This window comes from Erigeron canadensis, chromosome 7 (assembly GCF_010389155.1).
Source record: "Erigeron canadensis isolate Cc75 chromosome 7, C_canadensis_v1, whole genome shotgun sequence".
Taxonomy (NCBI): Eukaryota; Viridiplantae; Streptophyta; class Magnoliopsida; order Asterales; family Asteraceae; genus Erigeron; species Erigeron canadensis.
The window spans coordinates 24300021-24360968 of NC_057767.1; the positions used below are offsets into that span (position 1 = coordinate 24300021).

The 60948-nt window shown below is 34.2% G+C and overlaps 4 protein-coding genes across 4 annotated transcripts; 3 read left to right on the forward strand and 1 right to left on the reverse strand.

Annotated features, from left to right (window-relative positions):
- The first annotated feature begins 6328 nt into the window (after positions 1-6328).
- On the forward strand, positions 6329-12576 carry LOC122606544 (protein FAR1-RELATED SEQUENCE 5-like). Its single transcript, XM_043779392.1, has 5 exons — positions 6329-6479; positions 6651-8869; positions 8949-9021; positions 10580-10750; positions 12090-12576. Exons 1-5 carry the CDS (start codon positions 6440-6442, stop codon positions 12470-12472), a joined length of 2886 nt encoding a protein of 961 aa, XP_043635327.1. The 5' UTR covers positions 6329-6439; the 3' UTR covers positions 12473-12576.
- Positions 12577-18212: 5636 nt separating this feature from the next.
- On the forward strand, positions 18213-19649 carry LOC122608755 (protein RDM1-like). The gene is made up of 2 exons (XM_043781847.1): positions 18213-18374; positions 19231-19649. The coding sequence occupies exons 1-2, from the start codon at positions 18221-18223 to the stop codon at positions 19596-19598; spliced, it is 522 nt and encodes a 173-aa protein (XP_043637782.1). The 5' UTR covers positions 18213-18220; the 3' UTR covers positions 19599-19649.
- Positions 19650-29719: 10070 nt separating this feature from the next.
- Positions 29720-46323, forward strand: LOC122606861 (E3 ubiquitin-protein ligase UPL2-like). Its single transcript, XM_043779741.1, has 17 exons — positions 29720-29974; positions 30069-30191; positions 32247-32342; positions 32419-32622; positions 32989-39394; positions 39891-40924; positions 41008-41304; positions 41639-41843; positions 41949-42211; positions 42289-42569; positions 43205-44282; positions 44563-44709; positions 44793-44873; positions 45179-45404; positions 45490-45629; positions 45722-45828; positions 45963-46323. The coding sequence occupies exons 2-17, from the start codon at positions 30093-30095 to the stop codon at positions 46063-46065; spliced, it is 10767 nt and encodes a 3588-aa protein (XP_043635676.1). The 5' UTR covers positions 29720-29974; positions 30069-30092; the 3' UTR covers positions 46066-46323.
- Positions 46324-49578: 3255 nt separating this feature from the next.
- LOC122607610 (probable rhamnogalacturonate lyase B) lies at positions 49579-56141 on the reverse strand. The gene is made up of 16 exons (XM_043780624.1): positions 56051-56141; positions 55857-55933; positions 52903-53024; positions 52722-52781; positions 52514-52633; positions 52297-52416; positions 52048-52189; positions 51628-51798; positions 51394-51549; positions 51096-51202; positions 50906-50999; positions 50656-50797; positions 50398-50554; positions 50209-50325; positions 50007-50133; positions 49579-49937 (listed from the first exon to the last, which is right to left on the reverse strand). Exons 1-16 carry the CDS (start codon positions 56109-56111, stop codon positions 49680-49682), a joined length of 2031 nt encoding a protein of 676 aa, XP_043636559.1. The 5' UTR covers positions 56112-56141; the 3' UTR covers positions 49579-49679.
- Between the last annotated feature and the right edge of the window lie 4807 nt (positions 56142-60948).

The following is a 60948-nucleotide window of genomic DNA, read 5'->3' on the forward strand; positions in this document are numbered from 1 at the left end:
GATCTACCTTAGTTTCCCTGAGAATACACACTAAAATATGTCAACAAAAATGTTGGTGAGCTCGTAGGTTTTTACCATAAACGTTCACATGGATCACAAGATTTCATTTTTTGTATAATATCACATGATATAAAAAGACCAATAGTTTCGTATACTATGCCTTGAATGCCGATGCCTTAACCATTGCTACCCCTTTAGTTTGTGTTTCACTCCAACACTGTAGTTTCAAATATTATATGTCCGTTTAACCTAGCTAGCATGACTAGCCCAGACAGGGGTGTCAACCCGATAGTACTATCCATAATATTCGCGCGTTGTTTCACGGCTCAAGTTAACAAGGGGCTTTCATGAGTGATTGTATACATAGCCATACACAAACTATTAAAAGTACTTGTGTCCATAAAATTGAGCAGTGTATTCTCACCCCAAATTATAAAATATTTAAAAGAGGGGCTATGAGACTCACCTTAGTAGCAAGAGTATAGTTATAAGCAAGACAAGTTTGGCCTCAACGAAAGTGTCCTCTAACGGATGATTACGGACTTACGACTAGACTCGTAATTTATCTTATCGTAGCTCTCGAACAAATCCGATATAATTTAGAAAAGATCTTAGAATTTACTCGAAACGAACTCGAACAAACTAACGACCCTTATGTTGTCATTCTTTCCTTGAAACCCGTTTATTATTATGTGAAAGTGCCGAGGGGATTTAAGTGTTTGAAAAGCTCGTTTATAATTTTTGTGTGCAAGAAATGAATCCCAAAAGTTCCCTATTTATACACTTCTTTTGAGCAGGTGAATGAGCACTCTATTTCTTCTAGGTTTCGTGAGTAAGCACCCTATATATTTTTTTTTTTATTTTTTTTTAGGTAACATTAGTCATGAATTCATCTGAACCTTTTGATTCTTACTCATCATATACCAAGTAGGTTAGTCATTTTCTTCTAGACATATCTAGTTGATGATGTTGACTTTATACATAAATATCTCATTTTTATTCAAAAGCCATAACTTTTTCTTTTGACATAAAACATAAGTTGTACGTATAAAAATTTTGATGTTAAAACTAACCCATTTTTAATTAAACTAAGTAGGTCAATTAAGTAGTAGTGTCCTAGTTATGTTAAAAGGTCATTAATCTTAAAGGTCTTATTTGTTAAGTTTATTATCAAGTTTATTTTGCAAGATTTAATACCAAATAAAGTAATCTAGCAAAAGTTGTCAAACTATTAACTAACTAAGCTAAAAATTGGCATATTGCACATTCATTGATTTAGTTATATTTTTAAGCAAATAAATAAGGGTATTTTTGAGGGTTGTTACAAACACTTTGTTCCAAAAACAATCACCGGTTTGTGAATTGCCAACGATTGGATCGTCGGATACATCAAGCCAACAAAGAGCTAGGTGTTTTCTTCTTTCCCGAACCACGCCACTTTTGGCTTCCTATTGACTTTCTCTTTTTCAACATTCTTCGCTTTTCCCTTCTTACGTCTCGTGCTACTTTCGGGTTGTTGTTGGGGCTGTGCTTCGGGTTGGGGGACGGGTTCGGGTACGGTTTGTGGTGTCTCGGATATGGGTTGGCTTGGAGGGGTCGTACGAGCTTGTTGGGATAGTAGCCATTGTTGGTATTGTTGCCATTGGTGAAAGTTTGGATCGTTTTGGTATGCCGGGTAATAAGGTTGGACGAAAGTTGGTGGCGTAAATGGTGGATATTGTGGTGTGGATGGTGAAGTATCGGATGAATGTGCACCCGTTGATGAGTTAGCGAGAACGAAGTTGTGTACCGCGTTGTAGAAATCGTCGGCGGGGGATCGGTTGTATGCCATTTTTGTGTTTGTAGTAGAAGAATAAGGTTTGTGAGAGGTTGAAGATGAAGTTTATGGTGAAAGGTGGTGGTTATATAAATAAAGAAAAAAAATTTTTTAAAGGAAACTAGCCGTTTGCTAGTCTCCAACGGTTGCCTTTGACCCATTTTTTGAATTTGCATGACATTTTAATAAAAAAAAAAGAAACAAACATAAACCGTCCGTATTGCCCACCACGAATGCTCGCAATACGGAGCCGAATGCTAACCAATACGGACGCCACCCAACGGTGTGCTCCGTATTCAAAACCCAATACGCTCAATACGAGCCTACATTGGGGGTGCTCTAATAGGGATTTGCGCGATGAGTATAGTTTAAGAAAAAATCAAATATGATATCAATATTGGTCCCACATAAACTGGTAACGGTATTTTCAATATTTTCCTGATATTAATCTCGAAAGTCACCAAAAGTTACTAGTCATCTCACTTGAAAATTGGTACCAATTTTCACATTTGATAAGGGATCAAGATTTGGGAACAATTGTTCGTATCTGACTACAAGTCAACAATAGAGAAGGTTATTGCAACACTAAGGCCAAAGTGTCATGAATAAAGATTTAAATTTGAACCTGTGAAACTTTGCTTTATGTTTCATGTGCTTTTATGAATTAACATGTGAACTTATATATACTTATATTTTTGGGTTCGAAATGAAAATATGATATGTAATATTTGGTATTCTTAGACGTTAGTCTCACATTGAGTATACTGGTAAACCATTTTTTTTAACATAAAGTCATAAACATGATTAGAACTCACAATCTCTTTTGTAAACTTATTAAGTTTTTTATATTCACGGGGATGATCCGTAAAGCATTTTTTCAGTTATATACTACTAAATGTGTTTTAAGGTGTTATATTTTACAATATTATGGAGCATGTTTGATGGTGTATGATTAAAAAATGATGGTTACTAATCACCTCTTATATTCATATTATCCGGAAAATACAAGTCTTAGACTTAAATGCATAAGACCTAATTAAGTATCTCGTGATCATGTTATTAAGTTACAATGAAACTAAATAGGACAGGAGTTATAATTACCCTACAATGAGAATAATTATGGCTAAAGTTAAAAGAACAGTAGAAATCTACTTTATCGTATCATGTTAGTTGAAAGTAGTATTTGTATATATTTTAATAGCTATATCTCTATAGTATGTGAAACCAAAAAAATTAATTGAATCTTTTATTAAATCAAAATTTAAGTAAAAATTTATTATTGTAAAGTATACGATGTTTCCTATGAGTGATTTGTATTGTACTTTTAAATATGTTTTTGAAAAATTATATCCATACATGCTTTTTTAAAATTTCATTTTATCTCAATGCTAACGCAATTGATCACTTTTTTAGATTTTTCTTATTCTTTTTAAACACTATAGTTACATAAACCTTTCCAAACGTAACTCTAAACACCGTCGTTATAAATAAATATCTTCTATTTGATTTTATGTATATATATATATATGGATTGGTTATTATAAAATAAAATAAATAGAACAAGATCTTAACCCTTAGATTATTATAAAATTGATGCTCGAAATTTCATGAAACACAAGTATATATATTTGATGCATGATGATTTTCATAAAAAAAGAAAAAAGGAAACTGCTAAGTGCCGCCTCCCACGGGTTTTGAGCCCCAATATCTTGATGGTGTATGGGGGAGGTTAAGATGTAAGCAGACCTTACCCTACCTGAGTAGAGAGACTGCTTTCATTTTTCTACCTAAATGGTAGAGAAAAGTCCCTCCAACCTTTGCATGGGATGAGAATCAAACTCATGACCTCTGTCTTCAGAGACCAAAGTGTTTACCACTGATCCAACCATGCATGATGATTTTTATGATGCACAATAACTTTTAGTAAAAAAAAACTTATTATTTTACTGTATTTGTTTTATATTAATACTTGCTTTATTTTACATGAACAAAATTTGTACCACATGAGCTAAGAATCTAACACTGTTATAACTTGTGTAACATAATTGGAAATAAACATTTCACGCTAAGGACTTAAGGAGCAGTATAATGGATAAATAGACATTTATAAAGCAACATTGTTGGATCAGTGGTAAACACCATTGTTTTTGGAGATAGAGGTCATGGGTTCGATTCTCATTCCATGCAAAAGTTGGAGGGCCTTTCTACCATTTAGGTAGAAACTGTAAGCAGCCTCTCTACTTAGGTAGAGGTAAGGTCTGCCTACATCTTAACCTCCTCCATACACCGTCGAGGTATTGGGGCTCAAAACCCGCGGGAGGCGGCACTGGACAATTACTTACTTTACTTACTTAGACATTTATAAAAACAAGGTGATAGTTCAGGGCTGATTTTGTTAATTTGCATCTAGCATCAAGAAGTCCATAATCGTGTTCTTTAGTTGCAAACTTGCAATCATGTTGACAACTTCTTTTTCCATATGTTTAAAAATAGTTTTTAAGGTTCAATCTGTAGGAATATATCTTTAATTGTTTAATTTTATATTATGGAAAAGTACATAGTCAAAAATGTCACGAACTACAAATTAAATTGAATATTGCTACAAAGCCAACATTTGTATCTATAAATTTATATATAACAAAAAAACTTAATTTTAAAATGAAGAAGAAAAAACCTTAACACTACATTCTTGAGTTGCTTTTTGAATAGAAAGGGAAGGGAAAGAAAAGAAGAAAGGTAAATAAGGTATTCTTGAATTTTTTTTCTTTTATAACTTCTACAAAATGACTTGTCTGCCCTCACTTTTATTTTGAAAAAACCATAAAATTAGTGCTACTGATGACATGAACTATGAATATATGAAACAAAATAACAGAGTATACGGTCAAATCAATGAGTAATGACTTAAGAACAAACATTTGTATTCTATAAGCCCATCAAACTTATCTAAAATCAAATGATATAGTAAGGTTATTAGAATTATATAGTAAGGTTGTTAGAACTAAGGTTTCTTTATTCGTTTTTGAAACTAAGTTTATAAAAATCAATGGTATTAACGTCACTTCATTTAAAAATTTTATAATATTGCAAAACCTCATATGTATGTTTTATTGTTGACAACATTATTGATAATAAATAATAATAACCAAGAATCGAATGATCAAAAGGTTTTAGGTTTGAATTTTATAAGGATTTTTTAAAAAGTTTTTGACTTTTTTAAATATGTTCAAATAGTACTAATGTCATAATCTATACCCCTTATAAAAAAAACTGACCCTTCCCTCGTTAAACTTTTAAAAAACCTAATATGTCTAATTTATCTTACCTCTTAATACATCCTTATTTTTCTTTTATACACTATGACTAAATACTCTTACAAAAGTTTCAGACTTAATAAAATTATCTTTGATCGTCAAATATTATTTTTGTTTGTTTTTGTAAAAAACTATCATATAAATAAAAGTTCATATTAAGTATTTGACTTGAAACTAGCATTGTCACAACATCTCAAACGTTGTCTATTTTTACCGTTGCAATACGCGAACGCCCATCAAATGATACTCTAATAGTCCTATGGACTATTCATGATTCAAAATTTTCCTTTAAAAAGAAACAAAGAATAAAGTTTAACTTACATACTAGTAGCAAGTATCATATACCTTTTTTTTTAACTCATTTCTATTTTAACCCCCTATGTAAATAGTCGTAGTCCCATAATATTTTTTTAACCTCGAATTTTCAACCACTGTAAAATCAAAAATGGTATTACCAATCATATTGTAACACCTTAAAAAACTCAATTCTTTTAGAAGAAACATTGTGAAATTCTAACCATATGATAAGAGTTGCCGACTTGTAACTTTTGATTCGATTCGAAAACATGATTTTTTAACTCGTGACTCGACTTGTAAAAATCATGACATTTCTATATATATTACATTATATTGTATAATTATATATATGTGATGTTTTTAGAAACAAAATATAAATTGATTATCTTAATATATTTATCAAAATAGTACATATTCGATACTTTTGAGTCATAAAACTCAAGTTTATCTCTAAATTTGTACTAAAAAAAATCAAAATACATATATATATATATAACATTCAAAATAATGTAACCATAAATTTAATATATAATTATATTATCAAACTAGAATAATAATATGTTTGCGACTTACATTGACTCGGTTCAAATTTACATTATAGCTCATATCGTGTAAAAAAGAATTCACATAGTCAATACTCTTTTTTCGGTGTAAATCAACCCAACTAATAAAAATCGACTTGTAAGTTGTAAGAATTCAAGTAACTATGCATAACGATTACTACTTGAGCTTGAGCAGTACTTGAGCTTACAATCGACAAATTTTGATGCATTTACCACCTAGTGTACATATTTTATATATCATATTAAATTTATCAAATTTTGTGTTTTCATTAGCGTTAAAGTGTACTCCAATTAGGGAGCAAAATAACATAATAAAATAACAACAATAAGAACAATAATAATCTGCTTTTTTCCCTAATTCCATATACATCTGATTATCTCCCAGTTTTCAAAGAATAGTTTTTCCAATCAACTCTAACAAGGATTGCTGGAATGCTATTTATTCAAGGATGGTTGATCCAATCGTTGAAGAACAACTACTACATTCAGGTTTGTTCTAAATAATAATCTATATATCTATCTATAATATATATATATGTGTGTGTGTGTGTGTGTGTGTGTGATATACTCTTAATTGTAATTTGCGAATGCCTTAGCCATTCTATGCTTCATTTGTTATGTTTTTTTGGGGAATCTGATTATTTTTAGCTTAATAACCAGGTGAAATAAATGATAAAACTCAATATATTGTCGACATAGACGAATATCTTTCACATGACGAAAACGAAACCGAGTCGTCGAACAATGTTGTTGATCAATTTTCCGAGTGCTATGTAATGGGAAAAGAATTTGATGACCCGGATATAGCGTATAATTTTTATAATGAGTATGGTCTTTCTAAAGGTTTTGGTATCCGAAAACATTACCACAATAAGCACTCGGGCACAAAAGAAATATACCGACATGTATTTGTGTGTAACAAAGAGGGTTTTAAATGTATAAGGAGAACAACAGGTAATGTGAAACAACGTCGTGTTAAACGTACTGGGTGTAAGGCGATGATACAAGTGACGTTGTCAAAGGAAGGAAAGTGGGTCGTGGACAAGTTTCTGGATGAACATAATCATCCTTTGGATGATCCGTTAAAAGTACCAAGACATTGGTCTCATAAGGTTTTTCGACGGTCCAAAGAATGTAAGGAACTTGTGAAAGCGATGTCTCAAGAAGGTATCGGACCTAATGCAATTACTAAAATAGTGAATGCATATAAAGGTAGTCAGGAGGACAAAATAATCCGATATGAGCGTACCGATACTGTTAGTGAAGAAAGGAAATTTAACTTAGGTAAAGAGTGTCATGAAATCATTATGCATTTTCAAGAGAAAGCTAAGGTAGATAAAGATTTTTACTTTTCAATAGACTTGAACACCGATGGGACAATTAAAAGTGTGTTTTGGGCTGATGGCAGATCAAGATCATCTTATAATCAGTTTGGTGATGTTGTTGTTTTTGACGTAACTTACAAAGCGAATGCATGTAGCTTGCCATTTGCTTCGTTTGTTGGGGTTAACCACCATGGCCAATCTATTTTGTTTGGAGCAGCATTGATAGAACACGAGACCGAGGTGACATGTACATGGTTGTTTAAAAATTTTCTGGAATGCATGTATGATTGTCCACCTATGTCTATCATTACTGATGAAGATGTGGCTAAGTGTAAAGCAATTCAAAAGGTGTTTCCTAACACAAGGCATCGATTTTGTGCTTGCCATATTAGAAAGCATGCTTTAGAGCAACTTCAACCATTACGATCTCGATTTGTTGATTTTCAAGATACATACAATAACTGGCTAAAATGCCAAAATATTAGTGTTTTTGAAGCAGGCTGGGTAGTTTTGAAAGAGAAATATGACATAGATGATGATACTTGGTTAGGAAAGATGTATAAGTTACGTCATTATTGGGTAAAAGCATATCTGAAAGACACATTTTTTGCTGGAATGACAACTAGTGGGCGTAGTGAAAGCATTCATTCATTTTTTGGTGATTATGTGAACTCTGAAACCATGTTAAATGATTTTGTATTGCAATATGACAAGGCTGTGAGTTCGCGAAGAAGGGCAGAAGAAGACGAAGACTTTAGAACTTTAAACTCACAACCCACGTTGCATAGCGATCATCCAATTGAAGTAATGGCGGCAAAATGTTATACTCGAAATATTTATGAGATCTTTAAAAAAGAATGGAAGGCTAGTGTTAATTGTGGTCATGAAAAAATAAGCAAAGATGCCGAGGTGGTCAAATATGGAGTTGGTTATCTGGCAGGTAATAAAGAAGGTTGGAAAACGGTTGAATATAACGTTACTTCACCTTTTTTTGCTTTTTGTTCGTGTGCAAGATTTGAGACTTCTGGAATTTTGTGCAAACATATTCTTTATATTATGAGGAGAAAGTTGTTAATGTCCATTCCTGATCACTACATATCACCAAGATGGACTATGAAAGCAACTTACAATGTCGGAAGTATTGGAAAGAGAAGGAAGGGTGTTAACTGTGATGCTAGTGATGAAGTTAGTTTTGTGACTTTATGGTCTATTAGAGCAAAGTTTAGCAAAGTAATCGATGAAGGTCGAGATTCCTTGTCTGAAATTGAAAAGCTTAATGCATTCTTTGATGGTTTTCTTGAAGAGCAATACAGAAGAAAGAATAATCAAGCTGAGTTGATTTCTGAAAGTAATTCGACATTACGAATTGCCAAACAATTTGACATGTCACAACACATACTTGTTTCAGATCCTATAAATCGTGTGAATACAAAAGGGTGTCTGAACACAAAACAAAAATCCAGCATAGAATTGTCTATGGATGAGAAGAAAAATAAAAGATGTGGCTATTGTAGAGAGGAGGGCCATGACACTACCGGGTGTCAACATGGAAAGGTATACACATTGTTTATATCAATTGCTTAAATCATATGTGTTGTTTCTGATTATAATTACTCCTTTTTTTTTTCTTCAGATGGATGAATTACAAGGTGGTAATACCACTGTGGCACTGTTAAGAGTCAAGTTCTTGGAGACCAGTAGAAAATGTTAGAAGCATGTCATATGTTGTTGCTCTCTGTGCTTGTATGCTGCATCTTTATCTTTTTGGGTGTAGTTTTAGCATTGGTATTCTTCTTAGTATTGCTATACACCTGTTCTACATCTGGTCATCTGTATTTTGTATACCCTTGGAAGCATATAAGATACGCTGCTGCTAGCAGCATTTGAGTTAATTCTCAAGTAAGAAACCGATGTATGCCCATATGCTTTTATGGACATTTGTCCTTGTTAAAGCCCGCATACATCTAACGTGACCCGACCTGACCCATCACAGCTTCGAAGCCGGATCAAAGATTCAGGTTACTGTTTAAAGTTTCCCCCTTTTATTCTTCTATGACACACACTAGAATCGAAGGTTTGAATTTCATTTGAAGGGTACTGCAATTTATAGTGCAAGAAAATAGCTCCCAAGATTTCTCTGTAAGTCAATTAAAACCTCTTCTTCGTTTTGATTGCATATTTTGGGGTTTTAAGGGGTTGTTCGTGGGCTCGAGGTCTTAATTTTCCGAGAGAGGTTAACTTTCTCCTTTTTGGATTACCCCAACCGGCCCACTTCAGACTGTGATGGGAGGTCATAGGTTTCCAAAAACGTAAATTATCGCATTTTTGGACTACCCAAACCGGCCACGTCACATTGACACAGGATGTCTTAAGTTTCTAGCACCATGAAAACCCACTCATATGTACACTGAGTCCTTTTTGTATGTTGTACTTGGCCATCTTATGAAATTAAATTTTACATAAAAGTAAGTTACTTGTATAGAATTGCTTTGGAAAACACAAATTCTTTATATAAGTAGGTTACCCCTGATAGTCTCTAAAAGAAGAAATTAAGGATAGGATAGATGAGATCTTAAGGTTTTCTTCAATATTTGGGATTTCAACCAGAGATGTGATACAAATTTATCTTTTGTATAAGTGCTACGCTACTTCCACAATTGTGTGAATTTGTCTAGTAGTTTAAAACTTCTTGATTTGTGGTATATAAGATTGTTGATGAAACATACTTTTCTCTTACTATGTTACAACCCACCACTTGATTTGGATTTAGGACTTAACTCCAACATCCACATCCTCAAAGTGGATTTTTACCCAAATTAGGATATACTGATGAGCAGTTATGAGTTTATGACTCAAAATTACTACTTGACAGCCCTCCTAATGCTGGTCATTGGCATGAACTATTTGACCCATTCTTAGAAGAATAAATCACTTTGACATGCTCCTTTAGAAGTTAACCCCTTTCGGTATTCAAGTAATATGTGTGTTTTTGCGGGTCAAACTGACCTGCCTGATTTTTAGAATGACCTGTTTTGTTTGACCCATTGGATGTTGCCCAGCCCGCTCATTCAACCACCTATAACTTTCTAAGAACACAGTTAATATATTCAATTTTCTTAGACCTATTCCATATCTTTCATATAATCATGTTTGCGCAAATGTACGTTTCTACTAAGGAAGATATTTTTTTTCCATCTGGCAATTTGCTATATCAGTTACAATAAGTTACTAACTATCCTTTGCGTATATTGATTTTTACTCTAGGTTGCGTGAGATACACTACAAAAATAACTGTGCCAATACTTTTGGATATATCATCCAATGAAGATAATAAACCTTCTGCATCCAATGGAATCAAAGATCTTGCTGGTGGCAAGCGGTCAAAAACCGACACTGCAGTTATCGTTCCTGACAAAAAAGTTGTAGTAACTGAAGGTAATTTTTTTCTCTCTGTGGCAATGGTAAACTTCTGCTTGTGAGGTTTGTGTCTTTACTCTCGTAGGCTTGAATTTACTCAAATGGTGAAAACTGCAGCAAGCCAGCAAATGTCATCCATTTTATCATATTTATATAATACATGTATTACACCATTTATGTCTTATATCTAGAGGTGGCAAGATGGGTCGGGCAGAATAGATAACGGTCAAAACAGGTCCTGATTGCCAATGGGGTTGGTGGCTCATTGGTAAGGTCTCTGACCTTGTAGAATCCACTTTGGTTCGAGTCTCGCTCTCCACATTTGTGGGGATGGATTATTGGGGGGAGGGGGGTCAGTGGTCCTGGGTTCCATCTCATGCATCTGTGTATCTAGGAGTTGGAGTAGGATAGACTACCATTTAAAAGAGAAGGGGGTCTAGCTTGAGACTGGTATTTTGCATGGGTTGAAATGGGGGGCAAACTGGGTTAGATTGACCCACAAACAGTTGCTTATTTTACATTGAAGAAAAGGTAATATAATTAATGGGTGAAATATGATTATAATATTAATAATGATTTTGAAGGCTCTATGCATGATAGACTTTGGCCTACTGTCAACCCGTTCAATCCCTTTCCGTTTGACTCGTATGAGATAAAAAACTATTCAAATCAATCGACCAATAAGATACCAGGTCAAAACTGTAACCTCTACCTGTATAGAGTAATTGGGATATCAGAATGTGATATTTACGTTTCATGAATTAATTTGGGGTTTTTAGATAATGAATATCTTCTGGTTTCTAGTGTCACATATATGGAGGAATGGTAAGAAAGACACCATATCTTGATATTTTGGTAAATACATTTAACTCGAGCAAGGGAAATTTTTAGGATTGATGGGAGGCATTAAGGAGTCGTTGAAATAATATTCGGGCAACTTCTATACTATCTAATATAACAAACCACTCCTCTTTTTTTCTTAAAACTTTCTACCTTTGAAAAACCAAAAATACCATTCTCCTTTATTCACTAATTTAAACATCTCCATCTAATATACCTATAATACCCTTGATGAAATAATTACAGTATAGATCCCCCAACACTTAAAATAACTACAATACCACCTTTAACATCAACTACTTTTACATTCACCACAATTGTTGCATCACTACCCCCACTTCCGCCGCATTGTGCGGGCATAAGTCTAGTTTTAAATTATGTAGACGTGAAATTTCAAATTTGATCTTAACTAACCAGGAGATAATAGTGGCATATTTGAATTTTGCGTATTTTTATTGAATCTGAGTAAGTTGATATATTTTCGAGAAACAGCAACTAAGTTCTGATATTTATGCAGAATTAATGATGAGTAGTGCAAAAATGTACCAAGAATACATGAAGCAAATCCCGATTCCAACTCAACGTGGTTCGGTCATAACATTCACCTCATGGAGTGGTTTAGCCAAATCAATGAAACAAATGTACCAGCAGCCACTCCATTACCTGACTAACCTTCATGTAAAACAGTGGGATCAGACGAGAAGTGATGCTGACAACAACTTAGAACCATTAGACTCCATAATCCATCCATGTAAAGCGGAAACTAATATCTGGCTCATGGAAGAAGTTCACAGGCTCACATCCTCTCATCAGTTTCTTGCTAAACTATGGTTAGCCGATCCCATGTACAAAACTTTTATTGATTCGGTTTCCCCCCAGTTAAGAATTCTATTGATGTAATCTCCCCTTACTAATCGACTTTGGTAGCTTAGTTTGCAGTATTAGAACTCGAATTAATTAGGAGGATATATCATTTTCCTTGAAAAAATCATTTTGCTAGTTTATTGTTGTTTTTTAGCTTTTCTGTTTTTAAAAAAGGTTTACTATATGTTTTGATTAAGAATCTGTTAGATGAGATATACTCCAACATCCGCATCCTCAAAGTGGATTTTTACTCAAATTATTATTCATTTTGAGCAGCTTTGGCTGAAGATAACGACTTGAACCACCCTCCTTGTGTTGGTCATCGGCATGAACTATTTGAGCCATCCTTAGAAAAATAAATCGCTTTGACCTGCTCCTTCAGAGCCTAACCAGTTTTGGAGTTCAAGTAGTATTTTGTGTGTTTTTGCATAAACGGATCTTATCTGGTTTTGTGTTTTCGTCCTTGCGGTTTTTCCTGTTTAGACTGGTTGGTTAATTAAGATTGGTGCATTAATATTTTACTTCAACTTGGTGTTAGATCTTGCAAATGGATTTTTATAACTGGCTATTATTGCAAATAGATTTTTATAACTAGCTATTAGCTTGAAAAGATATCTAACTATCCCAAAAAAGCTTTAGTAGGATTCAGATGTCTATGATATATAGGATATAAAATAAAACTACCAAAATCTCTAATGTAACCACTGAAGGCTTTTTTTGATGTAGTCAGATACATTTCCAAGTTAATAGCTCAATTATATAATTTAGTGTCATATCTGGTTTCTATGATGAAAGATCTGGTATTGAAAGTGAGGTGATATGTCGCATTTAGCATTTTTTTTTTAAGCGCTAGAAGTGATTTATCTTTTGTCATTGTTTTTCTTTTGAAGTTTTATTGATAACTAAAGGATAATAAATATACATAGACCGTAGTCCTGATTACTTAGGGGAAGAGGAGTCATGTAGTTGAGAATTTCATCCATCCCAAATTTCACCAATCAAATACCTCCAACTCAATTTTCCTTTTCATCCCTCCCAACCATCCCTCCCAAACATTTTTAATGGCATTCATGACTTTCTCATCCCTCCTAAATTTTTTTTTTTCATTTTCATTTAATTTAATCAAACTTTTTCTTTTTTAATAAAAACATATATTAAATATTTCATTAAAATAAAAACATAAACCATACATATTAAATTTAAACAAAGTTCATTACACACTTAAACAAATAAAAATTAAAATGTTCGACACATAAACAACATAAACGATAGATTTTGAGAGGGGTTGACTTGTTGAGGTTGATATTGAGGCGTTTCAACTCCTCGTGGTACACGAAAGTTGCCTCGTGACAGTGCCGGCGGACCTCGAACATTTTTCCCCCTCCTTGGATCCATGGATGATTTTGCGAAAGTAGAAAATGTGTTTAGTTGAGTAAAGGGGTATAGTTTTATTGTTGTGTTTGTTGAGAAAAAGAAGGATGCATTTATAGAGAAAAAGATGATGTATTTTGAAGGGGTTTTTTTTTTTTAATGCCAACGGCTCTTTTTTGGTCAAAGTGACAAAAAAAATTTTTTTTTAAGCCTCCAACGTTCCAAAATTTGCTGGTTCCCAAGCACACACGCTCCATGCCTCGCAAGGCTTATATGCCGTTGGCCTTCATGCTGCTGCCATGCCGCGGGGATGGCGCCGGTGTTCCCTTGGCGGCATGGCATGCCGTCCACCACTCCCTTCCCCCTCAAAAACCTTTTACCGAATACCGTACCAAATTTCCGATACCGGTACGGTTTGGTACTGGTTCCGGTACCGATATCTTCGGTTCCATGCCATTTAATACTGAATTTGCCAATAAAGAATCTGATTCCACAACCATTTTGAGGTCAAATACGGTGCATTAGACCTTCACATACTCGGTCATATAATTAATTTGACATTTATATTTTATTCAAGCAATCTTGGTGGATTGGTAAAACATTAGAATTCTACTGTACATTTCATTTAGATAAGTAAATCAATAAATTATAAAAAACGATTATTATGTATGAATCAATTCAAGTTGCAGACACTCATACAAATCATCTCCTGAAACCAAATCCTTGTCAATATATATACTACAATTTATACTTAAGAAAATACAAATCATCTCCTGAAACTAATATTTTCGTTCGCTATAGAAAAGAGATAAAAAAAGAAAAGAACTTTTGAATAAAAACACACAAATCTTTATAATGAGAGATGATATTCAAAATCTCCTTAATATTAAAGATATTCAACTATTTTCTCTCTGTATCTATCAATATCTATCAATCTATGTAACTATACTCACACTAGCATGGTACCCGCGCGTTGCAGCGAATATCATTGATAATATGTTTGATGTTGTGATTACACCGAAAACAATATAATTGAGCAATTAATTAAGCGAGATACCACGATGGTCACGTAGTTTCAGTAGCATCCAACATTAAATAAAAAAAATACGTGTATTAGGCAATCGAATGAAATGAGAAGGTGAGAATGGTTTAGATATGAATGCATTTGAATTGAAATAAAGAAACGACAATTTTGTACATTCGCATGGTTACATTTCAACACTTTATGAAAGAGAGTGTTATTTCTTTTATATAATAGTATAGAAGTATAGATAAGAGGAGAAAAGTTGAAAATAAATTAAGAATGGAAAGTATCATTGGAACTTGGAAGAGTGCAAGGCAAGAATAATAGAGTACTCCTGCTACATTAAATGGAAACTTCACACTTGTCTTCAACTCTTCATACATATATTCTGATCAATATAATTTTTGAATATATATATATATATCCCTTAAACAAACTGAACCTCTCTTCCTTAAATTTAAGAACCTGATATGTCTAATTTACTCTTCATCTTAATACATCTTTATTTTCATTTTATAGATTGTGACTAAAATGCCCTTAAAAAATTCAACCACTATCTCTCCCTTACGCAGAAACAACTAGAAAAAAAACCCTAATTTACAGTTCGTCCCCCTCCCCCCCCTTTCACATCCCACCGTAAAAATTCATCACATCACCGACCGCAATGAAATTACTTTTACAATAATAACCACACTGTCACCGTCTCACCATTGCTGCATTGCGCGGGCATCAATCTAGTTTATACAAAACAATGGTAACAGGCGGCTTAAAGCATGGGGAAGAGTTTAAACATTTAATGCTCTTTTAACCTACTTTACAAACCTATCTTTTTCAACCAGCTTACCTGCTTTACAATCAAATCATATATCTATACTGCACACATACACCAAAAACAAACATCTGATCAAAAGGCCCACTTTTTTTTCAAAGTAAATACGTATACCGTATAAGGAGAAGAAGCTACGTTTTCACATAATATAAACACCATCAAAAACACAAAAATGATTACGGTTGCGGAAACCAGAGAAAGTCGGGAACCATCGGATTGAATTGCGATAGTTGGATTCCCTCTTCCTATAGCTATGACTGGCAACCCCTATAAGTCAGTTTTTACTTCCTCTTTTAAGGTTGAGCTTATATAAAATTAAATATGGTCTAACTAGTTATCACTTATCCCCCTATAGTTATAGCAGTAATGGGGAATTCTTCTATCTTCTTTAAATGAGGAGAGAGAGTACTCTAATTTTATAAGCATATTACATCATAATTTAATGTGGCATAGCTAATTACTTGACAGCACATAGGATATGAGCTCATGGCTCATCCTACTCTTTAAGATAAGGAGATTTGAAATTTCATTTTCTTTATTTAAAGAAAATTTTTTACTGGGTCAAACCAATCTGACTCAATTTTTAAATTACCTTTTCTTAACCATTGGATGTTGTGATTGTTCTAACCAATCATTTGACTCTAGCGTTCTAAGGTCATCCCTTTCACAACCCAACCCACCAATATTATTCATTAAATTTTTTTTTCTCTCTCTTATATTTACCCAACCTAACTAAAACCAAATTTTACATTCTCATCAACTAGCTAGCTAAACTATTTTTTAAATACATTATAATGTTCTTTAATTAACCTTTTTTACTTCTAAGTATTTTTTTTAATAAAAAATACATTTTATATAAAAAAAATTAATTTATTTTATCATAAAAAAATAAAAATAATTAAATTTCTAAAATATTTCACATTCATCAACATATATTAACAAAATCAAAATCTCATTTTACGATCCTAACATCAAAATAACATAAATGTAATATTAGATTGAAAATATAATTTAGATTCACGGTAATAAGAAACTAAGATAAATTTGTAGTATAAAATAAAAGATATGGATAGAAAGAATTATAGCATGTAGATATCGTGGTGTATAAAAAATAAAAAGATTTGCAAGTATAAATAAGAAATTACTCTCGTTTAAATTCGAAATCAACGAAACAACCACTTGCAGATGTCATGTAATACAATGAGCATGCCACGTCCACTTGCTTAGTTGTTTATGCCGCAAACATGCGTCGGTGTAACTACTTAGTTGGTTGCCTCTGTGATTGTTTAATATTATCTTTTTATTTTATGGCCGATCGCCTATTACATTTTTTTTTTAACCGATGGTGATAGTCTAACAGAGTATGTTCCATGTTTCCTCCCCAGCTTTCGTGTTTGAGTTCCATCGTAAGCCAAAAAGACAAACCTCTCGACAGTCACGTTCACCGCTACCCAACTTTTCTCATTCATTAACGGCTATAGCTTATTCCCCGGTTAATTTTCAAAATTAAATTCAGAAAAACCTTTTTAAACACTAATATTCACACAAACACAATTCATCTCTTTTTTTTTTCACTCTCACTCACAAACAATTTTCTTAAAAAAAAAAAAAAAAAATCATGAATCCTAACTCGAAAGAAATCATGAGTCCTTCATTTCTTGACGGCCCAACCATGGATTCATGGTCATCAAGTTCCGATTCGTCATCATCGTCAAGTTCCGATGATTCGTTTCTAACAAATCTTTCTAACTTAGCTTTTATGGTTTCGGTCGCCAACGTTGTCATGTCTTCCGATGTTCGCAACACTGCATCGTCATCAAAAAGGTCTTTAAAAAGAGACCATGGTGGTAAGTCATTAAAATATACTGCAGCACACTAATATACATATAAATATATCTATATCTATTTCCTGAAACATTATACTTAAAAGGTCGGCTGTGTTTTTCATCCCTATATTAGTTTAATCTCAATCCTCATTTAATTGTTAGCTTTTCTGTTAATATAATTTTTTAATCCTAATTGAATCATTTTATGTTTTTTTTATAATTATGTATATATATACATATTGCTAATTAAATTAGGGATTCTAAATTGTACATGATTGATCAATTTGAAGATGAGTCTATTTGTATATCTAGGTTTTATATATATATATATATATATTCTTGTATACACAATTATGGCCTGATTTTTAGAATGACTCGGTTTGACCCATTGGATGTTGCCCAACCCACCCATTTTACCACCTCTAACTTTTTAAGAACACAGTTAATATATTTAATTTTCTTAGACCTATTATATAGCTTTCATGTCTGGTAAATGCGCGTTTTTACTAATAACAACAATACCCAATTCCGCTAGGAGCGGGGTACGGGGGAGGTGAGATGTAGACACTGATACCTCTGTCTCAGAGAGACTGCTTCCATTATGTTTCTACTAAAGAAGATATTTATATACGGAGTATGTTTTTTTATATAAATATTTGGTATTTCAGTTACAATAAGCTACTAACTATTCTTTGTGTATATTGGAATTTACTCTAGGTTGCATGAAATTTCCTATGAAAAGAACTAAGCCGGTTCCTTTGGATGTATCATCCAATGATAATGATAAACCTTCTGCATCCAACGGAACCAAAGATCTTGCTGGTCGCAAGCGGCCAAAAACTGACAATGCAGTTATTGTTCCTGACGAAAAAATTGTAACAACTGAAGGTAATTTCTCTCCCTTATGGCAATGGTAAACTTCTGCTTGTAAGGTTTGTCTCTTTACTATCGCAGGCTTGAATTTACTCAAATGGTGAAAACTGCAGCAAATGCCATCTATAGTATATTCATATCACATGCAGCAATTTATCTCGTATCTCAGGACATGATGGGTTGGGCAGAATGAATAACGGTCAAAACAGGTCCAGCTTGGAACTGGTCTTTAACATTGGTTGAAATGGGGGCAGATTGGGTTAATTGACCCACAAACAGTTGTTTGTTTACTTTTAAGAAAAGCTAATATAATTTGTGGTGAGATATGATTATAAAAAGAAAAATGATCTTGAAGGCTGTATGCATGGTTGACTTTGGTCTACTTTCAAACCATTCACCCCATTTCTGTTTGACCCGTTTGAGATAAAACACTATTCAAATCAATCAACTTATATGTTGCCAGGTCAAAATCGCCACCTCTATCTGTATCAAGTTATTGGGATATAAGATTGTCGAGAGTCATATTCACATTTCATGACTTAATTGGCCATTCGGGGTGATCAGATGATGAATATTACCAGTGTCGCATATATAGAGGAATGGTAGGAACACACAATATTTTTGATATTTTGGTAAATGCATCTAACTAGAGCAAGGGAAATTTTTAAACTGATGGGAATACGGGATGCATTAAGCAGCCGGTTGAAATAATGTTGAGGCAACTTTGTAGATTATGTAGACGTGAAATTTCAAATTTGAACATAATTAACCAGGCTATAAAAATTAGGTGAATTTCTTTTACTAGATCTGAGTAAGTTAATATATTTCTGAATTCTGAGCAAAGGGTAACCAAAATCTGATATTAATGCAGAATTGATGTTGAGAAGTGCAAAAATGTACCAAGAATACATGAAGCAAATCCCGATTCCAGCTCAAAATGGGTCAGTTATAACATTCACCTCATGGGGCGGTTTAGCCAAATCAATGAAACAGTTGTACCAGCAGCCACTGCATTACCTGACTAACGTTCGTGTAAAAGAATGGGATCAGATAAGATGGGATGCTGACGTCAAAGCAGAACCATTAGACTCCATAATCCATCCATGTAAAGCAGAAACTAACATCTGGCTCATGGAAGAAGTTCACAGGCTCACATCCTCTTATCAATTTCTTGCTAAACTATGGTTAGCCGATCCCATGTACAATGCTTTTATTGATTCGGTTTTCCCCCACTTATGATGGCTATTGATGTAATCTCCCTTAACTAACTTAACAAAATCGTTTCGCTAGTTATTGTGGTTATTTATTTATTTATTATGTTTCTATATATGGTTTACAATGCCGATGGGGCTGGTGGCTTATTGGAAAGGTTTTTAACTTTGGGTTATTCTACCGGAGTTTGAATCTTACTTTTTACATTTGTAAGGATAAATTATTGAAGGTTTATATAAAAAAAATAAAGTTAACTAGGGGATTTATGAAAAAGAAAATTAAAGTTAACTAGGGTAAAACTTCTATCAAACATATGATTTAAAAATTTCAGATAATATACGATTTTAATTTTAAAAAAAATTGCAAAAATCAGCCACAAATTCGCGGTATTCCCCACACAAAACTCAAATTTTCGACCTAAATAACTAATTGGCACTCTAATTCATATGTAAATTGGGAGAACGCAACTCAATATATACATATATATGAAATTAATTGACTTTGTAGATACGAAAATTAGGTTGCAAATTCAAAATCGGGTGCAAATCCTTGGTATTTTTGCAAATAAAAAAGACTTTGTTAAAATCGTTATTTTTATATGCAGTTTTCATCACTCAAATATATCATTCTTTGGAAGCTTTATATGATTACTACCTTTTGCCATTCAAATTAGTCATAAATTTATTAACACTTACAAAAAATATTTGATTACTTTGTAATCATATCTACTCCGCAATTGTGGAGTATAGAGTATACATATAAAAGAAATACTTGTCAAAAAATAAATTAAAAAAACCCTTACAAACAGTGGCGGATCCAGAAAGTCGGAATAGGGTATGCATTTTTAAAGGGTGCGGTGATTCGTACACCATATATGTTGGCCGTACACTCCTAAGTTGTTCTTTGGGAGAGGGGGGGTGTATTTTCCGATGTTTTGAGCTCTTTTAATTCTAAGTATTGGTAGTAGGACAATCGTCAAACAAAACGTTATCAATAATGATTTGTTTTCCACAAATATATGTAACTTCAGTTTAATTTAACTGAAAATTATTATTTTTAGATGGGAAGTTATCATTCTAATGGAGTCACTAATAGATAAAAGAAGACTAATCCTTTGATAAAAATCCTGCTTCAAACTATGTAAATCCTATATTATAAAATGCTAAATCACTAAGATATAAATTTAATAAAGTTTTAACATTCAGTTAAAATATTTGTTTTGTAATTTTACCACCAAGTCACACGTGAGAGAGTCAATAGAACAAAGTGGGTATGCAATAATATTTTCAAGGATATGCACCGGTAAGGTCTATCTTGAAATATATATATATATATGTAACAACCCGAACTTTTTAATTAACAGTTGACTTGAGTCGTTAAGTCAACACAACGTGCCCGTTAAGTCTGTAGGAGATTTAATGCTCACGTATGATTAATGTGCTATGTGTGTAAGGTTTTAAAGCCTTAATGATTCATGTGTTAATGTGTTTAAAGGTATATTTTAATGCCTTTAGAGGTGCTTAAAGTGTTTAAGGTGTTGTAAGTATTCCCAATAGGAGTTTTGAGCTAAATATGAGCTCTATGGAAGTTCAGGGACTAGTTTTGACATAGGTGGAAACCTAAAAACGGGATTAAGGGTTTTGTATCAGTTCATTTGACCCTAATTGCAGAAAATTAATCCTCACTTTGAACCCTAAACCACCCCTAACCTATATCAATCCTCTATTTGATTTTCTATCGATTTCGGGTCCACTAGGAGCAATTAATCACTTGTATATCGATCTGGTAATCATCTTCAAGGTAAGGATTGTAAACTCCACTAATTTTAGGTCATTCCAAAATGTTCATCTCGTTCATACCTGATCTTGATCGATTATATGCTTTTCGTTGCTAGAATCGTTGATTTCGGGTTACCAGGTAACCGTTATTGCAATCTATTGGTGTGTTGGGGATTCCAAAAGGTATAATCTTGTTATTACTGATATTTTTATGATATAATGGAGTCATTATAAGTGTCATATCAGATCTGGACCAAAGGGTGTGTTAATCAACTGAAATCGTCCGTTTTGTCGATTCGGTAACCTAAAACGTTTGTCATTGTGATGCAAATCAAGTAAGAGTCAATCAATGATTTCATTGCATCATTATGGTCTTAAAATGATGAATTTTGAGTTACAAAAGTCGTTCATAAGGTTTGGGGTCGTTTGAGGTGTGTTTGGTTAAGTTTTGGAGGTTAAACAATGAGTTTTGTGCATAATCGGGACTAGCTGCGGCACAACCAGGAAATAGTGACACTTGGTAGTTGCGAGTTGCGACACAATAGTGACAGAATTTTCAAATGGCCATAACTTTTGAACCGTAACTCCGTTTTTAACAAATAAGCTTTTCATATAATCGCGAGAGAGTCTACTTTCTAATGGTAATACTTTTAAAAGATGATGATGATGTCAAGTTTTCAGAAAGGTTAATTTAGTGAGTGAATGTCGAGTTCCGTCGAGTTATGTAAGCCTTAAGTATTAAACGAACCTCTGATGCATCAAGCATTGTCATGAGTCATGTTTATAGGTATTTAGACTTGAGTCATAACCATAAGTGAGTGGTTACTTATTAGCTCATTATGTCGTTTAATGATTATAGGTAGTCGGGAATACTTGCAAAGCTCTGTAACTTATGTTATCATTTTGTACGTTTCTACGAGGTAAGATACACTTTTTGACATGTTGAGGGTTCAACAAAAACATGGTTTTCATATAATAACTTCCCAAATGATGTCTTGTTTGCTTATGGGTATTCGGGATTATACGGGAGGTGATATGGGCTATGTAGATACATATTGAAGCCTGAAATGCTACCCCAATGATATGTACTGATATGAGATGCTATGTATGCTTAATAGATGATAAGATATGAAATGATAAATGATATGATATGATAGATGATTTGCAACGATATATGACATGAGATGATAGATGATATGAAATGATATATATATATATATTAGGATACGAAAGATGATATGAAATAATGTACGATCTGAGATGATAATTGATATGCAATGTTGTAATGATATACGATATGCAATGATACATGATGATGTACGTGATGTAACAATATATGCGATGTAATGATATGCTACGAAATGCTCTGTAATGTCTTGAGATGAATTGAAATGTGTTGTATGTTGATGATATGTATAATGTGCATGACTATATGGCTTGTTCATCTAGTTCACTGGACTTATTAAGTTGCCATGACACGTGCACGTTTAAGGGCCCAAACGTAAAAAATGATATGTGATGATGTTTAGGTAACGTGGATACCTAAACTATATGTGATGTAAACCGAGCTCGTATATGATATGAAAGTGTTAAGCTTAATCCGTACTTGCCCTTTCCCGGCGAGTGTGTATATGGTTGCTTGGGTGTCTCCTTGCAACGTAATTACGTGGTTTGAGTATCTCTAGGTGGAGTGATTACCCACCAATGTCTTTGAACATACGGACTACGCCTGGATTGACTTGCCATTCCTTAACGACACTAATGGACCGCTGAAAAACTTATCCATCCAGTCGAGTGTGAGGTGCCCTCTTAGGTCTTATGACCGCCTACACACAGACTTACACCTTATATGTGATGAGTGACTTATGTCACACCTAATTTAAGTGACTTATGTCACACTATACGATGATGCTTATATGATATATATGAAGTAAAAGATGACTAGGAACATCTAGGGTGATTCAACCTATTATGATGATGTTTGATGCGATGATATGTTATGGATGATGTGATGCATTGATGTGATATGTGCCTTAACGATTTAATATGACTTTAATATAATGTTTAAATGGACGAATGTTTTATTAATGAGGTGTTATCTTACTTAACTAATTCTTTAGCTAACACTTGCTCTTTTAAAATGTGTTGTGCCCTCGGGTCCAACAATAGTGAGCATGTAGATGTGAGAAGATGTGAGGCATGGGTAGATGATCTTGAAGCTGGTTGTAGTTTACCCATAGTGGCTGCTAGCATTAGACGTTGATTTATGTTTAGATATTTATGATTTGTATCTACTATAATGTCGATTGTTTAATGTTGGGCAACTGATGGATTTCCATTTAGACTTGTTTTGATGATATGGCTGGTAACACCATTTAATGAATAAACCAAACAGATTTTGCTGGTTTTGACTTTTAAAGTTTAATTCCGCTTTCCTTGACGCCGTTAGGCGAAAGTTTTTGGAAATCCATATTTTTAAACGACGGGTGTTACAATATATATATATATATATATTTAGAGTGGTAATCAAATGAGAACCAACTTAAAATGAGAACAAATGAGAACACTTAAAAACTACATTTTGATGCATTAAAAGTCCATAAACCTGACATAGTACATAACTAATTACCATTATTTAAGTGTTTAACAACACATGGATCCGTCAAAATAAAAAAAAAGTCACGTTTTTTGTTGGATGCATCATTTTGATAATATGCATCTAAGATGGATGCACAAAACAAAAAAAGTTATTTTTTCGATTTTGAAGGATCAATGTGTTGTTAAACACTTAAATAATGATAAATAGTTATGCACTATGTTAGTTTTATGGACTTTTAATGCATCAAAATGATGTTTTTAAGTGTTCTCACCGTTCTTATTTTAAAAGTGTTCTCACCGGAATGTTACCCTATATATATATATAACTAGATTGGTGTCTGCGCAATGCAGCGGCAGTGATGGTGTGGTTATTAGCGTAAAAGTAATTTCATTGCAGTCAAAGTTGTGATAAAATGTTGCGGTGGGATATGAAAGGGGGGGGGGGGCGGGAGGAGAGGGGCACATTTTGAGTTAGGGTTTTTGCTATGTTTTTCTGTGTATGGGAGATATAGAGGTTGAATTTTTATTAAGGGCATTATAGGAACAGTGTATAAAATGGAAATAAGAATGTATTAAGATGGAGGGTAAATATGTCATTTCAGGTTCTTAAAATTAAGGAGGGGGACAGTTTGTTTTATAAAGGAGTATAGATTTGAGATGTTAACAGTATACGTGGGATTTTAAGGGTATGCATTTGCATATCTTGACTTGTACGTAGGTACGCCACTGCTTACAAAACACATGTTATCCTCTCTTTACATATTACAACTAATATAAATTATTGTGTGCATTAATTTTGGAACCGCCTAAAATAACAAATTCAAATAGGGTAATGACACTGTTGCTGGTAATCTTTTTGTAACCGCTCCTTAGAATTCCGATTGAATCGTTTTTTATATTAATAAAGTTGATTAAAGAGTTATTTTTGCAAAGTTTATGTGACATAATACACAAATGGTGCTCGTAATCTTTTTGTAACCTCTCCTTAGAATTCCGATTGAATCGCTTTTTATATTTATTGAGTTGATTAAAAAGTTATTTTTCCAAAGTTTATGTGACATAATACACTACCAATCAGTTCCAGTCCCAAGGGCAGGTAAAACGAGGCCTCGACGGATGCCCTTTTAGAGATAGGGGGCGGCTTTCTTGTGGTAGTCATTGCGAACATCTCACCTCTTCTCTTAGCGTGCACAGTTTGCTTATGCCTTAGGCACATCTATTTTTCTTAGTTTCACGCTGGCCTAATGAATTGAAGTCCTTTGGACCCTTCGCCCGCCTGCCACCAGTGGAAGCAAGCACCTTGAAGGGAATTTCCATTGCGAAGGATTCAATCCAGCCACAGGTTCCCCTACGGCTACCTTTGTGTAATATTAATTATAGAAAAAATAGTATATCCTTTTAAAAATTAAACAACTTCAAACAATGATATGGCGAGATTGAAGGTATTTTTAGATGTATTATTTTTACTTTATCAAACTCATTATTTTGTAGTTGTTTGGGGTTCCACTGGTGACCTATAGGTTTCGAATCCCCATTCTACCAACTTTGAGAGATAAGGAAGTCCTTCTATGAGTGCTTGGCTTGGGTATACCCAGGTTGAAGTCTGAGGGTACAAGGTTTACCCCTATTAATCGTCATGTTTTCGGGCGGATTAGTAGGGGGTTTTCCTCCAATTAGGTATTTGAAGTAGACATTTCTACTTCAAGGGAGCTCTCTAGCGCGGATCCGGTTAAGACAACGTATGCTAGATCTCTCGCTGTTGAATCACGACACGAAGTTTAACGCGAAATTCACCTTTTAAAAAAAAATCATTATTTTTTTATACAAAATACATATAAGATAAAATTTTAAATTAGTAGAAAGAAGATAACTCTTCTTAGAAGACAAAGTTATCTTTCGTCGATGAATAACACGGGGGTTACTGACATGCCAATGATAGTCGACATCCAAATTTAGCAATGAATAATTTTGTCCAAGACAAAACATGACAATAACAATCGACATCCATATTTAGTAATGGATATTTTGTCCAAGATTACAGCGTAGTTTGAATAAATGGTAAACACCCTAAAATATGAAAATAGAGGTTAGAGGTTCGATTTTAATCTTATGCAAAGGTCGGGGGGGGGGGGTCTTATTATACCATTTAGGTAAAACCTGGTCAACTTGTCTACGTAGGTAGAGGTAAGGTTTGTCTACATATTAACCTGCCTTATACACCATCAATGTATTGAGATCCCGGATCCATAAAAGACGACAATGAGAAGTTTCTTTTACTAAATTTATATTTTTTTTCCCAAGATTATATTTGTCCTTGTAGTTTGTTACTTTCTCACAAACCTTTCATATTATCGTTCTTGAGACGATTTATGAAAGAATGACAAATCACAGGAAAGATATGTGAGAAAATTACAGGTTATATAGATGATTTGTGATAATTATTCTAGAGAATAAGGAAAAAGACAATTTCACTCTCACATTTAATACACCTAAGGCTTTAACGAAGAAAACTAATGTCTATTGGACAATGGACAAGTGGTGCTAAAGAAGTGTAGTCCATTGACAAAAACCGATAAAAAAAATGCAAAGATCAGTGTGTAAAATGGCAAACCATATGGACGATTTGTAACCTTTTCTTTATTGCTTTTTTTCTTCTTTCCTTAAATTCCTTATTCATTTTAAATAGGCCAAACAAGAAACACTTCAATCAGTAACACATTTGTCTTTGGAGGCAGAATTTAGGATTCGATCCTTACTTCTTTTAAGACTGAAGTTTCTTTTTTTAACTCTGGTAGATCTGTAAACAACATTTATATCTTAGGTAAGGATATGACTATTCAAAACCATAACCCGCGAAAGATGGTATTGAGAGTTAATTATTTCGAGGAGGTCATTACTAAATACTCATCGTTCACTTTATTATTTTTTATTTATTTATGGATATCATAATCTCAAATAAGGGATTTAAACCATCTTAAATGTTGTTTAGTTTTTGTCCTTAAATTAAAGGGATGGTTATTAGATTAGTCTGGAACAACATAATTACATTGTATTTTTGAGTTTGATACATAGAGAAAAAAGATATAAAAAAGGAAACAAAATGATCGAAAACGGAAACAAATTATAAAAGTAAATGTCATTTTCGAGTTTACATGAAAAAAATAATATAAAAAAAGTTAATTATTTTCATTATTGAGTTCAAAATAAAAACATACACTTTTACAAAAAGATCTCTTTTGTAAATAACAATTAAAGTTAAACATAAGTAATGTTTGTCGGGGATATTTTATGGTATATTAAATGCATTTAACAACAACAATTAATGCTGAAATGTAAATTAAACACAAAATATAAATTTCATTGATGTTTTTGTTACGAATAAAAAGAGAAATACAAAAAAGAGTAATGCATAATAAAGGATTAAACAACTTATTGGTTTGTATAAACTCATTAAAACCGGAATTAAAGCAGTTATTAGAAAAAGGGTAAATGGATAAGAACCATTTCGTCCCATGTACCGAATAGGTTTTCTAAGTCACTCCCGCATAGACTAGAGTCCGGTGACTCTCTAGAGAAATAGGTGACAAGGAATCTGCTAAGCAATGATTCGAACCCGTGCTTTTTAGCTGTCTAGAACTCTTTGTTAGGAGGTGGTACCATTGGGGTTTCACCCCATTGGTCTGATATTAAGGAAAAGGGTGTTGGTTTGTATGTTGGAGCAAAAGGTGTGTTGTGTTGTAAAAGTCGGGATCGATGAAGGTTCATTGTAAAAAGAAAAAGGTTGTTTGACATAGAACAAGTATTATATTATAAGAATGCATCAAAGGTTAAATTGGTTATTTGAGATGTTTTATATTAAAATAATTCATGTAATTGAATTTCGTTCATTTGTATTCACCAAATCTCTATTATTAATAAAGGAAGATTGTTTCTAGAAGAAAAAATCTTATGTGTCATATTGTAATTCTTTCTTACATTCTATATAATTAACGATGATGTCACATTACAAAAATATAATTATTCTAATTTAGCATTTTCTTTATTTAGTCATCATAGTTTAGAATTTCCACTTAAATCTTGATAAAATATTTATAAATTAAAATTAAGGATATTTTCTATATATCTATCTCCATGTAACAATTTATTTTGATATTAAAATGCATAACTACATGTCTATTAGTTTATCTCGCTAGTGTATTGAGTTTATGATTATAAATATGTAAAATATGTTTTGTTTTTATAGGTTGTAGGCTATATTATTATTACATAGTGATGATGATGCTAGTATTTTTATACTTTGAAGCTTGTATAGTCTAATTAATGTCAACACCTATAACAATTTTTATTAATTACAAATTTATAGTTACGATATTTTGTTCATTATTGAATTCAATATTTGATAGTGTTAAGATCAATGTCTGTCTCTTATAACAAATTTTACTTTTGTATTTATTATAACGAAATATATTTGCAACTTCCTGGATTGCATCTGGGTTGATTAAGATTTTTTAAAAATTGTATTACTACACATCCTTTTAATTTAATATGACATCATCATACTTTTTTATTTAAAATTCAAAATATTCTTTTCTTAAATATGTATCATTAATATTGATTTTTATTAAATGTCCACATTATTATGTAAGTTTTAATCATCTTATTTTTTCGTTATAATAGACTGAAAACTATGGTGTTTTTATTTTCTAAATAACCTTTTTGTTTTTGTTTTTGCCAACCGAATTTGTTTTAACGTGTGTCCACAACTACAATACTATTGTTTCCGTTTAGTTTCGTTTTTTACATAATAATTTTTAATATGGCAATATATTTTATAGTTATCCGGGTATCATTCGGTTTATTTGTAAAGCGTTTATCAGTTAACCCGGGTTGATTAACTAGTGCAAGATAATTTTAATATTTTAATATTTCAATTCTTTTCCATTCCAATTTCAATTCGGCTGACAAGTTCTAGTTTTTTTTATTATATATTGAGAATCAATTTGCCTCTTATTATTTAATGAAACTCAAGAATATAAAAATCAATTTATTCTTTAATTTTTCTTAAAAAAACAATGTTTTTTTTTACTTCCTTTAAAATGCATACCGTTTTTTCTAAACGATAAATTGGGCTCAACAGTATTGTGTTTTCATATATTAACTCCAATATTCGCAAAAACTTCATCTTTGACCTACTGAAATTTTGCTTATACTCGAACTTAAACTTAAAATTTTAAATTCCCTAAATATTAATCTACGATGCATATTTATAAGGAAAGACTCCGAAAGAATGAAAGTATTAACCATATAAACCATCTCTAATAGTATTATTTTTATAAATCCTTAACTAAAATTGTTTTTGAACTATTGAAGTATATACTTAAGTTGATAGTTGTGGGCAAAAATTATTAATCAAGGATGTCTTTTATGGATATCTTTAGTTAATAATTTTTGTGTAGACGATTATGCAATCGATTAAAGTTTTATGCTGGTGATTATGTTTATTATGTTTAATGTATGTTTGTTATTGTTGATGTCTTTTATGTATATCCATAATTGTTTTTGTTTTGTTTAGATGAAAGAAAAGAGGAAACTTAAAAGTTTAAAAGAATTTTTGAGAATTATAAAGATTTTTAAAGATATTTATGTGATTGTTTGTATCATGGTCTAACTTTACTTCTCATATATCAAAAAGAGCTACCCAATGGACCGGTGTATAAACCCAAAAACCGACTATAATCTTCACATCGAACCTCTCTACACAAAAAGAGGTCTCATAGGACTCTATTCTTCTGTATAAAAAAACCCAAACAACTCTTTTTCTCCATATTCAAGGGTTAACCAATACACACACTCAAACTCTCACACACATACACACAAGAACCCTATATATACAAACATATATAATATATATATATATTTTCTGGGCTTTTCCTTATTTAGGGCTCAAACCCACAAGACATATAAACCCTTAATTCATTTATGTTTTATCAAAACCATCACTTGTTTAATATCTCTACAAAACTCCATGTGGGTATCTTAAATTTATGTTTTTTTATGAATAAAGATTCAAGATTTATGAAATAAATGTTTAAAAATTGAATCTTTTTGTGTTTTTTGGCAGTGTAAAAGAGTGTAGAGTGCTTTAATGGCTGGAAATCTAAGATCGAGCTTGCCGTCAAGATTACGGCAGCTTATTTCTGGTGAAGGACATATGGGTCCTAATGTTAAACTTGATTCTGAGACTGTAAGAATTTTTAAAAATAATTTTTGTTACCTTTCTTATGTATTTTTTTAGGGTTTTTGGTACTGATAATAGTTGTATGTATATGTGTATATAGTTGCTGTATGTATATGTTTGTATATGTTAAACTTGAGCCTTGAGGCTACAAGTATTTTTTTTAAAGAAAAATGATAACTTTTTAAAATTTTTTAGTAAAGGCTCTTGTGTGTTGAATTTGGTTTGAATAATGTGCTTAGAAGGGTTTTTGGTACTGATAATAGGTGTATGTATATGTGTATATAGTTGCTGTATGTATATGTGTGTGTGTGTATATATATATAATATGTTAAACTTGAGGCTACAAGTATGCTTTTTTTTATTTTTTTTTTAACTTTATTAATTGTTTTGTAAGGGTTCCTGTGTGTTGAATTTGGTTTGAATAATGTGCTCAGAAGGGTTTTTGGTAGTGTGTATAGCTGTTGTATGTGTATGTGTATATATTTTGAATCTGATACTATAAGTGGTTTTTAAATAAAAATAAAGTTACACCTTTTTAAAGTGTATTTGTAAGGGCTTCTTGAGTGTTGACTTTGGTTTAAAAGTTGTGATTAGAAGTGTTTAGGTTGTGTATATTGCTGTGTGAATATGTGTACATGGGTCCTATAGAAGTTAATTCTGAGACTTTAGGTATACGTATAGTAAAAAGTATTTTGTGTGTGTTGAATCTGGTTTGAATAGTGTGATTAGAAGGTTTTTGATAGTGTATTTATGGCTTATATAGTTGTATGTGGTTTATATAGTTGCTCTATATGTTTATTTTTCATAAAAAAGTTTATAACTTTTTCTAAGTATTGTTTTGTTTGGGTTTTTTTGTGTATTGATTTGGTTTATTGATATAGTCTAGAGTAAAAAATTGTTATTAGAAGGGTTTTTTGTAATGTATATATTGTTATTGTATGTATATTTGTATATTCTGGCGTGTAATTTGATCTGCATTTTTTTTGGGTTTCTTCTTTTCTACTATATTCATTGAGAAGGCAGCCTTGTGCCTCTTTTGAATTTTGATGGAATTGTACCTCTTTTTTATCTGGAAGTTTTAATATTTATCATTCAATTTTGAAGTCTAAAAGGTATTATGTATGATATATATATATGTATATAGCAAGGTTAGTGTGTGCTCTTTTTTTGCATAGTAAAGAGTAGTAGCTAACTAGTTTATGTACTCTGGGAAGATATGCATTAGATTATGCGCTTGGAGGAGGTTTCGAGCTGTTGTCTGCTTTTCCTTACCTTTTTCTGCTTGATATGATGTTTCAGATTTCATATGTGATGGCTGTTTTGTACCTGCACATTTTTAGTTTTCTTTTTATTTTATTTTCTTATGGCGACAATGTGTTACACTTTTCCCGATAACTTAATTATATATGTTTCAGAGTAGTATCTCAAATACACCCTGTAACTTTAGATGATAATGCACTCAACAAATCAGGACTAGTGATGTGTAATAGTAGAATGCATATATAACATGGCGAGTTCTAGGAAATTTTGTTTCATAGAGGGCGTGTAATAAAGTATAGGGATCACAATTGGCACGGGCGTTACCCTGATTTAGTCCGGACAACGTAAGGAAGAAGAGGAAACTGACCAGTTTTTCTTTCTTAACTCGGTTATAAATAGCTGGCTTAAATGAGGTATCTAATGAAAAGAAGGATGTTGAATTTGTCAGCATTAGGTGTTACTTTTAGCCTTTTAGGTCATTGCATATGTTTTGATTGCTTTATAGAAAACATTATTAGTGGAGAACTGGACATAATTATGTGTATATGACTTCACATCTTTGAAGGGGTACTCTCCAATGATTCATTTAGATAAATGCATGAAGTCCAAGATAGTCGTAAGCATTCTTGAATGTTATCTGATGTAGGAAAGTAGTGCAGAACCTGTCGGCACTTATTATTTGGCAAAAATAACTGGATCATCATCTGATGGTTATCACTTGACGATATTGTTTCATTTCTTCTAATTGGTGAAAATTGTTTGAGATTTAAAAAACATTACTTTGCTTACATACTTTCACAGCCCCCGAAAGTGAAGGCTTTCATAGATAAGGTGATTCAGTGTCCATTGCAAGACTTAGCAATTCCTCTTTCAGGTTTCCACTGGGAATACAACAAGGTAATAAGCTCATACTTCTGCCATTATTTGATTTATTTACTGCATGTGAAGTGCTTAACTTTTGCATTGAAATCAGGGTAATTTTTATCATTGGAGGCCGCTGTTTCTTCATTTTGACACCTACTTCAAGACATACTTGTCTAGCAGGAAGGATCTCCTTCTGGAAGATACTCTAGAAGATGATACTCCTTTCCCTAAGCAATCAGTTCTCCAGATTCTTCGTGTGATGCAAATAATCTTAGAGAATTGCCACAACAAAAGTTCTTTTGATGGCCTAGAGGTATGATGAAAGCAGATTTGTATATGGCATCATGGTATATGCTTTGCTGATTGGTTTCTTGTATGCATATATTAGCTATAGTAAGTTCAACCCATTTGAAATTTGAATGCGTTGATTGGGGTTGTTGTCTTTCATCTTAAATAAGTGAAATACATTTCCTTGAGCTAAGAAGGGGGCAAATGAGTTGATAATAATACTCTTTTATATTGGACATCACCACGTAAATATGTGGATGTTTTTCTTAGTAATGATGCATCTGAGTCATGCATAATGTATTAGTATTTGATATTGATGTTATTTTATTGGTTTTACCTGTCATCTTTATCTTTTATATATTATTTTTTGAAGCTTGTTTTGTTTCTTCAGCATTTCAAGCTCTTGCTTGCATCAACAGACCCCGAAGTTCTCATTGCAACCTTGGAGACTCTTTCAGCATTCGTGAAAATAAATCCTTCAAAACTTCATGCAAGTGGGAAACTGGTTGGATGCGGGGCGATAAACAGTTGTCTTTTGTCATTAGCTCAAGGATGGGGAAGCAAGGAAGAGGGTTTGGGCTTATATTCGTGTGTTATGATGAACGAAAGAACCCAAGATGAAGGTCTAAGCTTGTTCCCATCTGATATACAGACCGAAAATGACAATTCCCAAAACCGTGTAGGTTCTACCCTCTATTTTGAGTTGCACGGTACAAACCCTCAAAGCATGAGTGTTATTCACATTCTGGATCTTCATCTGCGCAAGGAAGATGATTTATCTTTGATGAAGTCAATCATTGAGCAGTACAATGTTCCTCCTGAGCATCGATTTTCGTTGTTGACTAGAGTTAGATACGCTCATGCGTTCCGTTCTTCAAGAATATGCAGATTGTACAGCAAAATTAGCTTGCTTGCCTTTATTGTTCTAGTTCAAGCAAGTGATTCTCATGATGAATTGGTGTCTTTTTTTGCCAACGAGCCAGAATATACAAATGAGTTAATCAGATTAGTAAAATCTGAAGAGACAATACCTGGGACAATTCGCACACTTGCAATGCATGCTCTTGGATCTCAACTTGCTGCATATTCATCATCTCATGAGAGGGCACGAATTCTAAGTGGGTCCAGCATGAGTTTTGCTGGTGGAAATCGCATGATTCTTCTTAATGTCCTGCAAAGGGCGATTTCGTCTTTAAACAACACCAGCGACCCATCATCTGTTGCATTTGTTGAAGCACTCCTTCAATTTTATTTGCTTCATGTGATATCTACATCAAGTTCCGGGAGTGTTATACGGGGATCAGGGATGGTTCCGACCTTTTTACCCCTTCTAGAAAATTCAAATCCTTCACACATGCATCTTGTATGTTTGGCTGTGAAGACGCTGCAAAAACTCATGGACTACAGCAATTCAGCTGTCACTCTTTTCAAGGACTTGGGAGGAGTTGACCTTTTGACCAACAGACTGCAGATAGAAGTAGCTCGGGTGATTGATCTAGAAATAGGAGACGATATTTTAATGAGCATCGGGGAGTCCTCAAACACAAACCATAATGTTGATTCACTTTATTCACAGAAACGTCTTATTAGAGTTTTGTTGAAGGCACTTGGTTCTGCTACTTACGCTCCATTAAATTCAACCCGACCTCATGGGGGTCATGATGTTTCTTTACCAGCCACCCTCTCTATGATCTTTGAAAACGTGAATAAGTTTGGAGGGGACGTGTATTCAGCTGCTGTTACTGTTATGAGTGAAATGATTCACAAAGATCCCACTTGTTATGCATCGTTGGATGAATCGGGTCTTCCCAATGCTTTTCTAGCATCAGTAAAAGCGGGAGTTCTTCCTTCTTCAAAAGCTCTTACATGTGTTCCTAATGGCATTGGTGCTATTTGTCTCAACCCTAAGGGGTTAGAAGCAGTTAAAGAAACCTCAGCATTAAGGTTTCTGGTTGACGTTTTAACTGATAAAAAATATGTGATTCCAATGAATGATGGAATTGTGCCATTGGCAAATGCTGTTGAGGAGCTCTTACGTCATGTGTCCACATTAAGGGGTACTGGTATGGATATGATTATTGAGATTATCAATAAAATTGCTTCAATAGAGGATGACAAGGGTAAAACTGGAAAAGTTAACGAGGGTAATGCTATGGATATGGACACTGAAGATAAAGAAAATGTAGGCCCATGTCTAGTTGGTGCTACAGATTCAGGGTCGGAAGGAATATGTGATGAGCAGTTTATTCAATTATGCATCTTTCATGTGATGGTGTTAGTTCACCGAACAATGGAGAATGCTGAAACATGCAGGTTATTTGTTGAAAAAGCAGGGATTGAGGCTTTGTTGAAGCTTTTATTAAGACCGAGTATCACTCAATCATCTGAAGGGATGTCTATTGCTTTGCATAGCACCATGGTTTTTAAAAGTTTTACTCAACATCACTCTGCTCCTTTAGCACGGGCCTTTTGTTCAGCCCTTCGGGAATATCTGAAGTCAACTTTGGATGGTTTTGGTGTTCTTTCTGGATCGTTTCTGCTGGACCCGAAAGCAACATCACATTCTGGAGTTTTTTCTTCACTTTTCCTTGTCGAGTTCCTTTTGTTTCTTGCTGCTTCAAAAGACAACAGATGGGTCACAGCTCTGCTTCAAGAATTCGGGAATGATAGCAAGGATGTTCTAGAATCTATTGGAAAAACTCATCGGGAAATATTATGGCAGCTTGCATTACTTGAAGATTCAAAGTCTGAAATGCAGGATGATAATGGTGGCTCTGGTGATGGGTCTCGCCACTCTGAACCTAATGCTTCAGAATCCGAAGAGCAAAGATTTAATTCCTTTAGGCAGTTTCTCGATCCGTTAATGAGGAGACGGATGTCGGGATGGAGTTTTGAGTCACAGTTTTTTGATCTGATTACTTTGTATCGTGACCTTTCTCACACTTCTGGTCCTCCACAGCATCTTGGGGGGAGCAGCCACCAATCACTGCCTTCTGGGACTTCTGATGGCGCTAGCAGTGATGGTGCACGGGAAGCTGACAAGCAAAGGTCACATTATGCTTCTTGTTGTGATATGATGAAGTCGCTCTCATTGCATATTACACATTTGTTTCAAGAGCTAGGAAAGGCGATGTTACTTCCTTCTAGAAGACGAGATGATATGGTGACGGTTACTCCTGCTTCCAAATCTGTGGCTTCTACATTTGCCGCCATCACATTTGACCACATGAACTTTGAAGGTCATGTAAAGCCTTCTGGATCTGTGACATCGTGGTCACCAAAGTGTCGGTTTCTTGGTAAGGTTGTAGATTTTATTGATGGAATTTTACTAGAAAAACCTGACACCTGCAACCCTGTTCTGCTGAATTGTTTATATGGTCGTGGTGTAATTCAGTTGGTTTTGACCACTTTTGAAGCTACCAGTGAGTTGCTTTTCTCAGTCAACAGGACGCCTGCATCTCCAATGGAGACGGATGAAGGAGCTCCGAAACCCTACTCAGAAGAAACTGTTTGGTCATGGATAGATGGTCCATTAGCCAGTTATGGTAAACTTATGGATCATCTAGTGACATCATCTTTTATCTTGTCATCATTCACAAAGCATTTTCTTACACAACCGCTTGTAACCGGAGACATTGCATTTCCACGTGATGCCGAAGTATTTGTGAAGGTACTTCAATCTTCAATTTTGAAAGCTGTGCTTCCTGTGTGGTCGCATCCACTGTTCGCAGATTGTAGTGATGATTTCATTGCTACTGTTATTTCGATTATTCGTCATGTTTTTTCTGGGGTTGAAGTGAGAAGTGCAAGTAACACGGGATCACGCCCCGTGGGCCCTCCTCCAAATGAAACTACGATTTCCACAATCGTAGAAATGGGCTTTACCAGAGCGCGAGCAGAGGAAGCGTTGAGACAAGTGGGATCAAACAGTGTGGAATTAGCAATGGAGTGGCTGTTTTCACATCCAGAAGAAGTCCCAGAGGATGATGAACTTGCTCGAGCACTTGCTATGTCTCTTGGTAATTCTGGAACCGATGCAAAAGATAGTACTGTTACAAATGAAAGTAGTCAGCCGATTGAAGAGGAAACTGTGCAGTTACCACCTGTAGATGACTTGTTGTCTACTTGCAAGAAGCTTTTAGAAATGAAAGATTCTTTAGCTTTCCCAGTTCGGGATCTCTTATCAATGATTTGCTCTCAAGATGATGGCCGGCACCGATCAGATGTTATATCATTTATTCTAGAACAAGTGAAGCTTTGCAGTGCTGATTCTGAGGGTGGAAAGAACAACATGCTGTCATCCCTTTTTCATGTTCTTGCCTTGATTCTTAATGAGGACAAGGATGCACGAGAAGTTGCTTCTAAAAGTGGTTTTGTGAAAGTTGCAGCTGATCTTTTATCTGATTGGAATAACCATTCACATGAAAACGGGACAGTGTTTGTTCCCAAATGGGTGACAGCAGCTTTTCTTGCTGTTGACCGGCTTGCTCAGGTTGACCAAAAGTTGAATGCTGATATTTCAGAATTGCTAAAGAAAGATGATGGTGGTAACGAGAAGTCTATTGTGATAGATGATGAAAAGCAAAACAAGTCGCAACAAAATTCTGGAATATCTTCCAAGCATATTGATGTTGATGAGCAGAAGAGATTTGTTGAGATATCGTGTAGGTTCTTAGGAAAACTGCTTCCTGCCGAAACAATTCATGCTGTTCTTCAATTATGTTCAACACTAACAAGAACTCATTCTGTTGCTGTTAGTTTCTTAGATGCTGGTGGTTTGCCTTTACTGCTATCTTTGCCTACAAGTAGCCTATTTGTTGGTTTTGATAATGTTGCAGCAACTATTATTCGCCATATTCTTGAAGATCCCCAAACTCTGCAACAAGCAATGGAAAGTGAAATCAAACATAGTGTTGTGACAGCTTCTAATCGACAGTCTAACGGAAGACTTACCCCCCGTAACTTTCTGTTAAATTTGAGTTCTGTCATTTCACGGGATCCGGTGATTTTTATGCAGGCTGCGCGGGCTGTCTGCCAGATTGAAATGATTGGGGAACGACCGTATGTTGTCTTGCTGAAAGATCGTGACAAAGATAAATCTAAAGAAAAAGAGAAAGACGAAAAAGATAAACCACCAACTGCAACTGATGGTCAGGTCACTTCGGTTAGTATCACGAAACTTCCCGAGGCAAATACCAAGAATGCAAAATCTCATCGAAAGCCACCTCAAAGTTTTACTACTGTAATTGAGCTACTTTTGGAGTCAGTGATTACTTTTGTGCCTCCTTCAGAAGAAAAGTCAGCTGCGGGAGAGAGTCCTTCAGTAATGGATATGGATATTGATGTTAATTTAAATAAGGGTAAAGGTAAAGCTATTGTATCGGGATCTGACGAGAATGAAGAAAGTGGGCAGGAGTCATCTGCATCTTTGGCTAAAGTTGTATTCATATTAAAGCTCTTAAAGGAAATTCTTTTAATGTATGGTCCATCTGTTCATGTTCTACTACGAAAAGATGCTGAATTAAGTGGAATATTTCACCACGTTCTTTGTATGTTCCTTCCTCATTTGAGAAGTTCTAAACGTGAAAAAAAGGATGCCGACTGGAGGCACAAGTTAGCAGGTCGTGCCAGCCAGTTTTTGGTGGCTTCTTGTGTACGTTCTACAGAGGCAAGAAGAAGAATTTTTATGGAAATCAACAACGCTTTTACTGATTTTGTTGATAATTGTAGAGGTAATCAACCTCCTGGAAGTAGTATTCAAGCTTTTGTTGATCTACTTGGAGATATACTGGCTGCACGGTCGCCTACTGGTGCTTCAATATCAGGAGAAGCTTCGGTTACATTTATAGATGTTGGTCTGGTGAAGTCGCTCACACAAACATTGCAAATGTTGGATTTGGATCATGCTGATTCGCTAAAGATTGTACCAGGGCTTGTGAAGGTTCTGGAGTCGGTCACTAAAGAGCATGTTCATGCTGCTGAGGCTAATTCTGCAAAAGTTGATAATATGGCAAAACCTTCTGATCAGGGTCAACATGGAGAAACAGAGAATACTGGTGATATATCTCGATCTACCGAAACTGTATCTTTACCTAATGCTAGCTCTGCACCTACAGAAGTTATCGAGTCTTTTAGTACTGTTCAGACATATGGTGGATCAGAAGCTGTTACAGATGACATGGAACATGATCAGGATATTGATGGCGGTTATGCTCCCCCAAGTGAAGATGATTACATGCATGAAACTTCTGAGGAGACGAGAGGTCTTGAAAATGGTCTTGCTTCAGTGGGAATAAGATTTGAAATTCAACCTGATATTCGTGAGAGCCTTGATGAAGATGATGAGGACATGTCAGGTGATGAAGGAGATGAAGTCGATGAAGATGAAGATGGGGATGATGATGGGCATAATGATCTCGAAGACGATGAGGTTCATCATTTGCCACACCCTGACACTGATCAAGATGATCATGAGATTGAAGATGAGTTTGACGAGGATATGATTGAGGAAGAAGATGAAGATGACGAGGATGATGATGATGGTGGAGTTATATTAAGATTGGGCGAGGGAATGAATGGGATAAATGTGTTGGATCATATTGAGGTTTTTGGTAGAGACCATAGTTTTAACAATGATACTCTCCATGTGATGCCTGTTGAAGTTTTTGGTTCCAGACGTCAAGGTCGTACTACATCTATTTATAATCTTTTGGGAAGATCAGGTGACAGTTCTGTTCCGTCTCAGCATCCACTTTTATTGGAGCCTTCTGCACGTGCAGTTTCTTCCAGGCAACCAGGTGAATCTTTTTTTGGAAATATATGCATCCTTTATCAAATTCTATGTTTTGTTCACACACATACATGTGTCCTACGAATGTGGCAAAGTGGGTAGGTCAGTAATGTTGGTCATGGGTCACAAAGGTACAGTCAGAACATGGGTTTTTTGTTTCCTGTGGGTGAGTAGGCCCAGTTGATTGACCTGTTTGGTTAGAAGTTATGTTTCTAATGAACAATGTATATGAAGTTTGATAAAAAAATTGATATTGTTGCAAAATATTGTTTTACAAATAGGATGATTTAGGACCCCTTTTTTGCATTTAAATAGACTTTGGATGACTTTCAACCTACTCGACTTGTTTATAGCTTTAAAAGAAAGTAATCTTTCACCTGTTTGACCTGTTATATATGTAACAGTACCCAAATCCCATTTTGTAAATCACTGGGATGGAATCATCACCTCTACTTTTCTCTATATCTATCATTATCAACTTGTGTTTTATCTTGTCATCTCAGATACTCGTGAAGCGTATCTTGAAAGAAATTTGGAGCCATCCTCATCACGTTTGGATTCGATTTTCCGGTCTTTGAGAAACGGTCGTCATGGACAGCCTAGTCATCGTCTGAGTATGTGGAATGATGACCCGCAAAGTGGTGGATCTAATGCATCTAGCATACCCTCAGGCCTTGAGGATCTTTTGGTTTCTCAATTGAGCCGTCCAACACCCGAGAAAAGCTCCGATCAAGACAAGACGGTAAAAGGTCAAACAAAAGTTGAGTCTAGTCAATCCCAAGAATCATCCGGAATGGTACCTGAAAGTATTACTGAGAACAATGCTACAGGTGATCACATTGCCTCACGTGATTCTGAAAGCATACCATCAGTTGATGAACCCCAAGGGATTAATGATGCAGATGTGCCTGTTGGTCAACCTCAATCTGTTGATATGCAATTTGACCAAAATGATGGTGTCTCGCGTGATGTTGAAGCTGTGAGTCAAGAAAGTAGTGGAAGTGGGGCTACATTAGGTGAAAGCCTTCGAAGTTTAGATGTTGAAATTGGAAGCGCTGATGGTCATGATGATGGGGGTGAGAGGCAAGGTCAAAGGAGAACAAATGTACCACTCAGCACCACATCAATAGCTGTAAGAGATGCTTCTCTTCATAGTGTAACTGAGGTTTCAGAGAACCCTAGTCAGGAAACAGACCAAAGTGACCCTGGTCAGGATGCAAATCGTGATGGTGCTACTGGTTCTGGTTCTGCACCGATTGACCCAGCATTTTTGGATGCACTTCCTGAGGAGTTACGGGCTGAAGTTCTTTCCGGTCGACAGGGGCCAGTGGCTCAACCCACTCCAAACAGCGAACCACAAAATGATGGAGACATAGACCCTGAATTTCTTGCAGCACTTCCCCCTGACATTCGAGCTGAAGTTTTAGCACAACAGCAGGCACAAGGGGTTCACCGTGCACAAGAATTGGAAGGTCAACCTGTGGAAATGGATACCGTATCAATAATTGCTACATTCCCCTCTGAATTACGGGAAGAGGTATGCTATTTTTGGTATAATTCTCTATCTTTTTGTTGATGTTTCATGTTTTTATTTATTTATATTATTTTTGTACACTTTAGGTTCTTTTAACATCCTCTGATGCGGTTCTTGCTAATCTCCCACCTGCTCTTGTTGAGGAGGCAAACATGTTGCGAGAGCGGTTTGCCCGCCGATACAATCGGACACTTTTTGGTATGTTCCCAAGAAGTAGGCGGGGTGAATCTTCTAGAAGAGGTGAAGGAGTTGGATCTAGCATGGATAGAGCAGGTGGAATCATTGCTCGTAGGTCAGGAAGTAAGCCTGTTGAGACTGATGGAGCTCCTTTAGTTGATAAAGAGGATCTTAAAGCCATGATTCGGTTGCTTCGTGTTGTTCAGGTGATATTTTGGTTTACTGGTTTTTTAAGATGACAATTCGGCCACTGCCTAGTGCCTATATAATTTGTGGTTTGGGTTACTTTTTATCCCTAGCTAAACAGGTTAAGCTTAACAATTTAAGTAAAGGTCACCTGGGTCAAACATAATGTGTTCTAATGCATTAAAATCTACATTTTTTTTGTTATAGTTTTGATAAACTTTTTTAGCGTGTAATGGTCAGCATGATGTGTTATGAGCTGTTACCTAACTCTTCTATACTCTGCCTTCACTGATTTTCTTGCATAGCTGATTGTAATTTCTCATCATGATGCTACTTTTTTCTATATGTGTACAGCCACTATACAAACCGCAGCTCCAGAGACTGCTCTTGAATTTATGTGCTCATGCTGAAACACGTACATCTGTAGTAAAAATATTGATGGATCTGCTGATGCTTGATATTAGAAAGCCTGACAATAGTTTGAGTACCTCCGAGCCATCATATAGACTCTATGCCTGTCAGAGTCATGTTATGTATTCTCGTCCTCAATGCTTTGATGGTAAGGATGTTATGGATTATGCGAGTATCTAGATTGCAAGTCATACCTTTCTTAAAGATTAAAATAGTTCTGTTTTTAAAATTATTTTTATCTCCATTTTTAAAGGTGTTCCTCCATTGGTGTCACGCCGTGTTCTAGAGACTTTGACATATCTGGCCAGGAACCATACATTTGTTGCAAAACTTTTGCTTCAGTTCAAATTACCTTCATTGGACTCTCAGAGTCCAAGTCATTCTCGTGGAAAAGCCATCATGGGTATTCAAGATAGTGAAACAGAAAAGCAACAAGAGGACTTACTAGCCATGACCATGCTATTGAGTCTCTTGAGTCAGCCATTGTATTTGAGAAGTATTGCGCATCTTGAGCAGGTAGTTTCCGGAAGACTTTTTTTTCAAGTATGGTAATGTTCAAAATAGGACTGATTGGTGTTTGATGCGTGTTTCAGTTACTAAATTTGTTAGATGTGATCATTGACAATGCTGAAAGCAAGCAACCTGCTGCTGAACATGGAGTATCTGGTAATGAAGAATCACCTGCTGAAATGTCCATCTTAGATGATAGTAGCGTTGGTGACCCTGACACGAATACCAAATCATCCAAAACTGATGATGCCTCCAAGCCCTCATCTTCTGCTGGTGCTAATCCAGATGACGACTCACACACTATTTTACTGAACTTGCCACAAGCAGAACTGCGCCTTCTCTGCTCATTGCTTGCTCGTGAAAGGTATTTATTTATCTTTTCATTTGCATTCGATTATTTAATAGGATAATGATTTCTTCTCCAAAATCTTTAGCCTCCTAATTCTCTCATTCTACATGTGGCTAGTTCTTTGCTAATAAATGACTTGAGCTGGGTTTGATCTGAAGCACTTTTTGCCTAACGTTTTTATTGTACGCAACCATAAAGTGTATTTTGAAGTATTTATTTGAATACTTGAATAAAATGTCATAGGAAGTTCTATGCATCAAAGATGGTTTATCTCATAGGAAGATCTATTCCCACAAAGATTAAGATGTTACTTGCTTTTTACATGTTTGATCTGTAACTTTTTGTTTTGAGGTTGGTTGACCTGAAGCACTTTTTGTTTAGAGGTATCAGTCTTCATAAATTTTTATCATAAATGGTATATTATTAAAGGGGTAATCCATGTAATTGAATAAAATGACCTAGAAGGTTCTACACATCAAAGCTACCTTTTAGGGTAGCTCAACCTGTTTGACCACTTATTGCTAAGCTTGTTTTCATATTTTACATTTTTGACCCATTGTTAATAAGGCTTGATCCCTCAATGTTGGTTGCTTGTTGTTAAGCTTGAACATAAATCTCTAACATGCGTTAATATCTGCATTTGTTTTTAGTTTGTCCGATAATGCATATGCTCTCGTGGCGGAAGTATTGAAGAAATTGGTAACCATCGCACCCCGTCACAGTCATTTATTCATAACAGAGCTAGCTGGTGCTATGAAGAACCTTACAACTTCAGCCATGGACGAGTTACACCGATTCAGTGAAATTGAAAAGGCACTTATTACTACTACTGCTTCAGATGGAGCAGCAATCTTAAGGGTCATACAAGCACTGAGCTCACTTGTTGCTTCACTTTCTCAAGAGAAAGATCAAACACTGACTGAAAACAATCAAACCGCTACTCTTTCCCTTGTTGGTGACATAAATTCAGCTTTAGAACCGTTGTGGACGGAATTGAGCACATGTATAAGCAAAATTGAGATCTATTCTGATACATCACTCGATATATCCGACTCATCGATGATCTCCTCAAGACCCTCTGGTGCTATGCCTCCCCTGCCAGCCGGCACTCAGAACATCTTACCATACATAGAATCTTTCTTTGTTATGTGTGAGAAATTGCACCCTGGAAATTCAGCAGGCACACAAGAATTTGGTGCAAATACAGATGAGGCCACTACTTCTGGACCTTCAATAAAAGCTGATGAAAAACACGCAGTGTTCGTGAAGTTTTCAGAAAAGCATAGGAAGTTACTTAATGCATTTATACGACAAAACCCCGGATTGCTTGAAAAATCATTCTCACTTATGCTCAAGGTTCCGAGGTTTATTGATTTTGACAACAAGCGGTCTCATTTTAGATCTAAAATCAAGCATCAACATGATCACCATCATAGCCCTCTAAGGATTTCTGTAAGACGAGCATATATTCTTGAAGATTCATATAATCAGTTGAGGATGAGATCCACACAAGATCTGAAGGGTAGGTTGACTGTAAATTTCCAAGGGGAAGAAGGTATTGACGCAGGTGGGCTTACCAGGGAATGGTATCAGCTTTTATCGAGGGTTATATTTGATAAAGGAGCTCTGCTTTTTACAACTGTCGGCAACGATTCAACCTTCCAGCCGAATCCAAATTCTGTTTATCAGACAGAACATCTCTCATACTTTAAATTTGTTGGAAGAGTTGTGAGTACCTTCACTTTCTTGTTGTAGGTGTTTAACTAGTAAATGTGCTGGGGCCAAAACGGGTCAATATCTGGGTGATGGGCTGAAAGGGGTTGAGTCCTGTTCAAAGTAAATTGTATTTTTCTGTGAATGAATCAATTTATTGTAAGCTATTTCAATCTTTTTTTTTTTTACACATTGGATTTGAAATATAACCCTAATAAACCCATTATTGTCACCTCTACATTGATCCTGAGTTACTTTTCTTGCTTTTGTAGCTTACGATTTCACTTTTTTTTAGGTTGGGAAAGCACTATTTGATGGTCAGTTGCTTGATGTCCATTTCACGAGATCTTTCTACAAGCACATCCTTGGGGCTAAAGTGACATATCATGATATTGAAGCGATTGATCCGGGTTATTTCAAGAACTTGAAATGGATGCTTGAGGTAAGTGATTTGGTAACTCTTGGTGAAGTTTTGGTAATATTGTGATGCTAATGTCATTTTGTGTTTTTGTAATTCTTCTGCAGAATGATATCAGTGACATCCTGGATCTAACATTTAGTATCGATGCTGATGAAGAGAAGATGATTTTGTGTGAAAAATCAGAGGTAAAGCTTATGTGATTCCATTTTTAGAATGCATTACACTTATTAAGGATTCATCTTTTTTTTAGATATTTTTTAAAAGATAACATAATATTCAAAATATTTTGAAAAAGATAATCCAACTGTTTCTAATTGAGGAACCAAATTTCGGTTTTCGAAAACAGATATTACTTTATTTGCCAGTTTATAAACATATGCGGTTTTTTTTTGTTCAAAAATATTTACATTCCTTAATTAAAAGTTTTTATTTTTTGTAAATTATCCGCCCTTTTATTTACTCGTATGAATTTATGATTTTCATAATGTAGGTAACCGACTATGAACTGATCCCGGGAGGAAGAAATATTCGAGTGACAGAGGAAAACAAGCATAAATATGTTAATTTAATTGCTGAGCATCGGCTAACAACTGCTATACGTCCTCAAATAAATGCTTTCTTAGAAGGGTTTAATGAATTGATTTCACGGGATCTGATATCTATCTTTCATGATAAGGAATTAGAACTGTTGATAAGTGGGCTTCCGGATATTGACTGTGAGTTTCTTGTCTACATTTTTATTATAATGTTGACTGTAAATCTTTTTTCTGAAAACGTCTATGTATTGTTCGCTATTGTCAGTGGATGACATGAAGGCAAATACGGAGTACTCTGGTTATAGTGCTGGGTCTCCTGTTATTCAGTGGTTTTGGGAGGTTGCTCAAGGCTTCAGTAAAGAAGATAAGGCCCGTTTGTTGCAATTTGTGACTGGAACCTCCAAGGTATCTTTTTTATTTCAAATTTTTTACTTCCTATTTTAGCAGGACCCTTTCCATTCCTATATATATGAGTTTTTGTGGATGTTTTCTTTCAGGTGCCTTTAGAAGGATTCAGTGCTTTGCAAGGCATATCAGGGGCTCAAAAGTTTCAAATACACAAAGCATATGGAAGGCCTGATCATTTGCCCTCAGCTCACACATGGTAACATTTCAGTTTGACAATCGACTTTGTTAATGTATTATGTTTATTTCGCCAGATGCAGAATCTTTGACAAGAATCACACTTTGTTTTGTAGATATTTATTTTAACTAATGTGATATATTGATTGGATGCAGTTTCAATCAGTTGGATTTACCAGAGTATCCTTCAAAGGAGCATCTGGAAGAGAGACTTCTGCTTGCAATTCATGAAGCCAACGAAGGGTTCGGTTTTGGTTAAAAGAGCCATGAAGTTAATGAGTGTAGATAAAATTTATCATGTCAAGCAAAATCATAATCCGTTTTCAGATTTCAGCAGGAGAGATACATGTGTTGATATACTGTACAGTTTCAGTTTGTCAAAATTGAATGCCTTTTGTTTTTTTTTTGGCGGTTTTCTTTGTTGCCAACTCTCTTAGAAATCGGATCGCTTTGCAATTGTACATTGGAACAGTTTATTAGCTGTGCTTATTATTGCGTATTAGCGATTTTGCAAATATTTTTGTGGAGTTCCCTTAGGAATTTTTATTGCATGATCCATCAAGCAAGATTTGTTTTTATTCTTGTCTGATTGTGTTAAGTAAATTTGTTCCTTGGGAATGATATTAGGTATTTTACGTACTTAAATATATTCTTAAAAATTTTATCCAACTCTTAGAAACTCTAATAACCAGGGTTGTATGATCCAGATCGGAATAAATTTATGAATTGTTTGTAGCTAAAATGATTAAATAATGTTGTCATACCAAAACGATGGATTTGAATTTGATATTAATAGTTTGAGAAATGATTAATCCTCTTAATCAAATAGTCAAATAATCTTAGTTAGGAAGATTTATCATTTTTTAAATGGAAATGCATATTTTTTTCAAAGTAACTTGGTCATTGTCAGTAGAAGACATCACTTTAAATTATAAACATGAGCATGAAAAGTTATACCATACTGTAGTTCGTATAAATTTGAAACACATTTTAATATTTTTTTAAGTTAAATAATGACAGGGTTAGGAATGATATTAGGTATTTTACGTACTTAAATATATTCTTAAAAATTTTATCCAACTCCTAGAAACTCTAATAACCAGGGTTGTATGATCCAGATCGGAATAAATTTATGAATTGTTTGTAGCTAAAATGATTAAATAATGTTGTCATACCAAAACGATGGATTTGAATTTGATATTAATAGTTTGAGAAATGATTAATCCTCTTAATCAAATAGTCAAATAATCTTAGTTAGGAAGATTTATCATTTTTTAAATGGAAATGCATATTTTTTTCAAAGTAACTTGGTCATTGTCGGTAGAAGACATCACTTTAAGTTAGAAACATGAGCATGAAAAGTTATACCATACTGTAGTTCGTATAAATTTGAAACACATTTTAATATTTTTTTAAGTTAAATAATGACAGGGTTGGGATTTGTATATAGGAAAACAACTCTTGTACATAAAGATAACCTAACATCTGCTATCAAAAATCCCTAACTAATAGGGGTCGATATGCAACCATTAAGGCCCGAGTACACGAGTGTATTTTTTTATACATGACATACCTACTCAGTGGTGTCGAAATATTGATACCCATGTATGGTCTCGTGGATATAAATTCTAGCAAATGCATACAAAATGATTTTCCCAAAATGATAAAGAATATATTTACTATATTGTTTAAAATCTTATACAAAAATTAATTTATATAATCGAGCTACTTACAAAAGTTGACGATATAAATTTTAACATTTAAAAATTTCGTTTACGAAGAAATGGAAGACACGTTTTAGAACCATCGAGATTTCCAACCCATACAAAATGCAAAGTCCATTTTGACTACTCACCAAATAAAATATTTTTATATAAAAATGTGAGTACTTATAATAATATAAATTTAACAAAAAGTCTTTATCATATATTTTAATATATTTAAACAATATATTTAAACAATAGTAAAATATATATTTTGTACATCTAACATTTCGATTAGTTATAATTATGGAGGTGTCAAATTTGTATTTTATTTTGACTTGGGTGATGAAAACTTTTCAAACTAATAACTTTTACTAATATACATTATTAAGAGAAAATACATATTTGTTTGCGCATTAAGTTAATGTCACGCTTCAGATATCTTTTGCATTTGATCACATTTACTACTCCCCACTGTGAGTTTTCATAGCCCCATTTTATTCATTTATTTTTGGGGTGAAATGCATGCCCTTTACTTTTACGATGGACGCAAGTACTTTAAAAACCGCATACATAGATTGTACTAAGTCGCACTGTTTACTTAAGGCCTTACTATCATGAAACGATTAGGTATGGACTAAAACGTAGATATATTGATGAATAGTACTATTTGGGATTGACACTCCCCGTCCGGGACTCTGGGTTGTTAGCGCCAACTTGACCTGCAAGGTCGAACGGATGATATATATTTGGAAAACTTGAGTACTCTAAACAAGTACTTATTTGAGGCACACCACTGTCAAATTTCGTTTCGTGAGCTTAGTTCAATGTATACGTACTTTCCTTTAGCATTGTAATTAGACAATGGCTACATAAATCCTTGTGGTTCACGATACATACTTTTAAATAAAAACCTATGGAACTCACCAACTTTATGTTGACACACTTTAGCATGTATTTCAGGTAATTAGATGATTTGCTATGACTTGGAAAGCTTTCTATTGCATGCATTATGGGAATCTTGCCCCATATCAAAGACCTTAGGAATTGACTTATCAATTTGCTAAAGTCTCTATCTTCATTATATTGTTTAAAAATAATCTGATGTTTTCAATAACGAATATAGTTTCAAGTATTGTATTATCAACTTTGTCAAAACAATGTTAATTTTTAAATGTATTTCAAAAGCGACACGTTTTGTGGTCGTTCACTATATCTTGTGTTGTGATCTCATGAACGTCACGCCCCCGGATTTAGGGGTGTGACAGCAAGTTCCGGTTTTAAGTTTCCCCTAATAACATTTACTTTATACAAAATTGCATCGCATACATTTTTCTTGTATTCTACTTGCTACTTTTTGGTTTCTAGGACCTCTCTCGTTTGAAAGCAAAAGATCGACTTCCATCAGGCTTGAAGTATATTGAGGTTTTTGAACACAACAATTGATAGCAATTTATACAGCTATAGGGGCGGAGCCAAGATTATGGGGTCGTCGAACTGTTTCTTGTCAATGGTCCAAAAGATAAGGAGGTTAATTAATTGACTAACTTTGAATCTATTTTAGGTTAGACCATATATGGCTACTGCAGTCCAATGCATTTAAGTTTGCTACTCACAAATCATTTTGATTTATCAATACTCTGAACAATGTTTGTTTCAACCTTAAAAAAGCTCATTGATTGTTGGTAATCTGTTATAAATCTTCTTGCCCCATACATTTGGTGCTAAATCTTTAGTCCATGGTTCTCTGGCTCATATATCATTTATTGACTATTTTACCATGTTATCATTCTGCTATCTAACAGCAAGCCCACAAAGCCAGTTTTTGGAGGATAATTGGAAGTTTATATCTTTGGAAAGGAAGTCGATTTGAAGATTAAAACTTTTGATATTTTAAGGCTTAATTTCCCTAATCACTTTTTGTAAAACCTTTTGGTTGATCTACACAATCAAATTTGAGTGACAGGGTAATTCTTTAGACCACAAAGAATACAATTGACTACTACTAACTACTAATAAGTTTTTCTGATGCAAAATGAAGGAGTAAAATGGTAGTGTATTGGATGAAATAGTAAAAAACTAAAAATCTTGAATGCAACAAATAATATTCACATTATACAATCTATTTCTATGTAGCAATCCAATGGAAGGTATGTTCTAAGTTTCAATTCTAAGAGATTTTGTTTATAATGGAAGTCAAAGGTGCTTCTAAACGAATGTAGTCGTACATTACCCCTTGAAAACGACTCTCATTGTGTACTTGTGTTAAGTAGATTGAATTTTCTCCATTAGAGTATAAACAGATGCCTGGTATCTCGATATTGAATAACCAATATATACCGTGTATTCCATGTCTTGCTATTGCATTGTCTCCACCGATTATCCCAGTAGAAAACAAAGAGCTTGTGTTTAAATCATTAACACGTACCTGAAAATTTAGCATTTTGAACATGAATTTCCTAATTGGAAGTATGCATAAGTATTGAAGATTTAGTACCTGCAAATTAGACTGATGTACGGACGCAAGGGCTAATCTAAGTATATATGTTTCACTCTCGTTCACAGTGTTAAGGTTAAATTTGAGTGTCCATGTTGTCTTGTCATATTTGTTCATACCATTTGTCCTATATAAATGTGGAAAAAGATTAACAAAAATAACCAAGGACGAAAAGTTAACAAAGAAGGGAAGAATCACATACCTGAGAACATGGGCAAAGAAGAAATCTTTCGTATAATCACTCTCTCCAACTGTATAAACTAAATCGTCGTTTGGATATATCTCTTGATATCTGTCCCATAAACCGTACTGTCTAAACCTAGCAAATCGATATTAATATGTTAAGTTACGTATAAGTTTTTGTATGTTCTACTAGTATAAGGTTACCTACCTGTTAGATTTATTGAGAAGAAAACTGTTGGCATATTTTGGGTCAGGATCAGGGATGTAAAATTCTGCTGCCAAACGATCTGGAAACCCGATCTCCCATAAGGTTGGACCAGCTCTTGGGGGCTCGTATATCAGATCACCCATATTAATATTTACTCCTGTTAAGTTGTTCTTTTGTTAAATATAATCTTTTCTAAAGGAACAGAAACAAAAAAATAAAAAAGAAAAACATTAATTAACTTAAAGCCAGGAACAGAACCTGAAGTGATATTGATAATTGTAAAATTATGATAGTCCCCAATAAATCCAGGGACCCAACCATATAGATTGTATTCACCGATAATTACGTTCTTTATAGTAAAATAACCTTCCTCATTTGTTTCGGTCCAGAATTGGTATTTCTGGTAATGAAGCAATTGTTAGTATGAAATATACTTAATATATGTAATTACATTACCCAGTTTGAAAGAAGAACATTAGAGTAGAGAATTTGCAGTTTTTAATTTCACCTTGCATTCTCTTTGCCATGATCCTACGTCACCTGGTGGTGCTAACCCAACGTAAGCGCCATTTGCAGATATACAATCACCACTACTTATAAACCTACTTACCAAAATTTAGATGAATATAAATATAAAAATAAAAGTGAAGATAATCACCAGAAGATGAAGCAAAAATCTAGGATTTTAGTCATTTTACCTATCTTGGACCAGTAATCTACCACTAACAGAACCCCGTTGTTGAGCTGATTGGAATTCATTTGAAGTGACAAAGTCATATGGCCAATGTTTGACTTCTGTGGACATCTGGAAACAAGTATGATGAATAATTTTCCGAAACAGTTGATAACGAGAATGTCAAGTAGTTTGATAAGAGGTTCATTTGAGACTACCAAAAGGCCTAAATTGATTTCATGAGTCTCAGGTTTTTTAGCATCTCAAATAAATCTACCTAAGCATTTCTATTTCATTTTGTTCTTGAACTTTAGTAAATAAACCTGGTTGTTGGCATCATCCCAAAGCGTATGAGGGTCTTCTCCATCCGAAATAGTATTGAGGTATATAAAAATCGGGCCAAAGACTTTCTTCCATGACTCTTTCTCACTAAATTTTAGCACCAATTCACTTCCACCATAGTGTGTACTTGATAAAACCTATAGTGTATGATAAGGAGCAACAAGAGGTCATTCACTACTATATGATTCCTTACATGTAAAATCAGAGAGACTTACGGCGAGTGTTGTTGGTCCAACGTGCGAATTTAACTCTGGTTTGATGGGACCACCTACTCTGAACTCGTTACTTGGTGTAATTTGCCAGAACCCCACCAGAGGATCCATACATATCCATCCATGGACTCGAAGATCCTTTAACTCAACGGCATATTGATATTTATCATCCACCTATCAAAACGAAGGTATATCTGCCAATCATAAAGCTATATTTTCGGCGTCCATGTTACCTAAACACGGTCTCATAAAGTTAATAGTGGTAACAAGTTCCATTGTCTTGACTCTTGATCTCATTTTTTTTTTATATCTTTTTAAACAACTTTTTATAAGTTCTAGTATTAGACAACTCGTTTTCTTGTTGGCAACTTGGCGCGCAGAGTCTTATTTGCTTTGATACTTGATATTAGAATGCTTCATTACCTCTCCTGTGAATTCAGGCTCCACAGGATTAACAAGCAGGACTGCCTCAGGGTATGCTAATTCTTCCCCTCTTCCGGGCAATCGATCATCTGGTGAAGGCATTTTCCTTTGTCGGTCATCAGAATTTGCCATATAATGAAACCTAAATAAAACAACATTACATAGGTACTTGATTTGGGCTAAGCAAGTTTATACGCCAAAGAAATCCACAATATAAAATGAAAAAAACATGTCAGGGAATGAGGTTACTTGTCTTTTCTAAGCTTGAAAGCAACTCTTGTATTATCAAGATTGAAACTCGGCCATTCTTCTAAATGTTCGTAAATTGCATAGGTGTAAAAGCCTGACGACCCACGGAGCAAAATATACCTAATCGACAATCACTTTGGTCAATGATCTTTGTGACTACTATGTACTTAAAAGTATGTTAACCAATGTCAAATTGCCATTAGGATAATATAATGACCTTTTGTCGATTTTAAGAGGGACTAATTTGCCTTCAAGGGAAGAATTCCATGTTCTTGAGAACGAGAGTTCAACTTGATCCTCGGTTTCAACTATAACTTCACAACCTGTCCCACCAAGTCTATTTATTACATAGTAGTTGATATTAGGCAAATTATTTAACCAAATTAAGCCGATAATTTCTTAAAAGAGAAGAAGCATATATGTACCTTTCCAAGGTTCCTTTAGTCTTAACACTATCAGGTGGACTCCAAACAACATCCCAATATCTGCAATCAGCAGTAGCTAGTATGAAGGGGTGCAGAGTTGCAAAATATAATCAAAACAAGATAGACCTGATAAACTAGTTCAAAAAGCTCAGACGAATGAATAGGAGATATGGGATTTTACCCTCGATTACTTTCATCATTCATTACTTCTAGCAAATTATCGATTGCATTGTACTGTATGCCCGTGATATGCCCTTCCGGATTTGAGAGAGTGATTTGGACCAAGCCATTACTCATTACTACCTACACAATAAGCATTTTTCTTATAATCCTGCTTATGATACACTTTAATTAGATGAGAATATGAAACTTGTGTACAATGTAGCCTTATGAAAGAAGATGATTAATTTTCTTTTGATGACAGTATGTAAAATTATCTTAAACAATCACTCTTACAACTTTCAAACATGCATATCAGTTCGACTGTTGTATCCTAGGAAATATGTGCATATATAGATGGTGAAACTAATTTTAAGGGAACTGTGTCAAACACGGGCTTCCACTTATCTTAGTGATATCAAATTTTCTTTAGGTTACATTTCTGTTGTGACAAGCCGTTAAAAAACCATATGCTTACTTCTATTCGTTGACAATGTTAAGTGTTTAACGGAATTGCTGGAAGCTGTAATAATGTTGGTGCCAAGATTTATGGGGTATCTCTTGGTGGCTGCTCCTTGTCACTCAAATTCGCATGGGATTTAGTTTATAAGTATTTTGTTTTTGGATCGTTGTGACTTGTGTTTCAAGTATTGTTTTGGAATTAAATCAAAAACGACTTGGAGGAAAACTGATGGTAGTTTTTTTTTTCTCTGTTTTTCATCCTTACTTAAGTAGATATTATTATCAGAAAAAATTATGTAAATGATCAAATATAGATGTGTATATCTGGAGACACCTACAATCTTTTTTACTTGTATGTTTAATTAGTTCTTACTACTTAATTTTTTAATTAAAAAATAAAATCCATCTAATAAAATGGTTCAAAAGTTGTACTTGTTAATAATGTTGAGGTTTCAACTTCAACATATTGTAATTCTATGCTTTTTCCTTTACATTAGGCACATCGTCTCATCCAGTGATCTCATTCTTTTACTCTTTTTTTAGGCTTGCAACTTAATAAGCATACCTTTCTGCTTTATTTCCCACAATAGATTGTTTTGTTTCACCTAGTTGCACCAACTTAATGTTCAAAACATCTTTTTATGGAAACTTATTTGTAGCAACGGATAAATCAGGAACATATGGTTGTACATATGTAAATTGGGGGAATATAGGTATTTAAATATCCCAAATATTATAGCTTTCAACACGCGTATAAAATTCTTAATAAGTAGTATAGAACGTACTATTGTTCGGAAAAAAATATAGAATGTACACAGATAAATTCTTTAGAAAAAAAAATAATAAACAAACATAAAGGCTAACACATACCCCACCACTTCACTCCATCTCTTAAAAAAAAAACGATGAAACAACTACCCTGCGTTCTTGAGTTGTTTGAAAAAAAAAAAAAAAAACACAAAAGATTGCAAAATAAGTTGTGTTCTTGAGTTTAATTTAAAGATGAAAATGAAATGATATTTTAGTTGATTTTGTTTAAAAAAGTTTCTCTCTATTTTTAAGGTGATTTGGAAAAAAGATATGATGACTTTTAATCATTTTATTTCCTTTATAATTTAAACTCAAAAACATAGTAATTTAAACTCAAGAAGATAGTGCTATAGTTTTGCAAATAGACGGAGGTGTGCTTATGGTGCCGGTTTTGTTTTATAAACCGAGGGATGCATCATTGCATCTTATAAATCATTTCACACAATCATTAATAATTTATTGTAACTTTTAATATTGTAAATAAAACAACTCCGTGAAGCGAAAAAGTCGTGCACCATCATTATTTGTTGTCAAACTTGAAGTGACCAATCTTGTGGCATTCCGCGATTACATAATGTTAGATAGCATCATAGCAATAGTTAAATAATTAACTGTTATACATGTTATGTTCGTGTGCATTTTTCTTTATCTGATTAAGCATACTTATAATTGCAGTCTCGTGAACCTTTTGTCATTTTCGAACTTCCTGTACATGCTATTTTCGTATACATTTCCTTTCTATTGGTTTAATTATATACGCATATTTAATTGCTGTCTCGTGACCTTTTGTCATTTTCGAGGCAAACATAGGCATAACTTGCGATTTGAATGATTACATGTTATCTTTAATTGTTTAATTATACATAATATAAGAAAATGTTATCTTTATCTATGGTATACATTACTTAAGTTAAAGTTAAATATAGTGCGACGAATATGATTGATTAAAACAAGCTTAAATTAAGATTAAAGTTAATAATTATATTTAACATCAATTAAAATAAGCAACAGATATCCTTTATAATTATTTGTAAATTGGGTTCTTAGCGGTTTGTAAATTTTGCAAGTGTAAGATTCCATAATATAAAGCTAAATGAAGACTAATCTTTTATTAGAACGGTAAAGTAGCATAATATTTGTTTTGAAAATTGAATTACGTGAATATATGGGTATCTCAAGACTTTTGAAAACCCCCTAAATAATCCACCACTAGTAATGTACTAATGTACGAGTATGAGGTAAGACTCGAACTTCGATATAAACCTCAAAGTCAAAGACCTGTACAATGGGCCATCAACCTCATTTTAAATTCAATAGATGCATACATTAGGAACCTGACTACAAATCCATGTCACAAAAGTTAGGTGATGTTCCTTTACATTTTTATAGCCAAACAACAACAAATGTACGTGCTTTATGATTTTATATGTACACTATTGTGAAATATGTCCGGATACTAAAATCCCCAATCTTGGGGTTCATTGCTAGCTACTTCAAACATTTTAAACTCTATATTATTCCAATTTGGTTTGTTGATTTAAGGCATCATGTCCCTTGCACTTATCATAAAAATAGCATTAGAATATGTAAAGTAGAACCTAAATGCAAGAGATGAAACTTACCAGAATTTTATTAAAAATAGCATCGCGAGAATTATGTAAAATGCTTATGGAAAAGATATATATAACACCCAAAATTACGTACATGATTCTCTTGAAAGGTTAGGGTCACCCCAATGGCATCCATGTCGGATCGTTGAGCTCTTGTTACATATAATTTATCTGCATTATGCCGATATCGATATATCCATGGTTTAGAAAGGCTTCAAATGTAGAAAATAACCAAGGGAATGGAAATTGGTCATTAAAAATTATGTCTAAGTAAAAGAAAATATATACCTGGAGAAAATATATGAAAGCTCAAAGCAGAGAGAAAGAGGAAGTAGTAGTGAAGATACATGGGAACTCTTGTTACATGACGAATGAGTGCCCAAGTAATTTAATTGGGTACAACTTTATATATATATATCACTCTAGTTGTTCATTGGTGCATTATAATATTTTTCGCACACTATTCGTTAAAATACTTTTGGCAAAAAAGGTTGTTTCGCTTTGAACTGGCCACTGTTGCTTATATAGTGTCTAAGGATATATATAAACAAAAGATTAACTTATACTCCGTATCTAGTTTTTATTTCTAATAAAAAAGATGTTAGTTCTTGCTTGTTAGTAATTAATAGTCTGTTTTTTCAAATTATTCTTTAGACTTAAAGAAGTTTACAAACTAAAAGTGGAAATGGTTAATTAGGGCGTCCGTATCCCGACCAGCATTTTTAATATTTTGACCAGCCAGAATTTGTAGCGAGGGTCGCTGCAAAAACTCATGCCACGTCAGCATTTCACTAAGCCGCTTTAAATGGTTTGACCGACTTTTACTCCACTTATTGCAGGGAGGGTCGCTGCAATAAGTTAAACTGGAATGAATTCGAATAAAAACCGATCCACCCACCAATTCCATCATTTTCCTTCCTCCACCCATCCATTCCATCATTTTCTTACACTTTTTCTTCCGATTTTGTTTAACAAAATTTAACAAATCCATCCACCAAAACACCTCCGGCTACTAACAATCCAGTCCCCTTAGTATAACAATCCGGGTATCACGAAGTGTCGGGATCATCACCCCCGCCAGCCACCACCGGGCAGTACCGCCAGCCGCCGCCGTCCACCGCCACCCATCACTGTTTGTCTTACAGGGAAGTAGTATTAGCAGCGACATCTGGACTTTTAAGTGCCCCCGTTATTTCCCGTCCGCCGTTTGATTATCCTCCCCCAAATTCCGGCCGGTCGTCCTCCCCCAAATTTTCCGGCCATTTCAAATTCTGGTATGTATTTTATGCTTTTCCCAATATCCCAACCATTATTTTTTAGTATCTAGACCACTACCACTTTTTGCAGCGACCCTCGTTGCAAAAAGTGAAAAAATGCGGGCCTCCATGGTATGTTAGTATAGTTTTTGTATATATATTAGTTTTGTTAATTTGTTAGGATTATTAGTTGTTTATAGGATTTTAATAGGTTTGTTAGTATATTGGTATGTTATTATTAGTTTTGTTAGTTTTGTTAATTAGTTAGTTTTGTTAGAATATTGGTATGTTAGTATAGTTTTTGTATATTTATTAGTTTTGTTAATTTGTTAGTTTTGTTAGGATTATTAGTTCTTTATAGGATTTTAATAGGTTTGTTAGTATAGTTAGTTTTAATTTGTTGATAATTTAGTGATTTGTTAGGAGCCACTAATTTGTTTTGTTAGTGATTTGTTAGAATATATATCATTAAATGCAAAATTACGTAGATTAAAATTTGTTAAAAAATTGATTAAAATAAATAGGCAAGATTATGATCAAAATATATGTATTGAACTAAATGCCCAAGATTATGTAAAAAAATTGATTAAAAAAAACGACTTAAAACTTATAAAAAATTTAGTTTAACAAAAATATAGATAAAAGTATATATAAAGATTAAGTTAAAAAGTATGACGTGTACAAAATTTAGTTAAAAAGTTAAAAATATATTATAGAACTAAGTTACCAAGATTATGTAAAAATTTTGATTAAATAAACTACTTAAGACGTAATAAAAATTAGTTCAACAAAAATATAGATAAAACTAATTATAAAAATTAAGTTCAAAAGTATGACGTATAAAAACTTAAGTTAAAAAGTTAATATATTGATTTGTTAGAATATTTTAGTCATTAGTGTTAGGTGTTTTACTTTTTGGTTAGAATATTGACAAATTAAAAATGACGTAGATTAAAATTTGTTAAAAAATTGATTAAAATAAATAGCCAAGATTATGTTAAAAATATATGTATTGAACTAAATATACAAAATTATGTAAAAATTTGAATTAAAAATTTTGATTAAATAAACTACTTAAGACGTATTAAAAATTACTATAAAGTTAAAATTAAAAGTATAAAAGTAAATTTATATTGTATAAACGGAGTTCTAAAAATTATTATCAAGTAAAAAAGATATATATAAAAGTAATAAAATTTGTGATAATTTTGTTATATGATTTGTATTTTGCAAAAAACGTATAATATGATTTGTATTTTGCAGTATAGATGGCGACTTACCATCGCGGTGATGGCGGCAATGAAGACCCACGTTGACCATGGTGGAAGATTACATGGGGCTGCAAAGGCAGCGGCGGTAAGGAATTTGGTTTTTTATAATTCATATTTTAATTTAATATTTTTTTACTAACTTGTCTTTTTAGAATTTGGTTCTTTATAATTCATATTTTAATTTAATATTTTTTTACTAACTTGTCTTTTTAATTTTTGCTAGCCCCACGAAAGGGAAAGGGGAGGGGGCCTTGTCAGAATTTAAATCTGGAGGCCAAGTTCGCGAAAAAAGGTCGTCTGTCGATCGACTTTGACACCAGCAACTTAAAAACGTGGCAGGCGATCGCCCAAACTATTCTATGTATAAGAGCCTCATTGGCACATTGGTCCGCCACATCCCTCAGACATACGATTCCTGAGACCATGTGCCTGCTGAAAGAAAGGAGTTTATCATCCCGACTCTGAACGTAAAATATTATTAATTTTTAACTTCTTCTTTGATGTTTGTATCAATTTTTAATTTCGCTAACTTTTACTTTTATAAATTGCAGACTCGGTTCAAATTGGACCACTTTAATCAGATTCCTAACCCCGAGGATCCTATCAGGCGGGGGTTCAGGCTGTGTGTTGATAGGGACTGCTCAGATCAGTATCGGCTCCGTAGAGCCAGTTCAAGAGAGCCCACTTTTCCAAAAAGGGGGGCCTGGATGCAGTTCCCCAGTTGGAACAAGCTGTTCCTCCAGAGGGTATGTCACAGGAGGACTGGAGAGCTTTGTTGGGGTATTACCAGAGGGAGGACCGGGTGAAGCAGTCGGCGACAAACAGAACGAACAAGGGCAAGCAAGTTCTTGCGGGGACCCATGGTCGTAAGTCTTACTCTCAGTACGTCCACCAGGAGAAGGTTAGTTATGAATTATATATGTATTAAATATATATACTTGTGTTTAAAAGTATAAGTTTAATAATGTATATTTCTTATAATATATATGTATTAAATATAAATACTTATGTTTAAAAGTATAAATTAAAGAATGTATATGTCTTATGATAAATTGATGTGTTTACAGGTTGAAAAAAACCAGGACGTGGACTTGGTGGATTTGTTCGAGATTAAGCACAAGAAGAAGAAGGATAAACAATGGGAACACCCGATGGCTGAAGAAATACATGTATGTGTCTCTCTTTAGGATTTTATATTTTTTAGTATTAAATGTTAATTAATCAACCTTATGTATAATGTAACGTTTTTTACAGTCTCAGCTCAAGAAGAAGAAGGAGGAGGCTGAACAGGACCCCGTTCCAACACCAGATCCTGACATTGTCATGGAGGTATGGGGACCCCGGGCGGGGCATCGTCGAGGCATAGGGCGGGTCACCAAGCAGATGGGTACCGAGGCGTATGACTATACGCATCTTACCCAGGGACAACCACGTGCATCATTCGACTTGAACAATGACCCACCTCAGCCTAGCTAGACGCCCTCCTTTTTGAGGAATTATTTAACTATTCTAGTTATGCACAGGCTCCTTTTCCTCCTCAACCGTCCCAGCAGTTGCCCACAGCCCCTCAATACTCAGCTGGATCGTATCATGTCAATTTGGATGACGATGATGATGATGATGATGAGAGCGATGATGCTCATGTCAATTTATATTGACAACGTATCTTTGAAAGAACTTAGGGAGCTGGCCTAAGTAATGACTCATGTCAAACGATGTTGACTCACTCTGGAAAAAGTTGTGTGTAAACGGTTCAGGGTTGTTCTGTGGATTTTGTGTATTCTGTGTAATGGATGTCGAGAATAATTAATCAACAAAGCTTTATGTTTCTTCTTGCGTTTGGTTATTCTGGTCTCCGAAATAACTTTGTGTGTCTGCGAAACGTGAATCGCTACCCACATACGAACTATGTCTGCCACTTTGTCCCCAGTATAGTTTGTTATAAGGTTTGCCAAAGGAATCTGTATTTCCCGGGATGTTAAACTCGTAACCCACATACCCACTCTGCCTACCACTTTGACCCCATAATACTTTGTTATATGGTTCGTCTACATTGTCTGGCACGTTCATTGATAGGCCCACATAATTACTTTGTCTCCCAATCTGACCCCATTCGGGTTGGCTTTGAGCCCAATTTGAACTGGTTCCCACATGAGCATTATGCCTCCCACTTTGAGGTGATTGTGGTTGGCTTTCAGTTTCATTGAAGAAACGTGATGGTGTTTCTGCGAAAAAAGAACTGGTGCCCACATGATCACTCTGTCTCCGACTTTCAGGTGATTGTAGTTGACTTTCCGTTTCTTCGAAAAAACGTGATTGTGTGCTCACGTATTCACTGTGTCTCGCATATTGGCCTTCTCCAAATGCACACGACGGCTGCGAAAATTGATCGGAGAACTCCCCCATGGATTGACTTTCCTGAAAAATCGGTCGGGAAAATTGAACCGACTTGGATTTTTGAAGACCGGAGGGTGCTGTGTTTGTCGTTGGTCTGTTATGTTCGGGCGCCTGCTAATATAAAAAAATTTAATAACAGATTACACTTACAAGTATACTAACAAATAGGGGGCAATTACCAAAAAAAAAAAAAAATTTCAATTAATTAAGTGTAGTTCGAATTATGATCCGACATACTTGAGGTATATTTTTCTTTGACCCG

Coding starts and splice junctions, on each gene's coding strand:
- LOC122606544 (XM_043779392.1), top strand. CDS start 6,440: ATGGTTGATCCAATCGTTGAAGAACAACTACTACATTCAG. Junction 6,480..6,650: donor AGAACAACTACTACATTCAG/GTTTGTTCTAAA, acceptor CTTAATAACCAG/GTGAAATAAATGATAAAACT. Junction 8,870..8,948: donor CCGGGTGTCAACATGGAAAG/GTATACACATTG, acceptor TTTTTTCTTCAG/ATGGATGAATTACAAGGTGG.
- LOC122608755 (XM_043781847.1), top strand. CDS start 18,221: ATGAAAAGAACTAAGCCGGTTCCTTTGGATGTATCATCCAATGATAAT. Junction 18,375..19,230: donor AAAAATTGTAACAACTGAAG/GTAATTTCTCTC, acceptor ATATTAATGCAG/AATTGATGTTGAGAAGTGCA.
- LOC122606861 (XM_043779741.1), top strand. CDS start 30,093: ATGGCTGGAAATCTAAGATCGAGCTTGCCGTCAAGATTACGGCAGCTT. Junction 39,395..39,890: donor AGTTTCTTCCAGGCAACCAG/GTGAATCTTTTT, acceptor TTGTCATCTCAG/ATACTCGTGAAGCGTATCTT. Junction 42,212..42,288: donor GTATTGCGCATCTTGAGCAG/GTAGTTTCCGGA, acceptor TGCGTGTTTCAG/TTACTAAATTTGTTAGATGT.
- LOC122607610 (XM_043780624.1), bottom strand. CDS start 56,111: ATGTATCTTCACTACTACTTCCTCTTTCTCTCTGCTTTGAGCTTTCAT. Junction 52,417..52,513: donor CCTCTTAAAATCGACAAAAG/GTCATTATATTA, acceptor ATTGTCGATTAG/GTATATTTTGCTCCGTGGGT. Junction 51,799..52,047: donor AGCCTGAATTCACAGGAGAG/GTAATGAAGCAT, acceptor TCGTTTTGATAG/GTGGATGATAAATATCAATA.